We start from the raw sequence: 65,565 nt of genomic DNA, 5'->3' as shown, positions 1-65,565 counted from the left end.
GTTGTATAATTTATTTTATATAATTATAAAATTGTTTTATTAGTTTCAAGTAGTTAATAAGGGTAAATTAGTAGATTCATAATTTGACTTAAGGGATTATAGGAAAGAGAATTAAAATGTGAGGGGATGTTTGTGTAATGTCTCAAACGTGAGGAGGTTTCGTGAAAACTCGATAAACCTCAGGAGATGTTTTCTTTGAGAATTTAGAGAATCATGAAACGCTCTATGGATTTCAGCTCCTTGTAAAGAATTAGGATTTGCCGGAGCTGATGCATATAAAGAATTTAGAGAATCCACGACCACCAAGGAAGTAGTGGGGGGGAATACATCGTCCCACATGTAAGGGATTTGTGGCTCATTGACATGCCAAAGCTGATGCATCTAGGAAAGGAAAACTCCCAACCAGGGGGCCCCGTTTTTCCAAACTTGGAAGTTCTAAAGCTGAAAAGCTGCGGCAGATTAGAAAATCTAACTTCAACTTTAATATCCTTACGGAATCTAACACTTTGACTATATTGGATTATCACGGACTGCAATACTCAGTAACTTATTCTGTGGCTAAGAATTTGCAGCAACTCAAGAATATGGAAGTTAAGTCGTGTGAAAGAATGGTAGAAATAGTGGCAAGCAACGAAGATGATTCAGAAACTGAGATTAGTTTTAGTTGCCTACAACATTTTGAACGTTCTAATCTTCCAACTCTGTAAGGATTTCTGCACAGGAAATTGCATTGTCAAGGTCCCGTCAATTGTCGAGGATTGCCAGCCGATCAAGTTAAGGATTTCTCCTGATGGGTTACTCCAAAGTGATCCAAGACAAAAAGACTACAAATAGCAGAGCCATTGGGGAAAGAACAAGAAGAAGATGATGATGACAACGATGCATGATTAAGGTGGTAATGCTATAAGCTTTGCTTCCGTGGCCGATCTCAACTTGTTTGATATAAGTCTGCAAGATGCGGCCTCAATTGAAAAGCTATTCCAGAAATCCATATTCCAAGGCATGTTATGCTTCTGTTGACTTGTTATTGTTTAGTCGTAAAAGTGTGATTTGTATTTGGAGCTTTGTTTACTACATTTTCGGTTTTGGTGTTTGGGAAACAATGCTTATGTGATATCTGTGTACATTGATGCATCTTTTAACTAAATTGTTAATTCTCTGGATGTGTGTATGTGTGCATATTTCATTCATAAAATGCAGGCTTAAATTGTTTAAAGGATTTTGGGCCTCAGTTTATGTGAATTGGTTTTGGTATGAACATCAACTTCCACAATTTTATTCTAAACTCTCAACTAAACTTAATGAAATACTCATTTTATTTCTTCCCATGACTGTGATACATGAAAATATCATTTTTCAATCATCTTCTTTAAGAGTATCTCCAATAGGCTCCCTAAATGAGTTCCTAACTAGAATTTAGAGAGGTTTAAAAAAAATCAACTCCAATCATGCTCCCTATCTACCTCCTAAATGCAGGGAATGAGAAAGGAGCCTAGTGACTCTCTACAATTAATGGTAATTGTTCTAAAATAAATAATTATTTTATATTGCCTAATTATTGACTCATAGTCCTTACAACTCTCTAAAGTATAATTATTGACTCATAGTCCTTACGACTCTCTAAAGTACAATGTATCGTTAGAATACAAGTTTCTTAGAGAGCTCCTAAATCAACTTTTTCATAATTTTAGGTAAAACCTTAGTATAAAATATAGAACATGATATAACATGCTATATTAACACGAGAACATCAAGTTTCTCTGTGATCCCCAATGCCCCAAATTCTAAAAATACACCACTGATGTTTCAGTTTTGGTAGCCACTATCTTGCCACCTCATATCAAATCCTCGTCATCCATACTTTAATCAATTTATTTGACCCATGATCTCCATTTTGCTCCGTAATGAAAAAATTATTTCAAACAGAAGGAAGGGTGGATTTGGGGCGGGGGGGGGGGGGGGGGGGGGGGGGGGGGGGGGTGGGGCTTGAATAGAAACAGAAAAACCTAAGGCAAAAGAGAAAAGAAGTTGTGAAATAATTTTCAGACACCTTTTTCTCTTTGTATGCATATCTTTATTCATTATTGACGTTTGAATTGAATAAAGCAAAGTGAATCACAATATAAATAAACAAAGGTATACAAAATGAGGAAAAAAGTGTGCATAAAACACTTTTCTTTTAAATTTTCATAAGATACTAAATTAAACGACTAGAAATATCTAGTGTAGTCATAGAGTACTTATCCAATACGTTGCCCTAACATTGTTGCTTCATAGTTTCCCTGACCTAATCTAGAAAATAAAGAGTTTGTTTCTATTAAACCTTATTATAAAACAAAAAATTTGTTTGTAGCGAACAAGGCAAAAAGAGGATAGATGATAATCTCAAACTAATCAGAAATGGAGGAGGGGAGATGCTAGAAGTGACTGTCAGGCGAAACTTGTGCTATATAGGGGAATTGGTCAAGATAAGTTTGCTGAATAGTTTTCAACGAAGGACACAACCACCTTATGGCAAGTGCAGCACACTTATTTGAATCTCATCATTGGGTTTCAGAGGAAAAGAAGGTGATGATTGAACAATGTGCGCAGACGAATATTTCCATAAGTATACAAGTGGGTTTATTAGAGGTGCAAAGTGGAGGAATTGAAAATATTGGTTGCACCCCAAGGATATGTATAATGCCGAACAACAATTGCGTGCTCATCTAATTGAGCGTATGATGTGGAAATGCTCAAAGAGAATTTTGATGATGAGAAAAAGAAACAAGTCATTTTATTTCAAGATGGAGAATGAATTAAGGCGGAATACTTATAAATTTCTTTTGGACGGATGCTAAGTCAAGATGTGGTTATAACCATTTTGGGGATGTGCTTGTGTTTGACACTACATTCAATATCAATGTGGACAAGATGATATTTGCATCTTTGTTAAGGGTGAATAACCATGATCAAACCACGGCATTGGGTTGTGCATTCCTGAAAAATAAAAAATCGAGAGCTTTGAGTGATTGTTAATTTCTTAAAGTTATGTTGGGTGAGCCGATGAATCTTGGCTTAGGTTTCAGCATTTTGTAAGCACACTTTTTTTGTCAGAATGTTGAGCAGTTAACATGTATAGTGTTCTTATTCCTTTTTCAAGCAATATGTTCATATAAAGTAGTCTTTGATTGAATTCATCATTCGTTTTAATTGACCCCTTGGACGCCAACATCAGAAAGACCATAATGATGAAAACTGTGTCCTTCTTATGTTGTTTCGCACCACGATGGATGCTCAAATGCCCAAATTGCACACTAGGTTTATGTTTGAAAGGCTTTAAGTGGAGGAATTGAAGAGTATAACTTGTTTCTTGAGGGAGAAGTCAGCGGATGGGAATGAGGAAGTGTATGAAGTACTTGAGAAAGCTGCATAGGTGACAAAGACAAAGAAGATGGTAATTGATACGGTCTTAGGTATTGCTAAATTTAGCTGCAAAGAGATGGAATTTCACAGAATTCCTTGTCGGTACATATTGGTCTATTTGAGAATGAAACAAATAGAGTTGCTGCCTCAATCTTACATATTAAAAAGGTGGCTTCAACCACCGAATCCAGTATTATTTTGGATAGTGAAGGCAAAGATACGACACTTCTATAGTGTCCAAAAGAGCTCTGGTTTTTTTTTTTTTAAGTTTCAGATCTGATTGACAAGGTGTTGATGTCGGAGGAAGGTAGCCGTGGTCAAAAAAGAAAAGAAAGTAAATAGGGAGGTAGGAGTTCTCAAAGAGAGGAGGTTAAATATCCAGTTCAAGTTAAAAGAAAAGAGGAGTCGAAAAGGGAAACAAAGTCAACATTGAAGATGGACCAGGGACAAGCAGAATTGTCCATTACTAGATATAAGGTACGCACACGAAAGTAATTGCTGCTCATGCTTTACCTCACAATATCTTAATGGTAGTAATATTTAAAACAAGTTTATTGTTTTGTAATTGTCCATGTCTTGTCCTAACGATACTGAAGAAAAAACACATGCCACACTAAGTATGAAATCCCGTCCCCAAATTTCAATATTTAATTTTTTGTATTTCGTAATTATGCAAATTTATTTTCGTTAATTTAGAGCTTTAATTAAGTAGTTACAAAGTTTGAATTTTCGTAAATAGTCATTAAAAATCCATACATCTTTCACGGTTACTTTTAGTATTTTCTGATAGAGCTTAATTCCACGAACGCGGAAAACCATTCACGAAACAGAGTTGTAATGAAGAAATTATAAACGAGTAAAGTTGGAGGGTAATATAGTAATTTCAAATGGAGGAATTTCTAGAAGGGAACTGCTGCTGCTGCTTCTTCCCAGCGTGCACAGCAGTGCTGTTGTCTTCACTCTCTTCATCGTGTATCACAAAGTATGTAGGCAATCTAGCAGGGCTAGAGGCAACTGAATCCTTTCTTTGGTGATGCTCTTATTCGTGCTTTGTGCAACAGTTTGTCAGAACAAAATGATGATTCAGAATTCGTTAATTTCGCTAAGTATGATCCTAATCAAATTCCTTTATATTATTTGCATACATTGCCAACAGTTTTGTTTTTCCTTTCAATGGAAGAAATATCATCCTAGAGAGCAGACTGGAAGTCTCACTGATCTGTTGGACCACATAATACATTCCCTAGAAATCACATTGGTGTGTCCAAATTTTCGAATGGAGACAACTACGCTACTTGGAGTCGTGCTGTGACTACTAGTCCTAATTCCAAGAACAACACCATTATAATCGTCAGCAACCGCCTTATCGGATGAAAGCTTGCAAGCTTCCGCCTCAAGGGAGAAGCCTTGGTTGTGTGATTTCTGTTGGCAAGGTGTCGAGACACTAGAAGTTGTACCAGTGGATGTTGTACAATTTTTGGAAAGTCACTAGTTACTTGGAAAACTAAGAAAATACAATAGTATAGCGATCTTCAGCAAAAGCAAAATATCGATCTCTAAAACAATTCCTTTTAGCTAGACAAAGAGGAGTCCATTTGGGGATTCATCATCACTCCTATAAATGATGTGTTAGTAAAAATTAGCTTCAGTAGTAAAAATTAATTTCAGTATTCGTTCGCACCATCACTTAATATTAATGACATTATCTATTAAAGGTTGTGACGTCATCACTGAATGCTGGTGTTCTAATGAATGACCACTTTAAAACGTTATATAGCAATTTAGAATATTTTAAAAGATTTAGATCAATTTGGAATTACTCTAAAAGTTGAATAGTTATTTGTACTTAATCTTTTTGTTTTTTTGTTCAATTTTTGTACTTAATCCTTTAGTGTGTGTTTGTTTACCTTCAATAGACTTCACTGAACCGGACTAACAGTTAGTCCATTCCCATGTTTGTTGCACTGGACTACGTGCACTCGTCATGTTTTTCATGGGAATTCTCATTTGTACATGTGGACTCTTGGTGGTGCCTACAATGTGAGCATCTTGCCGCAACCACAATTTAGCATAGTTGATTTAAAATGGAATTCTCCTCCTAAAGGATGAAGAGTTGTGTTGCTGCGCTTCTATTGCAGTTTTTCCTGAATCGAGTGAATATAGCTCGGATGACTGAGGCGGTTAGTAATTTTCCAGAGTTTATTGTAAAAAAATTGTAGAATGTACAATTAAGCAATTTACGTTGTTCTGCTATGTACTGTGTTAATTTAGTATTGGGATGCTCCATTTGTTCTAGTTGGATCATCCAATTGTTTGATTAAATTGGTGGCCTTTTCCTCTCTCATTTGTTGTGAGGGAAGACATATTTTAATTGCTTAGTTGTATATAGAAATGGTTTTGCTGGATGGTGGGACAACCGGGTGTTACATTTGTTTCTTAATTTTCTGTTTTCCTCTGAACAAAAATATTGGGTCTAAAATATTTTAGTTTGCGACTTAGCCAGGCACTATGCTAAATACTTCATTATTTTTATTCTGCTTAATTAAAGCTAAGCCTAGTTCAATTTTATCTCAGAAGTTAGTCTAATCTGAAATAGTCCGATGCAGCAAACACATCTTTATTTTATAATGTTAGGTTTGAAATTCTTTTTTGTAAGGTTGAATGTTAGGAAGGACTTACATGTGAACATCGGGGTGTTATGAATGAGGATCCTCTTTGTAAAAATTTCGGATATCTTTCAATCACATCCATTTATCATATGTTGTACGATCAGAAATCATTATAAATTTTTTTATTTAAAATTAAATATAAACAGTATTTAAAAAAAATTAATCACATAATATACAATAAATAAATTTAATTGAATGATTTTCCAAATCCTCGTAAAGAAAATCCGAAGGGAATTTTCATTCGGATTTTATAGTGATTCAATTTCAAATGTTTCAATGACGTTTGCGTGTGTGATCATGGAACAGGCAATGGGGTCAATGGTCCCATATCAATTAAAATACTGACAACCGACATTAAAGTACTAACAACCAACATTAAATTGCTAGGCTGGAGATATGTGGTTCTCCTTAATTCGTGCATGCAGATTTTTCGATTGAGTTTGACAGCACAAATGGACTTAACAGTCAACTTTTATTCTTCCACGCCATATTAGAGAAAAGCTTCAATTATGGATAAGTACTCAAATTAGTAAGAGAAACCTCCTAACCAGCTTTAATTTCTATAGAGGAACCGGTGCACGGATTTCCAGTCTAAATTTAGAACAAATATTGACATACCCCGACCGAGATCAGGGCGTACTGGCCATCACACGAAGGTGACGTAACCATGTGCACGTGCGGAAGCTAATAGAACAGTAATATAAAAGTACGAATAATTAAAAACTAGCATACAAAGTCCTAGAACAAGTGCTAGCACAAGTGAAATACAAATTCAGAGCAGGTCTATAGCAGTCCAAACGAAATTTCAACAATAGTACACCCGAAGGTGACCCTACTATGGTGAGTGTCTGTTAGAAAAGCCGGAAGAATCCTCTGGGAGACCACCGAAACTGCTACTCAACTAGAACCTGGAGGGGCGCAAAACAAAAGCGTGAGTGGGCAAAAACAAATCTTTCTAAAACCATTTATAAAATACTTTCTAACCCCTCGCCGTAAAACCTGTATACTTCCCAGAAAATATATACACAATACATATGCCAAACATGCTCGAATAATATGCCATGCCGAAATCTCATAAGGATATGCAAGTGCCCAGGTATAAACATATCAATATCAAGTAATCTGGCAGCCGGAGTCACCTAACGTGACCTGTACGGCTGCATCTAGAGCTCGAATCTCAATCTCAATATCTAAACCTGCCCACGAGTCGGAACCACCTAAAGTGGTTTGTACGACAGGCCTGAGTGTAAATAAGTGCTACGATCACGTGAAGACTGGGCGAATAATCGCTGGTCACCTACGAGTCGGAACCACCTAAAGTGGTTTGTACGACAGGCCTGTGCACCTACCTTGAATCCAAGGTGAGCATAAGGTGCGGGAGGTGAACATCACGTGAAGGACTGTGCCCTGGCCACGGGCGGGAGCACTAACACCGGGGGTGCAGGTTATGAGCTCTCTAACTGTCTCAAACCACTACTTGAAACATAAACGTGAATAATGCTTACCTGGCACTTACCTGTGCGTCCACAGCACCCAATATGCATATGTATATATATGCCACTACTAATGCATGTGATGATGCATAAACAATAATAATATGGTGCATGGCATAGACACTTAACCATTTTTAATCAAATTCTGGGAATATAAATGTATATAGGTATATATGGAAAACAAAAGCCCACTCACTGGTATGTGGAAGGGTCGTAGCCCCCCTGCCTCGAGTGCGAACGCTCGTCCTCGGGGTACGTGTCACCTATATGCGAAATAACTATAAAAACGTTAACTTTAAGGCACATAACCAACTTCTCGTAATAACTTTTCATACATTGCTCAAAATGGACAAATGAATATACCAACGTGCTCCACACAACCTCAGGATCACAACCATATTTTTAAAATAATTTTTGGACTCCTCACGCGCCCCCACGCGCCAAAATAGGCACGGACCTACGCGCCCCCACGCGCGGCCACGTGCCATGCACACTGACGGTGTCAATTGACGCCGTCAGAATATTCCGTTAAAACTGACAGATTCCGTTACTGCCGTTAGGAATATTCCGTTAAACTTAACGGAATATTCCGTTAATCCTGTTTCTTCTCCGGCCTACCCTCGCCGGACTCCGGTCACCGGAAAAACTGGGAAAGTTCAAACTCACTATTCTCCTTCGTTTTTCAACCATTTTCTATGATTCTTGGACCAAAAGAAAGCCCTAGACTAGTAGAATCACGTTATATAACTTTTAAAAGCTAAAAACCACGCGATCATACCTGTCTCAAAACTCAAAACTCGGCCAACTTCGAACCAAGCTTCTCCGACGTCGAAACACTTCCAACGATGCGCTCCCAAGCTCCTTGGGACCTCACCAACACACCTACGAGCTTAGAAATCCCAAAAACTCAATGAATAAACTTTGCATGAATGTACTCGAATCGGACATTGTCGAATCGACGTGAAAACCAAGGATTTCTCACCTGAAAATGGTATGGCTGTGCTCGCCACGACCTCACGAGTTCAATGGTATAGTTGGTTCCCTCGATCTGCAAAGGTTTGAGGGTTCTTGGTGTGTGTCCGTACGTTAATGGTGGAAATGGGAGCTCGGGGGAGAGAGAAAAGACAGAAGGAGAGAGAGAGAGGGACAGTGGGAGTGTGTGTGGTTCCAAACACATACCACAACACACAAAACAACCAAAAACGTGACGAAAAACGCACTAGGGGTAAAATTGTAATTTCACACGTACGTTTCGATATTTCCGGGACGGGATGTCACAAATATTGGTAAAAATTACAAAGGCTTAACTATAGTAATAGTCTTTCAATTATACTTTAATTTTTGTTTGGATAAATTGTTGACTTAATTTCTGAGTTAACATCTGAGTAAAAATTAGGTTTTGAAATTATTTTTTTGATAAAACAAGATGAATTAACAAAACATTGATCAAGTGTATCACATACAAATTATAAATTATGTAACTTAAATTGAAGAGAATTTGAATAGAATAGCTTCGCATCCAATATTAGAGATGTAATTGGAAGATTTTAATTAGTTTGAGGACTGATTTGGGACATCCATTTTGTGTTTAGTAAACAATTTTTGGACATCTAGTAAAACTGAAGCGTTAAATTTTAGCAGTACAGAGTTGGAAAAAAAAAAAAAAGGCCTGTTTAGGAAGCAAAATATTGTATTTGCATATGGTTTAAAATCCTAGTGGATCGAGTTTCCACCTATGCGGCTAGAATTCGAAACTCTCATCCCCTAAATTATTGTAATAGTTTTGAACGCTCCCCCTTCCCTGAATAATAATAATTAAAAAAAAGCTAAATATTGTACTTAGTGTCACAAAATTGATTTTTAGCACCTCTACAGTCTTGTTGTGATGTTTTCTTCATGCAGAACACTCACCTCATTGATGTTATAATACAATTAATATTGTAAATTTGTTGGTGTTGACTTCCACACCAAAGTGCTGAATAATTGCCATGAAATTAATTGCGTCACTTAAGTCTTTTGTAATTACATACTACGTGAGGGTTTCTCTACTGTCTCACTCGTGCGTTCATTATATCCTCTTCTTATGCTAAGAGAGTTGTTCTTCCCATCCCCCTTCTCATTATTTGCTCCATCTTCTTATTAAACACACTTGTCTGGTTTTGTTTTTTCATCACAGCAACCTTCTTTTGCTTAATCTACTTTGCTTTACTTCTAAAAGTGAAAAATCAAATCCGTAAACCCAGAAGAACAAAAAAATATTACATTCTGTCAATTTCGTTGTTTTTCTGTGTCTCTTGATTTCATTTTCTGCCAATTTCAACTTCTTGTCGATCAATTTTACTTGAAAAAGAAAAAAAATGGCATACATACCATGTTCAACTTCATTTACAGACCGATTGTGCTTCGGCTTTCCATAGGCAAAGGAGTTTGGAGAGATAAGGTGTAAGGTACGTGTTTTGATTTTTTTTTTTTCCTTGTTTTTATTTCATTCCTCTGGCTTTTATAGTTGTTTGTGTGGATTTTGTCCGTTTTGTTTAACCCAGATTACTAGTTATGTTGAGATTCAAGTCCATCAACTCTCAAATCTGAGTCGTACACGTTGGCAATGACACACTACGATGCTTTGAGGAACGTTAATAGGAAAGTCAACCCTTTGGTCAAAGCGGCACCTCTAAAATCTTTGATCTAAAGTCTACGAACTTCAGGTACATGAACGTAAGTTTTTATAAGTTGCATATAGCATTAACAATAATATATTTAAAATTCATGACAATTAAACTATCGGATTGTCACCGTTCACAAAATGGAATGGCGATCAATTACGGTTTCTCCGATCAAGCATTTGAATCTGGAAAAACAATCCTAGAATTAGGTTCGTACTCTCTATTTTTAGTTAAGTTTTAGCTAAAAAGGTTACAAAGCTATTTTAGGAGCTCCATAAAAAATTTCTAATATAACAATAGTCTCTAATTTAGGGAGTCATAATAAATATGTACCCTTAAAAGCTTCTTTCTCACTTCCTAAATTTAGGAGCTCCTAGCAATTTTGCTATCCTATAAATATGATGGGGTTGCTATCCTATAAATGGGGAGTGTGATTGGCGTTGGAATTTTTTACAGGGAAATTATGTTGGCACTAAACTTTTGTATTTACACCCTTCAATTTTATTTAATGTAAAATAATACTTATTCTCATATATGAAATTACTATAAAGGACTTACTAGACTCTTTAACATAATCTTAATTTCATCGACACCCAAATTGAAGACCCACTAGGGTTTATATACAAAGAAACATGTCATCAAGTACAACTTTTTTAATTATATTTTTACATTTTTCTTAGCAACGGAAAAGTAAACATCTAACACTATGTTTGGAAAAGTAAACATCTAACATTATGTTTGGATGAAGAAATCTATACGAAATTTTAAAATGACTGAAATTGAAATTACAAGATTTTATTTTTAAAAATTTACGAATTTTCTTATTTGGTTAACATAAAAGAACAATGAAATTGAATAAGAATTTTTTTAATTTGAAATTCTCAATCATAGAAACTAAGAAATTACACGTAATTTACATATAATTCGAACTTGGGAATTGGAGGTTCCAAATTCCAAGTTTTTTTTTTTTTTTTTTTTTCACACGAAAAATTCTAAATTTCTATGTTTATAAATTCAAACAAGGAAATTGGTGCATGTCAATTTATAAATTCTGACTTTTATCCAAATTTCAAGTTTATTTCTCTCATCCAAACATAGTTGTGATTTAAATTTTTGTCAATGTGCACGTCCATAAACAAAAGTTGGGTGTAAACAAGATTTCTCTTTTCTAAATTCTTCTTAAGGACCTTATTTAAAGAGCCCATTTTAGATGCTACAGCAACGGACTTTACAATCTCCCCTCCCTCTTTACCCGGCTAAGAGAGTTTCATTCAGCCTCTTTTGGACTTTATGGAATTATGTTGTCTCACAACTTAAATCCATGGGCCCCAATTGGGTCCAGGCCCAATGAACTTTGAAATCCGTGACTAATTTCAAACCCAAATGAGTTCCCAATGTTTGTACTTTGTAGGATTAATCGACCTTTATTTCAATCTATTCATTTCATGAATTAACTATTTAATTGATCTTAACTATTCCAACAAAAAAAAAAAATTGATCTTGACTATCCTTGTTAATTTCTTCAATCTATTTCTCAAACGGATGTATGATCTATAATATTTTAATTAGCAAGGCATTGAGTAATACCATTTCTTCAATAGATTAGTGAATTAAAATAAACTCTAACTCTCACAAACCATGAATGATGCCAAGTAGTATGTTATTATTATCAAAATTTATTTAGTTAAATAACAATACAATACAATCCTTCTCTTACATCAATACTCTAAGTCACATTGATCTAGGTTATCATGTCGTATGCCTAAGGCGATCCAATCTATGATTCCCTCAAATGTGATTATCATTTCTCATTGTTTTTCTTTTTATTTTCTTTTTTGTCAAACATTGTTTTTCTTAAAGTACTATTTTTTGGTGCAATTAGACGAGACTACATCATTTCTCATTGTTTTTCTTTTTATTTTATTTTTTGTCAAACATTGTTGTTTTTCTTAAAGTACTATTTTTTGGTGCAATGAGATGAGACAAAATCTTGACATATTAGTTGCAACGTAATAATTGCATATGGTTGCGGCAACTTTGAGCTTTTTGTATATTAGCGTATTATATACAAAGAGAGTTGTTATTGACAATATAAAAGGCATCATGTTGCATGATGTTAAATAATATCCACTATTATTGTCACGCCTTAGATTTAGAATCGGCAGAACAATTAAATTCTCGAACTCGGTGTGCGGATAAAAAATAAAATAAAAAAGAAAAAGAAAACAAACATCTCTTAAATTACATTGCAAAATTTTCTCTATACTTTCTGTGAAAGTTGACTACATTTTCAAGACTCACCTGTCAAATATTCATAAGGGGTGAGCTTCTTGCTCAGTAGGGTAAATGTCATGCTCTGATCCCAAGATATGTTCAGGATCAACACATGATACCCAAATGTGATAAGAAAATAGACAAAACATCGAATGAGCTCCAAAGTGCACATAGGACTCCGTTTTGGTCCAACAGGAGCATTTTCATCATTTTACAAATTTGAAAAAAAATTTACGCCATAATTAAGGATGCGTCACAACAACTACGAAATACAAAATTTAAATAATGAAATTTGGGATGGGATTTCACATCCTTCCCCCTTTAAAAAAGAGTTTAGTCCCCTAAACTCAATGTACTTAAATCAAACAAATGTGGATAGTGACGGCGCATCTCGTCTTAGGCCCCCACCACATCCCGGGCTCAACTCCACCGTAGCACAATATTGTCCGCTTAGGCCCCTACCACACCCTCACGGTTTTGTTTCTAGGAACTCACACAATAATTTCCCAGTGGGTCACCCATATTGGGAATGCTCTCGTGCGCTACTCGCTTAAATTTGGAGTTCCGATGAAACCCGACGCTAGTGAGCTCCTAAGGGCGCGTTTGTTTGGCCGGATTAAGTTTCACTGGATTGGACTACTTAGTTAGGATTAGTAGTCCAGTGTTTGGTGTAAATTAGGATTGTGTTTAATGGGATTAAGCCGGACTCGTGCCGACTAAATCCTGCCCTAGGTGGGCTTAGCGAGAGCCACCAAAAACGAGGGGATTCGTAGTCCCGTTTTTGTTCTTCGCTTCACCTCGTGTTTCTGTTCTTCGATTCACCGCTTCACCTCCCTTTCTGTTCTTCACCTCAGGCTTCACCTCGTGTTGCTTGCTTTGCATTTCTCCTCCTTCCTCTTCTCCATCTCAGAGGATCTCCAAGTCTGCAATATTGGGTTTGACAGAAACGGATCCAAGAAATCCAAGCCATCATCGTCTCTCACTTCCCTAACTCCACAAACACCGACTCGTCACCGGTTAGCTCGCCAGGCATCGCTGCAGGCCGGTTTCGCCGCTCCACAAACTTGCGGCTCCGATTGAATCCACAGACTTGGAAAGCTCTCTCCAGTTTGAATCTTGCACCGAATAAAAACCTTCGAACCTTGCACCGAATAAAAACCTGAAAAATAGGGGAGGGAAGGAGAGCGTGGGACGGAGAGAAAACCTTGGAAATCGCTCTCCACCACTTCCCCGTGTTTCCCCCTTCCCCAATCTCTCGAACCTTCTCCGTCATTCCTCTCCTTGTTTCTTCTCCCCCATCTCTGCAACTCTCCTTCCCGAAGCAAACACACCACATCCACACCCACACCCCACCACGACCTCCACCAGAGTGTCTCACACCTTCTCGAAGACTCTCTTCTCCTCAGTCTCTTCCCTCTCAATCTCTCTCTCCCTTAGTCTCTCTCTCCCAACGCCTCTATCTCCAATTTCTCACACCTTTCAGATTTGTCGATTTTCAACCTCCTCCCTCTCGATCTTTCTCCCCCAGTCTCTCTCTCTATCTCGATGCCTCTGTCTCCGATCTGCACAGCTTTGCCTGTTTTCGCTCCCTCCCGAACCGGAGATTCTCCGATGGGATCTCGATCGAGAGGTTTCAGACGTGGTGGAGAGCGTGGGATGGAGATGGAGAGAACAAAGGAGATAAAAAGGGAGAAAAAGATGGAGGCTTCCAGAGAGAGGGAGAGTATTATTAGAATAAAAAAGGTAGAATTAATTAATATAATATTATTAAATATGAATTAAAAAATATAATATTATAGTTTGTTATTATCCTTCTTTTTAGTACGACACTGCACCAAACGCTTTACTAAGCTAGTCCAGCTTAGTCTAGTCTAAGCCAGTCCAGCTTAGTCCCTGCAGCTAGTACAGTCCGAGACAGTCCGGTGCAACAAACGCCCCCTAAAAGGCCTTGTGCTAGGTAGAGATAGGAATATACATATAAGGCTTACAAGATCCACTCCCTTGAGCGATGTGGGATGTTACAATCCACCCCCCTTAGGGGCCCGACGTCCTCGTCGACACACTTTCGGCCAGGGATTGGCTCTAATACCAAATTGTCACATCCCAGCCCGGGCCCCCACCACATCCTGGGCTCGACTCTACCGTAGCACGATATTGTCCGCTTTGAGCCCCTACCACACCCTCATGGTTTTGTTTCTAGGAACTCATACGAGAACTTCTTAGTGGGTCACCCATCTTGGGAATGCTCTCGTGCGCTACTTGCTTAACTTCGGAGTTCCAATGGAACCCGAAGCTAGTGAGCTCCCAAAAGGCCTCGTGCTAGGTAGAGATGGGAACATACATATAAGGCTTACATGATCCACTCCCCCAGGCGATGTGGGATGTTACATCTTATGTCTCCAAGGTGGACATAACCACCCTATGATTGTTCCACAAGATACACACCAAAGAAATAGCTTTGGTGCATAGAGCATTCTCTCTTCAATCAAGAATCTCAACGCGCTACTAGTCATAAGTGAGGTTCTCTCTAATTTGGATAGGCTCATGACAAAAGAAATGAGACGGATCACTGCGATACCTTCAAAGTGAAGATATGTGGAACACCAAATGAATGTGTGATAGATCTGGTGGCAGTGCAAGGCAATAGGCAACCTTGCCAACTTTCTCTAAGACCTCAAACAATCCCACATATCCCAGACTAAGCTTCTCGCCCGAATATGAAGTTGCCTCTCATATGAGAAACAGTGAGGAAACATACTTTACATTCTTAAATGTCACCTCACGTCAGTGAGGACTGGCATAACTCCATTGTCGACTCTGAGCTGCTAATAAACGTGCCTTCTTTGCAGTAATATGTACTAACTTTGGTCCCAATAGCCGACGCTCTCCTACCTCATCCCAATACGAAGGAGATCTGCACCTCCACCCATATAGTGCCTTGTAAGGTGCCATCTGAATACTCGCCTAGAAGCTGTTATTATACGCCAACTTAATCAATGGAAGATGTGTGTCCCAATTATCCTTCAAGTTTAGGACATGGGCTTAAAGCATATTCTTCAAAGTCTGAATAGTACACTCTGTCTAACCATCTGTTTGAGGTGAAAAGTTGTGCTGAAACCCAACTTAGTCCTCATAACTTTGTGAAGACTACTAAAAAAAAAGAGAAGTGAAACGAGGATCTCAATCAGAAATGATAGACATTGGAACCTCATGCAACTTCACAATCACATCCATGTAGAGTCTCATAAGTCACTCCAGATAATAGGTCTTTTTTGAGAAAATAATCGGACTTCGTTAATCTATTCAAATAGAATTATGCTCATCTCTAGTCCTCTGTAACCTTGTCACGATATCGATGGTGATGAGCTCTCACTCACACTCGGGAATAAGGAATGCCTGAAGTAAGCATGTAGGTCGCTAATGTTCTGCCATAACTTGTTGACAAGTCAAACAATGTATTATAAACTCTGCAATCTCTTTCTTCATGTTTCCCCACCAGAAACTCTCACCAAGATCCTAATATATCTTCGTGCCCTCGGGGTGAATAGAAAAAGTATAAGTATAAGCCTCATTCATGGCCTCCATCCATAGATCTCTGACATTCAGAACACTAAGTCTGATCTCGAAATAAAGAACACCACTATTAGACATGGAAAATTTGAAGCGAGTACCTACTCGAACTTCATCTATGATCCAAACCAATTTTGGATCCTCAATTTGAGCTGCCTCAATCTGATTGATCAACGTAGGTTACATAGTAAGGGCTACGAGTAAATGATCACCACTTTGATCAATAGTCTCAATCTCTATCCTTCTCAAATCCTCTGTTAACTTACCAACGTAAAGTAATAAAGCTACAACACTAGCTAAGTTTTTTCGGCTGAAGGTTTCAACAACTACATTTGCCTTGCCCAGATGATAGAGAATCTAACAGTCATAGTCTTTCACCAACTCTAGCCAACATCTCTGTCTCTAATTCATTTCCCGTTGAGTGAAGATGTACTTAAGGCTCTTGTGGTCGATGTAAATCTCATATGACTCCTCATAAAGATAATGTCGTTAGATCTTCAATGCATAGACCATAACAACTAACTCCAAATCATGGGGCATATAGTTAAGCTTATGAGGTTTCAGCTAGTGAGAGGAAAAGGCTACTACCTTACCATGCTGCATCAAAATGCAACCTAGTCCCTTACAGGAGGCATCAGTGTAAACTACAAATCCCCAAAACTAGAAAGAAAGGTAAGAAAATATGTAGTAACGAGTCTGCTCTTTAGCTTCTCAAAGCTGGCCTCACACTCATCATCCCAAATGAAATGAGTAGTCTTCCCCGTCAGTCTTGTCAAAGAAAATGTGAATGGTAAGAAATCGACTATCAGTCACTGTAGTTGGTTGATTTCAACCAACAACCACCTTAACCTTCGTAGGATCCACCACGATATCATGTTGCGAGATCACATGACCAAGAAAACCAACACGGTCTAGACAAAATTTACTTGCTTAACTTGGTAGACAACTGACAATCTTTCATAGCCTACAGAACAAGTCTCAAATGCTCTTCACGCTCAGTTAAACTCCGTGTGTCGATTAAAATATCATCGATGCACCAACAAAACATGATCAATAAACGGTTAAAACACCCAGTTCATCACATCTATGAACGCAGCAAGCGTATTAGTCAGACCAAACGGTAAGACCAAGAACTCATAGTGACCATAACGAGTCTAGAAAATCATCTTTAGTATGTCCTTATCTCTAATCTTCAACTAATGATAACTAGCTTGCAAATCCAACTTACTAAAGTACTGCGCACCCTTTAGCTAGTCAAACAGCTCATCAATCTTCAATAAAGAGGTACTTCTTCCACACTGTCACCATGTTAAGCTCAAGATGATCAATGCACAAATGCATGGATCCATCTTTCTTCTTCACAAAAAGAATGGGAACATCCCACGGTGAAACATTGGGTCGAATCAAACCCTTACCCAACAACTCCTGCAGCTGCTCTTTAAGATCTATAAGCACCAAAGGTGCCATATGATACGAGGCCTTAGCAATAGGCAATATCCCTGACAAAAGGTGAATAATGAACTCGATATCCCTCGCTAAAGGCAAGCCTGGTAACTTTGCTGTAAACATATCTAGAAATTCTTTAACGACTAGTATGTCATCAATCCTACTATCCTATCAATCAAAATCTATGACATAAGCTAGATAACCCTAACATCCGCGTCTCATGAGTCACCTAGCCTTGGCGGCTGATATCATCACCAGTGGTGAAATAACTCTACGAACATCAGTAAATTGAAACTCAAGTCTGCCAAGTGGTCAGAAAGTCACCACATTTTCAAAACAATCAAGATTTACACAATACATGGATAAGTAATCCATGCCAATAATGGCATCTAGATCTCACATTGGAATAACCATCAAATCAACTATCATCTTACCCTGACCCACATGAGCCTCACAAGATCGAACTATTCAAAGAAAATGGGGTACGCTACCTTCATTGTCTCAATAGTTCTACCCAAAGACTCGGCAAAAGTACTAGATATGAAAGAATGAGTAGCACCAAAGATCAAACACTGTTTTAGCTAGGGGCGAATCAATATGAATAATACATGTGACTGTGTTAGGCTTTGCCTCACCCTCCAAAGCAGATAATGCATAATCTTTGCCAACTTGCTGAAAACCTTTATGTGGCATCCCAACTCCACTGCTCTGAACTTCTACTCCCTGCTAACCTCTTCCAGGTTGTCTACCTTTTTGTTGTCCAGTCTTTTGCTGCCTCGTGCCTGAGGTGCTACGGAAGGTCTACTCTGAGCCAAAGATGCAACTGAACTAGAATCTTTACTAAACTGTAATCTCTAATTGAGGAGTCATAATCAATATGTACTAATAAAAAAAAGTAGTAGTGGAGTTCACATGAAGACAGGGTAGCTAGCATTCCTCAATTTTGTTTTGTTTATACTCAACTTTTTTTTCTAGACACCCTTCCATTTTATTTAATGAAAAATAATACTTATACTCGTATGTACAATTACTATAAAAAACTTACTAGACTCTTTAGAGGATCTCCAATGAAATCCCTAAATAAGGACAACTAATGTATATATAAAATGAGCATGAAACAAATATAGGACAAAATGAATCTCCAATGGATCAAAAAGTGAGTTCCTAAAGTATAGGGACTCACTTGATATATAATGTGTGTACTCATATATAGGAACTGTATAGGGAGACAATCTTGAGTGGAACCCACAATATTGATTGAAGCTTTAATGCTTTTAATTAATTCAAATTTTGGGATTCTACTATAAAAACTCTTTCATTGGAGGCAATATTCCTTTAAGGACACAAGTATTCCTTTTATGAGTACTCAAAGGTGGTGGTGAAAGTCCTGATGCTCTAATATAATCTTAGGGGTATAATCAAATTATGATTTTAAAGGATTTTAGAATCATGGTGTGGTCAATAGAATTTTAAAAGAATTTGAAATCATGTTATAGTCAAAATAGGATTTAACAGGATTTAAAAAAAAGGGTTTTTGAACTTTAATCCTCGAAAAAGCTTAAAATTTAATAAAAACCTGGTGTTGAATTAGATATTGATTTTAGTCCCTTAATGTGTACTTAATTTAAATTCATCTTTTATTTATATTTAATATTTAATATATATATATATATATTTTTTTTTTTAAACAAACAATATTATCTACACTAAGAGGGTGGGGGAAGGGCTAGCCTCACAATGGGCTAGCAATAATGTGGTTCATCATGTTATAGTCAAAATAGGATTTAACAGGATTTAAAAAAAGGGTTTTTGAACTTTAATCCTTGAAAAAGCTTAAAATTTAATAAAAACTTGGTGTTGAATTAGATATTGATTTTAGTCCTTTAATGTGTACTTAATTCAAATTCATCTTTTATTTATATTTAATATTTAATATATATATATATATATATATATATATTTAAACAAACAATATTATCTACACTAAGAGGGTGGGGGAAGGGCTAGCCTCACAATGGGCTAGCAATAATGTGGTTCAAATTCGCATTTGGCGAGAATCGAACGTAAGACCTTTCACTTCGCCTTTGGCAAGAATTGAACGTAAGACATTTCACTTACAAATAAAGAGGAATACTAATAGACCATAGTATTATGTGGCAGTATTTAATATATTTAAATTTGTTATTATACACATTTTAATTCATTAATTTTATTTTACTTCCTTTAATTAATATATTTTGTCACATCTCAACCGGGCTCCACCACATCCCTGGCTCTATATGGAGGTGGACATATACATATAAGGCTTAGAGGATCCACTTCCCTAGGCGATGTGCGATCTAACATATTTTACTAAATTAGTGTACCGAAATATTCGTACCTAAATATATTGTAGTGAATTAGTGACACAAAAGAAAATATGTAAAAACATTAGTGTACCGACAATTTCATATGATACTAAACTAATGTATTGAAATATATGTACCCAAATATATTATATTAAACTAGTGTACTAAAATGTCTGTACCTAAATATATTATACTAACCTAGTGTACCGAAATGTTCGTACCTAAATATATCACTGTTCTAAAAACAACAAGATAATAATCAAGCGTATAATCCACAACAAAAGAAACTCAATACTACTGAAAATTCAAAAATAACAAAACTGAGGAATTAAGCAATCATGATTGGGCAACCTCGTTGCTCTAGGGAAACGAAATTAGTTCCGGCATAATTGAAGTTGTCACTAAATGCATAATAAAATTAAGAAAACTAAGTTCAGGAAAAGCCAGAGTCCTTCTTGGTCTCCCGCACCTTTGTTCGTCGAACTTGTTGTCTTCTGAATAATGTGTTGTGCGGAAGCGTCAACCAAGTGTGAGTGAAAAATAAACCACAATAACTGACAAAAGATAAATGGAACAATACCAACAAGAACACCAAGATTTATACTGGTTCGGCAATGCCTACATCCAGTTTGGAGACGACGGAGTATTCCACTATAATCAATGAGAACATACAATAGTGTTTATCACTCAATTTCCCAAAGACCCGAATAACCCAAGCTCACACACTTACAATAGGAAGAGAAAACCAAAAATACAAAGCAAGACAATTTGAGAAAATTCTTCTCTATGCCAAATGGCTTCTTGCTATTTTTCTTTCTTCCTTGTTTCCTTGATGTTGTGTTTGAGTTATGCCTACACCTCCTTTTATAGGCCAAAGGCCTCTCATCAAGTCAAAAGAATTAGGCATAAATGCATCCATTCTTTGACCACAAATTAGGCATAAGAGCATCCATGTTTTGTTTCACACATGTAGCATGCCAATCACCAATTTTGACCACAAAAGTAGCCAACATTATTTGTTGGTTTTAGACTACTTTCTACTTTGTTTGAGCCAACAATCAACAATCTCCACCTTGGCGCAAACCCTCTAAGTAGAACTTCCAATAGTCGTCTCCCACTCCCCCATGGGGCAATCAACAAATTTTACAAATGCCAATCAAGTCTAAGCAGTGCTTAAACTTGAGCAACGAAACTGGATCAAATCGCTTGTACCATTGTCTTGGAGACTGCTTCAAGCCATACAATGATTTTTCCAATTTGCAAACCCAATTTTCCTTTCCAGCAACCTTAAAACCTTCTGGCTGAGACATATAAATCTCTTCCTCCAAATCACCATGTAAGAACGCAGTCTTGACATCAAGTTGGGCCAACTCAAGATCAAACTGCACAACCAAAGCCAACAGAATACGAATAGAAGAATGTTTTACTACAGGAGAAAATACCTCATTGTAGTCAATGCCTTCTTTCTGAGCATAGCCTTTAGCTACCAATCTGGCTTTGAATCTTACATTGTCTTTTCCCAAAGATTCCATCTTTTTGGCATACACCCATTTACAACCAATTTCTTTCTTCCCCTTTGGTAACTGAACCAGCTTCCAAGTCTTATTTTTATGAAGAGATTTCATCTCCTCATCCATAGATTTCTTCCACAACTCGTACTCTGAACTCATGACAGCTTCTTTGTAGGTGGATGGAATATCATCTTCAATAACGGGAAGTGCATATGCCACAATATCAGTAAATCGAGCAGGCTTTCGAATTTCCCTTCTCGATATTCTGGTTGCAATATAGTCTTGTTGCTGTGGAGGCTCTTGGGTAGGTGCCTCCTCTTCATCATCCTCGTCCTCATCATCATGATTAACTGTAGAACTAGTGTCTGTAACATCAGACCTTACTGGAACAACTGGAGTCTTCAGTAACTCCACCTGCTTTGAGCTACTCATGGTCTCGGTCGTTTTAGTTTCACCTTCATGCTTGTTCTGATTAACCATAGCAGCCTCATCAAAGGTCACATCTCTGCTTACAACAAATTTCTTCTCATCTGGACACCAGAGTCGGTATCCCTTCACGCCAGTGCTAAAGCCCATAAATAGAGCTTTCTTTGCTCTTGGATCCAACTTGCTTTCTCTGACATGATAGTAAGCAGGACAACCAAATATGTGTAAGAACTTGTAATCAGTACAAGGTTTACCAGACCATACCTCCATGGGCGTTTTGCCCTCATTCACAACAGCTGGCAATCGATTAATGAGATGGCTTGCATAAGTAATTGCCTCAGCCCAAAACGCCTTGCCTAATCCAGCATTAAACAACATACACCGAACTTTCTCAAGCAAAGTACGGTTCATGGGCTCCGCCACCCCATTCTGTTGCGGTGTCTCCCTAACCGTGAAGTGCCTCACAATACCCTCATCTTGACAAACTTTCAAGAAAGGATCAGACTTATATTCACCCCCATTGTCTGATCTGAGAGTCTTGATCTTTCGACCGCTTTGCGTTTCAATCATCTTTTTCCACTTCAGGAATATCTTCAAGACTTCATCTTTACGCTTCATGGTGTACACCCATATTCTTCTAGAGAAGTCATCAACAAAGGAGATAAAATAATGGCTACCTCCCCAAGATGCATTCTTGGAAGGTCCCCAAACATCAGTGTGAACATAATCAAGAATGCCTTTAGTGTGGTGAATAGCAGTGCCAAATTTTACTCTAGTTTGCTTACCCAACACACAATGCTCACAGAATTCCAATTTGCATGCCTTTGCACCTTTCAATAAGCCTTGCTTCACCAATCCTTGCAACGCTTTTTCACCAGCATGCCCAAGACGCATATGCCATAACCTCGTGGTGTCTGTGCTATCTGCGTCAGCAGCTTCGGTGACAGCTGCTTCACCAATAATTGTACTCCCTTTCAAGAAATACAAGTTATTTCGTCTTGTACCTTTCATCACCACCAGTGCCCCGTAAACAGCTTTAAGAACTCCACCCTTCATGGTGATCTTGAGACCCTTGGATTCCAATGCACCCAGTGAGATAAGATTTTTCTTCATATCCGGTACATACCGAACATCACTTAATTCTCTGACTGTTCCATCATGCATCTTCAAACAGATTTTGCCTATCCCTTGTGTTTTGCAGGCATTATCATTACCCATCAAAACAACTCCACCATCCAGCTTCTCGAAGCTAGAAAACCATTCTCGAATGGGACACATATGATAGGTGCAACCTGAATCCAAAATCCACTCCTTGGAGTGACCATCAGCAGATGAACTAGCCAAAGCAAACTCGAAATCATCATCTCCAGATTTTGCAATATTTGCTTCAGAACCCGCTTTCTCCTTCTCTTTGTTCTTCAATTTGGGGCAGTCTTTCTTCCAATGACCCTTTTGGCGACAAAAGGCACATTCATCTTTAGCAGGAAACTTCCCTCGTGACTTTGAATGAGATTTTCCCCGCTTCCCAGATTTTCTTTCCTCTGTTCGACCCCTTGCAACAAGTGCCTCGGTTTGTGAATTGTGAGTCTTTAGTTCCTTCTTTCGACACTCATGATTCACCAATGCCGCAGACACCTCATCAAGTTTCACCTCGGATTTTCCATACAACAAAGTAGTTGTCAAATGATCATAATCATCAGGCAATGAATTTAACAAACATAGTGCCTTATCCTCGTCAGGAATTTTCACATCAAGGTTTGCTAAATCAGCAAGTATTTTATTATAATCATTGAGGTGTTCATGCATAGAAATACCTGGACTATACTGAAATTGGAAGAGTCGCTTCTTCAAGAAGAGCCGATTTTCTGCGCTCTTGGTCATATACTTCTCCTCTAATTTTGTCCATAACTCCTTAGCAGAAGTTTCCTTCATATATGGGTATTTCAACGCCTTATCAAGGAATGATCGAATAGCAGCACAAGCATGAAGATTAATTCGTGTCCACTGCTTGTCATCAATATCTTCTGGTTTATCTTCCAGAACCATATCCAACTCTTGTTGATACAACACATCCATAACTTCACATTGCCACATACCAAAATTATTAGAGCCATTGAATTTATCAACCTCTAACCTTGTAGTAGCAATTTGATGTCTATTGGATGTAGATGCCGACGAAGACGATGCCGACTCCTTCCCCTTCACAGATTCATCTTTATCTCCAGCCATCTACTCGGCACTATTCACGGGACTTTAGCGCCAGCAAATTTTTCACTCCCACGAGAACGCCTAGTCGTAACACTAGGCTCTGATACCACTTGTTGTGCGGAAGCGTCAACCAAGTGTGAGTGAAAAATAAACCACAATAACTGACAAAAGATAAATGGAACAATACCAACAAGAACACCAAGATTTATACTGGTTCGGCAATGCCTACATCCAGTTTGGAGACGACGGAGTATTCCACTATAATCAATGAGAACATACAATAGTGTTTATCACTCAATTTCCCAAAGACCCGAATAACCCAAGCTCACACACTTACAATAGGAAGAGAAAACCAAAAATACAAAGCAAGACAATTTGAGAAAATTCTTCTCTATGCCAAATGGCTTCTTGCTATTTTTCTTTCTTCCTTGTTTCCTTGATGTTGTGTTTGAGTTATGCCTACACCTCCTTTTATAGGCCAAAGGCCTCTCATCAAGTCAAAAGAATTAGGCATAAATGCATCCATTCTTTGACCACAAATTAGGCATAAGAGCATCCATGTTTTGTTTCACACATGTAGCATGCCAATCACCAATTTTGACCACAAAAGTAGCCAACATTATTTGTTGGTTTTAGACTACTTTCTACTTTGTTTGAGCCAACAATCAACATAATGGCCAGTTGTCTCTTCTTCCTTCTTCTGTTTCCATTTTCTTCTCCCTAACTAATAACGGCTTAAGGTTCATTTATTGACAACATTAGAAGATAAAAAACATATAAACTCTTCTATTATATGCTCGCCACATTGTACATTAACCATATCTTGATTAATTTCTCGACTTGACAATATTTTTCTTGTGGCTTTGGTCTACTTGCTGCTGATTACCGCATTGTTGCCTTCTTTAATTATTCGCTGCTCTCCTTCTCTCTGCCTGTGATTGCCTTCCCTTTCTTTCTACTTTTCCCTTGCAAATGAACTAGCATTTGGATGCATGCTATTAGTGGATCTCTCATCTTAGGAGAGTGCCGATAAAGCACCTTGCAGGCTTGGACCATCATACAATGCCACCTTAACCTAAACTAGATAGGAAGCTATGAAGATTCTAATAACATAAAACTATGTCCGGTCCTATCCTATGGAACAAAGTATCACGTGGTGCAAACAATGCAAACCTAAACATGCATATATATAAATTAATGTAATATAAATACAATTCAAAATAGCTCTTGTAGAATAATAATACTAAATGTATTTTCTAAATACGAAATCATACCATTATAATGGAATTGTTATATAATATCTAATATTGTGATATTAGATTTTTAAAGTACAACTCCAACAATCATTACTGCCACTACTTTCACCACTACCGCAACCCTCTCCTCCAGTATCACTGCCATCTTTACCACTACCACCTCCCACTACCATTGCCGTCATTATCACTACTACCACCACTGCCACTATCTCCATGTCATCACCTCTGCCACCATGGCCAATACAACCTCTACCATCTTCGCTGTCATCAACGTCACCTATACTGCCCCTCTCTAGCATTGTTACCACAACAACCTTCTGCCACTATCGTCGGCCGTCACCACCATTCCTATACCAGCCTACCATTGCCCTTTTTCCACTCCACTATTGTCACTATCCAATGGGCGTGTCCCCATCACTAATACCACAGACCTAACCACCATTGCTTCCATCACAACTCTTGCCATAACCATCATCTCCAGCAACACTACCATTATTTTATACATTACAAAGATATTACTATCAAACACAAAATTATTAGCTTTTGACATTATCTATGTATCTGAATACTAGATATGTTTTTAATATTTTCCTTTTGAAAAAAAATTCATTATTAATTTAAACTAACATATACATTATCTGATGATAAAAATGTAAAATTGTATTTGTCTTTTGAGTACCCAATACGACTTGCTTATGTGGTCCACTAAGTTTAAGACGCCTACTATTATAAGAATTAACACACAACCAAACGGATCAGGATCCTCTCCTGATCTTTGTATGGGGATCCTCATGACCAACAAGTGTGGGCCGTTGGATGAAAATCCAACGGCTACAAATAGGGGGTCCCTTTAAAGTTATAATAATTATAGCCGTTGGATTTTCATCCAACGGCCCACACTTGTTGGTCATGAGGATCCCCATACAAAGATCAGGAAACGATCCTGATGCCAACCAAACACCTTTTAAACACACAACCAAACACCTCCTTTCTTTCTCCCTGCAACTTTTTCACCATTTTCCCTCCACCTTCCTTCGTCTAGGACCAATCACCATGGCTGCCATTTATCATACTTGTAAATAAGAAAAAATGATCGGACTTAGTCAATCTGTTCAAATAGAATCATGCCCTTCTTTAGTCCTCAGTAACACTGTCACGAAATCGATGGTAATGAGATCCCACTCACACTCGGGAATAAGGAATGCCTGACATAAGCATGCAGGTCGTTGATGCTTTGCCTTACTTGTTGACAAGTCAAGCAATGTGCTACAAACTCTGCAATCTCTTTCTTCATGTTTCCCCACCAGAAACTCCCACCAACATCCTGATATATCTTCGTGCCCTCGGGGTGAATAGAAAAAGTAAAAGTATGAGCCTCCTTCATGGCCTCCATCCATAGATCTTTGACATTTAGAACACTAAGTTGGTATAGAAATGCGGTTGTTCACATCAGATATTACTTATAAGGTGACATAGAAATGTGGTATAAAACCATGGTATGAATAACATTACTCTTATTTAAATCATCCTAGTCCACCTAGGCTCCCACCTAGTCTTTGCCTAGCCACCTACGCGCTAGAACCTAGCCCGCCACCCAACTAGCGCCTATGTCTTTTAGAACCTTGAGATATATTGTAATCAATTAGTGGCACATAAGAAAATATGTAAAAACATAAGTATACTGAAAAATCTCTAAGAAAATATCTCTTATATAAGATACTTACCATAATTTATGAACATCATAAAATTATAAAAAAAAAAAAAAAAGAAAGACATTCAATACATATGCTGGCATTAAACAGAGTTTAGGGACTAAAATCAATTTTTAATCTTGTATAAGACATTTTTCTAAGTTTCATCTTATTTAAGGATTAAAATCTAGTTTTTTTATTTAAAAAAATAGTGATATTCACACACCACTTATATAATAACACATAATGTGCCACCGTTACAAAGAACAAATGATTTCAAAGAGTGGTGAGATACTTATGTTAAAAAATTAATAACTAAAATAATAAAATTTTCTACCGCTTATATAATAACACATGATGTGCCACCATATTGCAGGCACAATATAAAATTTCTTCCCGTTTAGGTCTTGGCCAATGAACCTTGAAGTCCATGACTAATTTCAAATCCAAATTATTTCTCAGAGTAATTGACTTTTAATTCAATCTCTTCATAATTAACTATTTAATTGATATTTTTTAAATAAGGGGGTCAGAAACCCCCACAAAAATAAGAAACAACATTTGAATTGACAAAACAAGACTTGAGGATCCCTAAGCAATCCTCTATCAACACCATCTCAATCCACATAGATGATCATGAAAAGCACAAACCTCCAAGTCGGCATTGTAGCTCAAGTTAGCTAAACGATCAGCAAAAGAATTCTTCTCCCTGAAAATATAAACCAACTGATAACTCTCCAGCTGACTCCTCATATTTCTGCAGCTGCTCACAATTGTATGGAGAAGATGAAAATCATTTGCCATATTTTGCTTAATCAAGTTGACACACCCACACAATTCATCTCAATAATAAGTCTATATACACGTTTGTTAAAGCTTAAGTCCAAAATACAAACGCCAAATCTCTACCTCCATAACTTGTCCCTGCTCCAAATTAGCAGAAAATCTCCATAACCTATCACCACAACGATCTCTAAGAACTCCACCATCCCCAATTTCCCTAAAAGTAAAGGAATAGAGATGAAACAGATAGAAACAAATTGTAAAAGAGATGAGTGAGTTACTCGAGCATTCAATTTCATCGTAACCAATCCAACTTATTTCTGGTAGTAAATTATTAGTGAATAATAATCCAAATTGACGATCTAGTTCCTTTAAATCATATTGTATCTATGGCATCTAGATTACTAATTGTATCCCTGGCATCTAGATTACTAAATATACTCTTATGCGCTAAGAATTTATGACATGTAAGATTAAACACAAAAAGAAAAAATTCATTAACGATTTGGACACTAATTAAGAGACCGCATGAAATTTACTGTGTAACCTCTAATATCAAGGACTTCATGACTTTAATTGCAAGAAGCTTGAAATGGCACACACTTAAATTTGCATTAGATAAACTTGACTAAACCAAGTTTGTAGCCAATCAACAAGATAATAATCAAGCGTATAATCCACAACAAAAGAAACTCAATACTAAATTCATTTATTGACAACGGCTTAAAGTTGTCTCCTGAATAATGACCAATTGTCTCTTCTTTTCCCTCTTCTGTTTCCCTTTTCTTCTCCCCAACTGACAACGGCTTAAAGTTCATTTATTGACAACATTAGAAGATAAAAAACAGAAAACCTCTTCAATGATATGCTCGCCACTTTGTACATTAATCATATCTTGATTAATTTCTCGATTTGACAATGTCTTCTCTTGTGGCTTTGATCTGCTTGCTGCTGATTACCGCAATGTTGCCTTCTTTAATTATTCGCTGCTCTCCTTCTCTCTGCCTGTGATTGCCTCCCCTTTTTTTCTACTTTTCCCATGCAAATGAACTATCATTTGGATGCATGCCGTCTCTAGCTAAATGTATTTTCAAACAATGCAAACCTAAACATACATATATATAACTTAATGTAATATAAAATCAATTCAAAATAGCTCTTGTAGAATAATAATACTAAATGTATTTTCTAAATACGAAATCTTACCATTATAATAGAATTGCTATATAATATCTAATATTGTGTTATTTGATTTTTAAAGTACAACTCCAACAATCATTACCACCACTACTCTCACCACTACCACAACTCTCTCCTCCAGTATCGCTGCCATCTTTACCACTACCACCTCCCACTACCATTGCCGTCATTATCACTACTACCATCACCGCCACTATATATCTCCATGTCGTCACCTTTGCCACCATGGCCAACACAACCTCTACCATCTTCGCCATCATCACTGTCACCAGCTGTTAATCAACGTCGCCTATGCCACCCCTCTCTAGCATTGTTACCACAACCACTTTCTACCGCTATCGCCGGCCGTCACCACAATTCCTACTACCAGTCTACCATTGCCCTTTTTCCACTCCACTATTGTCACTATCTAGTGGGCGTGTCCCCATCACTAATACCAGCAACCTAACCACCATTGCTTCCAACCCAACTCTTGCCATAATCACCATCTCCAGCAACACCACCATTATTTTATACATTACAAAGATATTACTATCAAACACAAAATTATTAGCTTTTGACATTATCTATGTATCTGAATACTAGATACGTTTTTAATATTTTCCTTTTAAAAAAAAAAATTCATTATTAAATTAAACCAGCATATACATTATCTAATGATAAAAATACAAAATTGTATTTGTCTTTTGAGTCCCCAATTCGACTTGCTTATGTGGTCCACTAAGTTTAAGACACCTGCTATTATAAGAATTAACACACAACCAAACACCTCCTTTCTTCCTCTCTGCAACTTTTTCTCCATTTTTCCTCCACCTTCCTTCGTCTAGGACCCAATCACCATGGCTGCCATTTATCATACTTGCAAATAAAATAAAATAAAATCAATTCTCTTAAAGATGAACAAAATCAGACACTTGGCAGCCTCCTTGCTCTGCTCGACCTTTCAGAGCGAGGTTGTCTCTGTTCCTGACCTTGCGTTGCTCGAGCTCATGACTGCCTGGATTTCGCAGTTGATGGCCTCAGATTTCTTTCGTAAACTAGAGCTCGTCAAGTGCCTCTAGAACTCGTCATGTGCCTCTAGAACTCGTCGAGCCTTGGCAGAGTTTAACGAGCCTTGGTGGTCTTCAACGAGCAAATCGTTCTACATTTCGATCTCTGCCTCATGCACCGGCCTTAAGTGTGCTGATACGGTGTTTGTTAAAATGTCTCAGTGAAATTCAAAGCAGATTATATATGTTTTTCCTAGTTTTCAAGATTTGAAAACAGTTGCCTGAATTCCGTACCAAGCAAGTTTTTTTGGTATAATAATTGTATGTGAAAACTTGTTCATGGTCCCGACTTCTCCTTTGCAAGTGTGGTATAACCTTCTTTTTGCTTTTACCATGCAGATTTCTCCAAAAGAAAAAGAAAACCAAAAGATTTGCATACTGCTCTGTTTTTCTTCAAGCCTAGTCTCGATCACGAGCTAAGGTATGACCTATTGTTTCATTTTTTTAATTTCATCTGCTTTAAAAATAGAGGATTCCTTTCTCGTGTCTTGACATTTTTTTTATTTTTTTTATTTTGGATTCGTATATATTCTACAGATCGGAGAAGCAGACGAATTGATAAGCTGAAGGTGCCATGGCGATGGAGATACTCACTGCAATTATTCCTACAATAATTGACTACACAATTAGACCACTTGGACGGCAAGTGAGTTATGTCATTTTCTGCAAAAGCAACCTTAAAGATCTAAGAAGTACATTGAAGAATTTTGATGCTGTCAAAGTTAGGATGAAGCATGCAGTTGAGGAAGTCGAAAGAAAAGTTCATCAAAAAGTGGAAACTGATGTCCTGAACTGGCAGACAGAAGCGGATGAGATCACTCGAGAGGCAGAAACACTCTTGCATGATGAAGGCCGTGCAAAGACGAAGTGTCTCATTGTATGTCCTAATCTGATATCCTATCATCAACGTAGCAGGAAGGCAACAAAACTGATGAAAAAGATTGAAGAACATGAAAATAAAAAAAAAGAGTTTTCGAGTGTTTCTTACGAAGCTCCCGTAGAAGACGTATCTGCCATAGCCTCCGACGAGTACATGGCCTTTGAATCAAGGATTTCTAAGGTGAAGGTTATCATTACAGAACTGAAAAAACCTGATATCAACAGGATTGGGGTGTACGGATTATGGGGCGTTGGGAAGACAACACTTGCCAAAGAGGTTTACAGAGAAGCTGTGAAACAGAAGTTATTTGATGATGTGGTTATAATACTAAATGTCAAAGAAAAAAAAGACAACGAAAAAATTCAAAAAGAAATTGCCAAAAAGTTGAGGATGGACGTTGATGAATCTGAGGATATGGCAACAAGGGCGAATCTCCTACGAGCCAGGATAAAAGATGGGAAGACTCTTGTCATTTTAGATGATGTTTTGGAAAGAATTGACTTTGAGGATATGGGACTCGTCGGTGTGCCGAACTGTAATTTATTGTTGACTTCTAGAGAAAGAAAAGTTTTATTCAATGATATGCGTATGCAAAACAATTTTGAACTTGGATTTTTAACAGAAAAAGAAAGTTGGAATTTGTTTGAGAAGATGGCAGGTGATGTTAAAGACAACCGTATACTGAAGGAAGCAACCCAGCTAGCAAAGAAATGTGGTGGTTTGCCGGTTTTGGTTGTTGCAGTTGCAAGTGCTTTAAGGGATAGTAGTTTGGACGAATGGAAAGTTGCGTTGGGAAGTTTCGAAAGATTTGACGAGAAAGAGTTGAATGAAAAAGCATTCTTGGCTCTAAAGTGGAGTTACGAACGATTGGAGGAAGAGCTTAAGCAATTGTTCTTGCTTTGTGGAATTTGCAGCAATTTTCTCAGTGACTTGTTGAAGTATAGTATGGGTTTGGGTTTGATAAAAAATGTTGAGACAGTGGAAGAGGCACGGACTTCATTGAATGGAATGGTTAAAAAATTAAAAAATTCTTGCCTATTGCAGGACAGCTATGACGATAGAACTGTTAGAATGCATGAACTTGTACGATATGTTGCTGTCCGGATTGCAACTGATGATCAAAATGCCTTTTCAAAAGCATATGGAGATGAGGTGAAACGATGGCCAACTGTGGATTTCCTTAAAAAAAGCACAAGGATTTCCTTAAGACAATGCAAGATCCCCAATAAGTTTCCTGAAGTACCTTGGGAATGCCCAGAATTAAATTTGTTGATCTTGTCCGATAATAGTATGGGCGACTCCCAGGAAATCCCAAGCAATTTTTTTGAAGGGATGAAAAAACTCAAAGTGTTGGATGTCAGTGGAATTCGTATTCCGTCGCTACCTCCGTCTCTTCTATCCCTAAAGCATCTCCAGACATTGTGTTTAGATCGGTGCGAGTTGGTAGACATAACTCTTGTTGGACAGCTAACAAACTTGAAAATTCTTAGCCTCCTAGAGTCCAAGATTAAAGAGTTGCCCAAAGAAATAGGGCAATTGACTCGGCTACAATTATTGGATTTGACCGGTTGCTCTGAACTTGTTCTGATCTCACCTGGTGTTATATCAAGCTTGACAAAACTAGAAGACTTGAGGATGGGTATAAAAAGCTTCAAGCGATGGGAGGGTGAAGGTCCTACTAGCGGAGGCAGTAATGCTACTATTTCGGAGCTGAAGCACTTGGCTGAACTAACTGCATTAGACATACATGTTCCAGATGCTAACCTTCTTCCAGCCAACTTGTTCTCCGATAAGTTACAAAGATACACCATACTCATCGGTGATTGTTGGGAGTATCCTAACACGTACGGAACCTCCTCTAACATGCTAAAACTCAAGCTTACAGGGAGAAATCAATTCGACCAAGGTATAAGGTTGTTGGTAAAGAAATGTGAGCAATTGTACTTGGATGGGATGGAGATTGTGAATATTATTTCTTATCTATTTAACAGTGAAGCTGTTAATCAACTGAAGCATTTCCATGTCCAAAACAACGACGAAGTTAAATATGTCATTGACTCCGTCAATTGGAGTTATTCACATAATGCCTTCTCCTGCCTGGAATCTCTAGCTCTTGAAGACCTTGTGAGTTTGGAAAGTGTATGTTATGGGCAACTCATAGGCGAATCTTTCCGAAAGTTAAAATCTTTGAGACTTCGGAATCTACCGAAGCTTATTGGTTTCTCTTCCGAAGGCAAGCAATTAACGATTGCTACAGAAGCCGACGAAATCGTCAAGGAGGATGAAGTTGGTGGACCATCGAGACTGTTCAATAATGGGGAGGTACTTTCTCTGTTATTTTTATAGCAAAATAGTTGCATGATTCTTTTTCACTATACTTTTCTTCTTCGAATTTCGACCATATAATTCCTTCGTGTTTTAAATTAGAAAAATATTTAAATGGTATGTTAAATATGGTTTCTTTCGTGTTTTAATTTTCAAATGTTTTCCTTAGACAAAACCATTTATTTTCCCATGTTGTATGTCATTTCATGTCCATTCACTCAACCAAACCTAATGGTGTTAACTCCAAATAAAATAATAAAATAAAAAATCAGAGCGTAGCCCAGCGTACTGTGTACCTCTCCCATTTCCCTTCCATCCCAACGCCATCAATCACCGCCCCCTCCCTCGTGGACCACCACCTCTCCCAAGCACAGCAGCAGCATCTCCCTTGATGACGTCATAGAGATCGCGAAGGTTATGAGGAACAGATCCATGGCCGAAGGAGCTCGCGGGAACGGTCATCGGCAAGGACCCCAAGGATTTGCAATAGGAGATCGTTGTGGTGACATCGAGATCCCTCTCGATCAACAAGGGTGTAAATTCAACGAATTTTGCACCTAAAAGAAATTTCAGGGGAAACACTCATATTCACAAATCTGACAGCCCAAAAGGGATTTATTCTTTGCAGGAGCAGTTAAATTGAGGGGCGAGGCTTTTGGGTTTGATTTATGGATTTAAAGTGTGGAGATGCAATTGATATTGCTGCTGTTGTGTTTGGGGAAGTGAGAGGAAGAGAGAGGAGGATGAGCGGCTTCTTTTTTCTTACTTTTGTTCTTATTTTTATTTAATTTTCTTGGGAGTTGAGAGGGTTATGATAGGGTTACGCTTGTTGGGGGTGTCAAGTAACGGGACATGCTATAGAAAGACAACACCTATTTTAGATGTAGAAAATTTGAACTTATTCTTAATAATCAGAACAATCCATCATTTGTCATCACAATTTCATTGTATCAATTTAAGTAAAATAGTTTGAATTTGGAATTAAATTGACTCAATTTTGGCCTTATATAGTTTTATTACTCCAATTTGTTTTTGCTAATTAATGAAAGTAGAAAGTAAGTGGCCTTTTATTGTAGTGGTAGAAATGAATTGAGCTCTTACATATCAATGTGAGTTCAAACCTCATTGGCTGTAAAAAAAAATTTTGACCCAAAAAAATATATCTTTTGACCAATTTTTTTTTATAATGAAAATAGAAACGCTTACAGCTGTCTAGTAGCCTAGTAGCTTATTTAATATATGACCTTTACTTTATATCTACACATGTGGAACATGTACCGCTACAACAATGTAAATAGTAATTTTCTAAAATAAACATGAATTTTGTTCTATACTGTGCAGGTTTCGATGCTAACGACCTTGACTGTGCATGGATGTGATAGTCTAAGATTCTTGTTTTCGAGTTCCATGGCTAAATGTCTCAGACAACTCAAACATCTCAAGATATCTAAATGTCAAGCACTACAAATGGTATATGAGACATATCATCTACCAACTCAGTTGAATAGTTTTGAGTGCTCAAATCTAAGCTCAATTGAGATAGACTCATGTGATGGTTTGGAAAATGTCTTTCCCGCCTCAGTGGCCAAAGATCTTAAGCAGCTAAGCAAGTTGAAGGTTAAGAATTGTGGTTTAATGGAGGTTGTTGTGAAGGAAGAAGGACCACAAACAACATACGAGTTCGGGTTCCCTAAGGTAACATTTATGGAACTTGATAATCTGCCCCAACTTCGGAGTTTCTATTCAGGATTTCATGTTTGTAATTGGCCATCACTCAACACATTAAAGTTCACGAAATGTGGTGGTGTGGAGATTTTTGCTGCTGAATTTTCAACATATCGAGACAAGTCTGTGTTGGGCCACTCAAGATCAACGGAACAACCTTTCTTTTTAATTGAGAAGGTAACCATATTTGTACACAACTCTTGATATTCGAAATTTTATGTGATTTTTACATACTAGTTAAACATACACCATCAAGTAAATACAGTTATTATGTTTTTAATATTAAAGTTATTATGTGGTGTCCAGTTTTTTCAAAATATTTTAAAGCATGCTCTTACCGTTGATTATATTTCAGGATAAGTCATTCCTCAACTTGGAATACTTGGTTTTGGACGAGAACACAGAGATTTTGTATGGTCCACTCCCGGCAGAGTTGTTGAGAAAACTAAAAGGAATTGGTTTTGCTACTTCACATCCCAAGTCGGATGATTTCTTTGAGAATTTACAGAATATTGAACGGCTCCGTGTGCTCTCTGCTCCTTGGAAAGAATTAATTGTCCACGACCACCAAGGAAGTAGTAGCGGGGAAATACATGAAGTTAAGACCCTCCCACGTGTAAAGAGTTTGTGGCTGTGCAATATGCCGGAGCTGATACATCTAGGAAAGGAGAACTCCCAACCAGGGGGCCCTGTTTTTCCAAACTTGGAATTTCTATGCCTAAAAAAATGTGGCAGATTAGAGAATCTAGCTTCAGCTTTGATATCCTTTCGGAATCTAACCACTTTGACCATATTGGATTGTCACGGACTGCAATACTTAATACCTTATTCTGTGGCTAAGAATCTGCAGCACCTCAAGAAGTTGGTAGTTAAATCCTGTGAAAGAATGGTAGAAATAGTGGCAAGCAACGAAAATGATTCAGAAAATGAGATTACTTTCAATTGCTTGAAAGATTTGCAACTTTCTGGTCTACCAAGTCTGCAAGGATTTTGCAAGGGAAATTGCATTTTCAAAGTCCCATCCTTACCCACTTTGATTGTCGAGGACTGCCGGCTGATCAAGTTAAAGATTTCTCCTGATGGGTTACTCCAAAGTGATGATGCACTAATTAAGCATGATTGTGATCAAACGGTAAGTTCTTCATTCACTAATTAAGCATCTATTAATTTCACTCTCCAATTTTTCATCTTTTTCTGAACCTTGAACCGTTAAAATTAAAAGTCTGATTTATTCATCTTATTCATAGTTCTTCAGTCAGATTTCTTATTGAACAGTTTGCGTGTTTATTTGTAATCGTCAACTAAATATATATTTTTACAGGACCAGCTGATGATTGCAGATACAAATTTAGATGTTACAATTGTAACACCCTCTACCAAAGAAGAATCCTCATTTTTTGGAGGGCATGTTAAGTTTTTCCGGGTGTGTGTGATTGCTTGTTTGTGTGTTGTATTCTTCTTTCTTTGGTTTTTCCTTTTAAAGGAAGAAATATCATCCTCGGGAGCAGACTGGAAGGCTCTCTGATCTATTGGACCACACAACACATTCCCCAGAAATCACATTGGTATGACCAAATTTTTTGGATAGAGACAACTATGCTACTTGATGTCGTGCTATGACTGTTAGTCGTAGTTCCAAGAACAAGATGGGCACTGCTCTTATTGTCAGTGACCGCCATATTGGATTTAAGCTGGCAAAGCTTCCTCCTCAAGGAAGAAGCCTTGGTTATGTGATTTCTGTGGGCTAGAGGCCAGTTCTAGCCTTGGTTATATGATTGCTTGGACCTTTTTGGCTTCGGCGTTACTGTGGTGGTTGAATCAGGGGCATTGGAGATCCTGAAGATGCAGGCTATGTTGCCTTTAGCGTTATTGTGGTTGCTACTTTCAGTATACTTCTTTCTAATTTCTCTTGTTGCTGTGACTATTCTCTGTTCACCCCTCAACGGTCTGTGCCCAGCTTCGTATCCGAGGCCGATCTCATCTTGTTTGATATAAGCCTGCAAGCTACGGCATCAACTGAAAGGGTATCCCAGAAACTTGTGTGATTTGGGTAGGCACTGATACATATTCCAAGTCATGTTATGCTTGTGTTGATTTGTTAGTGTTTCGTGGTAAAAGTGTGATTTGTATTTGGAGCTTTATTCACTACATTTTCGGTATTTGTTGTTTGGGAAATAATGCTAGTGTGATTTCTGTAAACATTGAAGCATTTGAAGTGGTGCTTGTATGCACTTGTCTACCGAAACTGCTTTGTACTAGAGAGTGCTTATTCTTTACTAAAATCGGATCAATAGAATCGCATCTTTTAACTGGATGTGCGTACGTGTGCATATTTTTCTTTTTCGTTCGGAAAGAAAGCTAGATTTCATTGGTTGGAGTACAATTTTTTCAGAGAGCTCCTAAAATGATTTTTTTGTATAGTTTTAGCTAAAACTTTGCTACAAAATAGAGAGCACTGGTAAATATGCCCGCGCGTTGTTGCGGGACTTCAATGCACCAACCTTAACTACATTAGTACTATATAAATGAAAACACAATTGAAACCCATCAAACAAAACAATCCCACAATTTAAATGATTCAATCCTACTACAATTGAAATTCACTGAAAGAATGAAAAACCAAAACAAAACTGCAGCACCTAAACAGTTGTCATACATAAAAACATATCAAGAAATCTAGTTCGTTAATTTCCAACTGCGAAGTGGCATTATGTAACTTTAGTAGTATAACTAATTAACTACCTATCTGGTGGGTTGCACTTTTATTCCAATTGGTAAGGAAATGAAAACAAAAATCAACCCCTTGGTCTTAGTTGTTTTAGCAAAACACTTAAATAAATTAAATTCTGAAATGTAAATTACATTCCTATAACTTCAAGATGCACATATAGTATTGTTGAAGTCAAACTGAAAGCACTGACAATTCCAAGCAACAGAGCAGCAATTATTAAGAGCCAAAACTCATTCCTAGTCTCCTCATCCATAAATCTTCATAAATCTTCATAAAACTCATTCCTAGTCTCCTCATTCCTAGTACTCAACTCCATAAATCTTCGGTCAGCATCGTTGACTGAAATTAGGAGAGAAAAAGAAAAGGAATTTCAGAAATTGTCTATGAAGCAAAGGATTTTGCAGTTACTTCAAGATATGTAAATTGCATATGTATAAAGTAATTTTCTACATAAAGTAATGAGGCTTAAGATGTTGTAGATAGGATAAACGCCAAATGCTACAACGAAGTTTCTATAGAGTATTTTACATCTAAATGCTATCTTAAATTGCCATCTAGTATTTTACAATTTGCTGCACTGGGTTGTATACAATAAGAAATAGGCATACTATTTTTATGGTATGGGTTACCAGATATGTAAACGATCAATATGGTGTACGTGAATGTGAATGGTAGCTCTCTTAAATTGTAAGAAATGCCAATATATCATGTATAAGTGCCCTTTATAAATTGACATCGTTAGAGATTTTTTGTGCAAGAGAGCTACTGTATAAGTGCCCCATATAAATGTGATTATGCAAAAGATATGTTGGCATTTCTTACAGTGAACTTATCTCATATGGCATGTATTACATTTCGAGGTCCTCATTAACACTTGAAAAATCTTGGACACATAAAGCTGAAAAATGCAAATAAGTAAATTGCTTTGAAAAATATATTAGGATGATATTACCTTAGCAATCACAACTTATTTGCATCTTGCCAAATCTCTCGGACTCGGATTTAAAAATTTTCGACATTGTATTACCAGGAGGACCCAATTGGCCTGATTAAAAAGCACTCCTTTCCCAAAACCTTTGAACTGTTCAGAGTCCATATTCCAGAAAACAAATGCTAATCAATAACCAATTAATACTGGGTAATCATTGAAATTGAAGTCCAGAATTCATTAATGTCAAATTTACAGCCAAATGAGCAATCAATGGACTTAACTGTAAGGAAAAATGTGCACAGAAAAGTATCTAATTTCACAAAATAAATGAAACCATATCAAATGTCATGATATAAACTCAGAACTCGAAAGTTTAAGCAAAACTCACTCTCAACAATGTTGTAAAAAATAAAAAAATAAAAAATACAAAAAAGCCTTTTCATTCATAATATGAAGTAATCCAAAATTGCAAGCAATAAAACGCTCCAATCAAAAAAGCTCTGCAAGGTAATGAAATTGCCCATGAATATCGCCACAAATTGTCACTGGCATTTTCACAGGCATGCAAATAAATAATAATAAGTGTCTACCCATACAATTTGAAAGATACACCAGCGTCACCAATTCAAAATGAAAGACAATAATGACGTTTTTTTCCCATACCAAATGCAATAACAGTGAAATATGTAATGTAACACATATAATAAGACACTAAAGAAACCAAAATTTTCACCTGAGCATTGCTTTCACCCATTAGAATTTCCTTTACTTTCTCGCATAATGTTCTCACCTACAATGAAGCAATGAAGAAACAATCATGTACAGATAGACGGTAAAAGTCCCAGATTATACTTTAGTTCAGATAGTTTTGTATGTGTATCAGATAATTCATTTTGAAAAAAACAACTGCCTTATCTTAGAGTAGCAATACAACCGCCTTATCTATAGTCAATGGCTAAAATATTTATAGGATCCAATCCATTTTTAAAATAAATGAGAAGCATGTTATAAGACAATTTGGTTCTTCACCTAATCAGCTCAAAGTTCCCTCACCAAAATAAATTCTTCGAATGAAGTACCCCCTCTTTTTATGCCATCTATAACTAATTTCATGTCATTCCGAGAACGACCTATTTACCATTTCCCGCAAGATACAGATTAGATCTTGTAGTAAATTTAGACGAAGTAAGGCATTTGATTTAAAATCACAATAAACAGAACCTGAATTACATCACTACAAACACAAATAAAATAAAATAAAATATTTTCCCATTTGGTGGCTCAGAAAACCAAAAAAAGTATATAACTTTTTTTCCTTAAGAAAATACACAAAAAAATTCCACTAGAAATTGCAATTCCCACAAATCCAACAACAAATCAACGAACCCCATGACCCCATTTTCTTTCCCACATTTTCCAGACAACCAAACAGACCCTAACCCAACCTAATTCTGAAATCACTCAACAATGGGTGGGGAACGCATTTATATAAGATGAAATTAGAATTTGGGTTGGAGAGAGTTACCGGCAGTGTCCCATAAGCCTAAGTTCGCAGTTGTGCCTTCAACCACCACAATTGCACTGAAGTTATCAAACACAGTTGCACAGTTGTTATCAAACACGGTTGGAGAGAGTTACCGGCATAGTCCTGATGAACACAAAAACAATTGAAAAACAAAATCAAATTACTTGGAAAGGGAAAAGGGGAAAAAGCAAAGCAATTTGTCTAGAGAGAAGAAAGAGAGAGAGAGAGAGGGGGAGATTTGCAAATTAAAATCTTGAAAACAACAGAAAAAGCTACAAAACTAGATGCATAAATACATAAAGTAATTCAAAAAACCAAAAAGTTACAAATTAGTCAAATGTGAGACCCAGAAGGATCTTCTTCGCAGAAAATAAATAAAAGAGTAAATTGTAGAAAATATTTCTCAACTTTAATCAAATTAGAGCAGTGGTTTAAAAATTCATTACCATTGATCTCTCAACTCATCAAAATGTATAGTCATGGTCATTTTCGTCAACTTCGTTAGAATTTTGTCAAAATAAGTTATGTTGAAAATACCATAATTGGGGTCTATTAACTAATCAAAACGTGCAGCTATGGTCTTTTTCGTTAACTTTATTAAAATTTTGTCAAAATAAGTTATGTTGGAATAATCATTGCTACAATTGGGTTAAAGTTTGAGGCATCATTGCTCCAATTGAGTTAAAATTGAGGGACCGTTTCTTCAATTAGAATAAAGTTGAGGGACCATAGCTGCACGTTTTGATAAGTTCAGGGATCAAAGATAATGAATTTTTAGTTAAGAGATCATTGCTCCAATTAAGTAAAAGTTAAGGAACTATTACTATAATTTACTCTAAATAAAAATCGTGAGAAGAATGGGCAAACATGGAGCCTGACCTCGGCAGCGGGGCAGCCTGTGAGAGCAGCTAAGAGAACAAAACAACCCTAGTTTTAAGAATGGCACACGCGTTCCCCTTAAACCCAACCACACCCCCCCAATGGCACAGCCTACCCACATACTTCTCCCTTACTTTTTCTCCATAAACCCATACCTCCATCCTGAAAATCCTCTACCCTAGGCCCCATACTCCCCCCATCTCTCTCTCTCTCTCTCTCTCTCTCTCTCTCTCTCTCTCTCTCTCTCTCTGTAATAGACCAAATTGCAGAAAACCCTCTGAGCCATCAAATCGACCTACCCCTAACCCAAGTTACAAAATGACTAAAATGCCCCCAAATCCTGTATGTTGGATACGATTTAAGCACGTTCAAAACCAGTAGCTCCTTCAAATTTTTTTCTAAAAGAAAAAAAGGAAAAGTGATCACTGATATTGTGCATCCAATATACTGGTTTCTTGTCTGCCTTCTCCTCCTAACCCTTTTATCAAAAATCCAACTCATTCTTTCCCACGGAGACTTGAAACCCAATCCTTAACAGTCCATAACCCCCAATATCAACTCCCAACAAAATAAATGCGAAAAGCAAAATCAGCAGCTTTCAAATATTTTAAGGGAAAAGTGAACGAAATGTATTCATCAATGATCTAACATACCAGGGACATCATACAAAAATTCAAGTACACCCCATAAACCACCACTGTTTCTGATTCACCTCTCCTTCGAGCTTTTCGATTACAAATTTATAATTGAACAATCCATTTCGAATCATATATACATAGGCAGAAAAGCAAAAACTAAACTCCCACACATAAATTAATCAGTAACCAAACAAAGCAAAAATCTTGGAGACCAGAACAACCCCAATTGAATTTTCATGCAAGTTATTGTCATTGAAATATAAAATATATATATATATTTAAGTGCCCAAAATTTAAGCTTTACACCATATTCTGTTCTTCTAACAGACACAGTTCTTTGGCCTTTAGGTAGTTTCTGTGGCTTTTGATCAAAAGTTGTACTTACAAAAAGTAAAATAGTCGATTGTAGCCATTGTATTGCATAATATGCCTACTTCATATAATTGCTAATAAACGAACAATTCCTTTCTTTACTGACATTAAAAGGAACATCAATTCCATATAATGTCCATTGCTTTCATTCTCAAGCACACACCATAGACAAACTAACGAAGGATTCAAAACTTCAATGAACTAATCAATGTCATTTTATATTTACTAATTGCTATAACTCAAAAGCGCGGAATTGTCTTCAACTTTTTTCTCAATTCTTTGTACAACCAATCATAACAAAAGAAGGAAGAGGATGATGCTTACCTCCTTATCGTTGATCACATGCATCTCCTTGATTAGTCTATTATCTTCCCATGCTTCTCAAATTACTGAACGAAGGTATCCATGACCAGATAATACAAGAGACACACTGCACAAAGAGATAAGCAAAATTTGATGAAAACCGACCAATATTCCAAAGCATAACAAAGTTAGAAGCCGTTAACGAAGTCCATTGAGCATCAAAATTCACCAAAATTCATATCAATTGTCCCATGATATTTTAAATTCAAAAAAAATATTCTAGACAGCAAAACACTATCAAACTAACATGAACAAAGAAATCGCTAATAACAACAAACGGGGAAAATTACAGAACTTGGGTATTGCCCAAAACCCCATCATGTTCTCAATTCCAACAAAATTCATTTAAGCACAAAAGTTTAGGCATTCACCAGTGGTCCGACTTGAACGGCGTTGTGGATTTAGCATTCCTCTGGTGGGTTAAAGCGTCACCATCAATCAAGCCTCCCTGTAAAGAAAAAATTTAGAAGTCATTATTTGAATAGATGCAAACCTTCCCCATATGATGCAAACCTTCCCCATCATGTTCTCAATTCCAACAAAATACATTTAAGCACAAAAGTTTAGGCATTCACCAGTGGTCCGACTTGAAGGCGTTGTGGATTTAGCATTCCTCTTGTGGGTTAAAGCGTCACCATCAATCAAGCTTCCCTGTAAAGACAAAACATAGAAGTCATTATTTGAATAGATGCAAACCTTCCCCATTTTGACAGTAAGAATAGCAGAGTGTGACATAACCATTCTGAAAACTATAGTAGCAGGTTTCCAAATCGTTGAAGATAAAGAAATTCACAGAAAGAGAGAAAGAAAGGGATAAAGTAATACAAACCCCAGATCGACTGGCGTTGATCCTCTGGATTCCCTCATTATCGTAGCACAAATCGAGAAAAGCATATATACAATGACATTTTATCAGCTACTGGTTGGACCACGTTTATTACCTGCCATAAATGGAGAAACAATTTGGTATAAGAATCTGATAAGAATCTCATACCACAAAACTTCTTCAGTTTGGGCCTAAACAACTACAAACAAAAAAATCCCCAAGATACATACTTTCATCCAAATCATCCACTGCCATTAACAAAACCACACCCTATATCTTCCTTTAGCTAAAGACTAAAAGAGTGAACTTATCACCCAAATAAAATAGGTAGATTAACGAATGTGAGTTAAAAAGTGGAAGAAAGCAACAAAACCAATCAAACAACGAATTGTCAATAGAATAAAACAACAAATATAGATATATGAATCAAAGTTTTTTTTTTTTTTTTTTTTTGTCAAATGAAGACTTAAATGTCACTCAACATTGTTTCTAATCGCAGCTTTCTCTCTACCTGTAAAGCATGGTTGTCTTAGCCAAACACACATTTTGATCATGCAGAATCGAGACGTTATCTTCTAACAACAGATATGGAAAATATTATTGAATCATTAAATGTTGAAATTACCAATCAAATACAGATAAACCACCACCAGCAACCAAAACAGGTGGGTTTTTTTTAAATGAAATTATACAACCCAAGCAGCAACCAGTTCTTTTGAACTGCACGTCTGTAAAAAACGTAAAAAACATAAGTACGGATATATTATAGAGAAACAATCACTAAATTTCTAACATCACCGGCATTCACAACATTAAGCATGTAGGGAAACTATTTCATTTCATTTTAATTTTAGGTGACACAACTGATGCAAGAAAGGGTCGAGCAAGTAGCATGGCATCAAGAATAAAGGAAGATATTTAGGATGGAACAATTAAAAGTTTTTGTAAACCATTAAATTTATGCTTAGTGACTCAGAATATCTGCGTGCTACAAAATTACGATAACTAGAGGTCTCTGGTTGGCTCGAGAACTCTGGAGACACGAAAATCTCAGGGGTGTGATTTAAGCGTCAAACAAACTCTTTCTCTCTCTTTGCAACCAATTTTAATTAAAAAAAAATCCAAATCACGAGAACCGACTAAAAAGGTCAACAAAAAGGAAAATTTATGCATCTAGACATAGTAGGGAAAAACATGAACTCAGAATGAAACATAATTTTTTTTCTTCTAATAAGCATAAGAAACAGAACATTTTCATTTAACAATAACCTTGAAAATGTCTTTCTATTCAAGTATGTTGGCCCAAAATTAAAACTGATATATGATTTTAAATAATTTACTTTGTAGCGATCATTAACATTACAAATTTTTAGAAGTTATGTAGACAGATTTGTATAGTTGCATCAGGCTCCTCAGTTTCCAATTGACTTCCAATTTATGGTCTACTGCCCTTCTTTTTCAGACAATAAATCTAGGGAATTGTTAGTAGCACTCCAAAAATCTCATTCTACACTCCAAACTTTCTATATTAGGAAAGAAAAGTACACTTGTGAGGAGTATAGAATGAGATTTTTGGAATGCCAATAACACTTCTCTAAATCTAAAACATTTATATAACCAAATGCATCTGATAATAGAAAACTACATAAGTTTCCTAGGAAAGTGCACATTCACATAGCAAAGTGTTGCGTGGGAAAATGTATCTAAAAAAAGTATAATAGGGTACCTCATTTGCATTATATTTCAAGCGTGTAGCAGGATAGGCTTCAGGAAGTAATCTTTCTTCTGCTATTTCCTTCACAGTTTGTAACTCATTCGTGAGTTTCATTGCAAGGCAATCAAAAGAATATAAATATATTATAGTTCATTTTTATGACACAACAACAAAGTTATAATTTATCTGCTAAATTATCAAGGAATATCATATATAAATGACAAAACCCAATTATAGTTATTGCAATGATTTCAGCTTTGTTTATTTTTCTTTTATAATGGTTTTGTATATGTGTTAATTTCTTATAAACTATTATTCGGTTGAGTCTATAATCTTCAATCGAACATTCCAACCATCAAAACCAAAAATCTTTGATCCATTCAAACTAAGTATTAAATCTTCATGGCCAATAACTTCGCTTCCAAAATCCAATTCACCACGTGAGGGAAGGATTTATGAGTAGAAGGACGGTTACCATCATGGATCATTGAAACAAAAAGCCAAGAAGAATAATACGACTAGGACTAAATTTGTGCAAGCATAGTTTCATTCGACAAAAATGTGTTCCCAATTTAATAGGCCATTACCACTTAGCAGAAAAAATTAGTTTTGGTATCAAAATCAACATAAATCTAAGCAACATACACATTTTAATAGTAAATAAATAGAAAAGCAGATTAATAACCACATCACAAATTCCCCCTGATTAAATAGTGATGTTACCTGACCAGCAGGAGCAGAAGGGTGATGTGCGGTTGCGCTGTGGCCATGTACCAAGAAGGATGACAACCCTTAGACGACATTTGCTTGCCGTTTAAACAGAAAATACCCGTCGGATTTCTGAAACTCCCCAGAAAAATGAACTGAAATGAACTGAAATCCAACATGCAATACCTGAATTTATCTCTTGGGAGTGAGAGGAGTCGTTTCCAGGTAATGGCAAGGGTCAATTTGCCTGCGGATTTGGAATTTAAGATCTGACAACTTCCCCCTAATTCGAAAAAGCTCTGGAAGGTCGTGAAATTGCCCATGAATATTGGTTGTAAGTATATGCAAATAAATAATAATAATTGTATACCCATATAATTTCAAAGATCCACACCAGCGTTACCAATTCAAATGAAGGATAGTAATAACGCTTTTTCCCTATACAAAATGAAATAACAGTGAAATATGTACTGTAATACAAATATAATAAGAGACTAAAGAAACGAAAATCTTCACCTGAACATTTCTTTCTCCCATTAGAATTTCCTTTGCTTTCTGGCATAACATTCTCACCTACAATAAAACAATGAAGAAACGATCATGTACAGATAGACAATTTATTTGTGCATAACTGTTTTGTATTACAAGTATGCTTTTTATTCGAGCTCTCTATGACAATTTATTGTACTGCTACCTTGATTCAGGAACCAATTAAGATTGCTTTCAGCTGGTTTGGAACTTTCATCTGCCAAGTCTGCAAGGTTTTGATCAAACCATCTTCAATGGTTGGGCTAAAAGCCAAATTTTTTAGTCCAGAAAATTTAGCTTTTAGCTTAAAAACAATTTTTTTGCTCCAACGGTATTCGCCTAAAATTTTAGTCTAGGAATATTAAAGAATGAACTTAGGCTATTTTTTTTTTTGTTAAATTAAATTCTTTTAAAAAAATAAATATTTAGACTATCGTAAATTAATTTTATGAACATTTTAATCGAAAAAAATTTAAATTCCGATAAATATTGGGTGGAGTCCACTCCGATTTCTGGGCTAAATTTTGGGAGGAATTTGGGATTGGCTTAGCATTTAGCATTTAACCCAAAATTTTTCCTTGGGTTGGAGTGGGTTTGGAGGGTAATTTGGCTTTTAGCTCACCATTGGAGTTGGTTTCAGTGGTTTATACATTCCTATGAGATTGACTCGATGGAGAAATTTGAGACTCTTGTACCATACTATATTTTTCATGAAAAGCTGATTTATACCTTCCTTTATCTTTCTTTATGCTTTCATTTGCAACTAATGCGTCCCACTTCTATGAAACAAGGTTTGTTGACAAGTTCTTTAAAAAATATATATGCAGGTAGGATTTCCTAACTTGGACAAATTTTTTATGCATCTATTACACGAACTCCATAGACGGAGGTTATGGACACGGGAGAAAGTCACCGTATCCCGTATCTGACATGCTAAGGATACAGATACGAGGAGGATATGTGCTCGATACGTATCAGAGTGAAGGGATACGTTTAGGGCTGATGAGATACGCGTATCGTATTGTCCAGATATGAGTATCTTACTTTTCGGATACGTTTGAAACTAAAATAGGAGGATAATCAGAAGAAAAAAAAAAAAAATCACAATAAATCTGCACAGAATCATGATTGATCGAACTTAGCTAATTGAAATCACTCTAAAATCAAAGGATAATCAGAAGTAAAAAAAAATTCGGATTTACATCTCGAACCTCAGAAGTCACTCTACTTGGGAGACTTTCATGAATCACCATTGACTGTCATCTGCAACTGTTCCATCGTCTCCGTCTGCAACTGCGCCGTCGTCTCCATCTTCTCCGTCTACAACTGCTCCATCATCTCCTTTGTCTTTGTCTGCAACTCCTGGTGAGTGGTAAGCTTTAGTTTTCACTGTGTTAATAGTTTTGAATTCGATGCTTTCCTGATCTCACTCCTCTGATTCAATCCATTCGAAGCCTTAATCTAATTCCCCGAGGACAAGTCACAAAACACATCTCTGAAACTGAAACTAAAAGCTTAGGCCTGGTTTGGTACTGAGGTGATTCTGAAAAAAGCTGGTATAAAAAAAAGCTGGGAGCTATTTTTGTGTTTGGTAAACATTCGGCTTCAGCTTTTTTTCACAGTTTGGGTGAAAAAAAGCAAAAAACAAGAAGCTGCAAAACCGGTTTTTTCTCACATCTGTTTTACATAAAAGTTTACCAAACACTATAATACTGCCTTTTTTTTTTTTTCAAAAGCACTTTACAAAAAAGTTTACCAAACACTCTATTGCATTATTTCACAGCTGCTTATTCTCACAGCACAGCAGAAACAGTTTTTTTTTAAAGCACAGTAATACCAAATCAGTCCTTAATCTAATTAAAAAGCCTTTTGCTTTTCTATTTTTAACTTTTTGTATTATTATAATATTATTGTATTTTGTATATTATAATATATTAATGTGTAGTGGTATGGATATATTTATTTATTTATTTTTATTTATACATATTTTTAATTGTCGTATCCTTGAAGTATCGTGTCGTCGTTTTTAGAAATTTCACATATCCCCACATTGTATCTTGTCGTATCCCCGTATCCGTGTCTGTGTCCATGCATCATTGTGATTTGCTAACATCTACTTAGAAGACCAAGCAATAAAAAGCAATAAAACAAAGATTGACTTCAAAATTTTGAAAATGTTCCGTTAGAGCATATCTAATCCCGCTCCCTGTTTTTATGTCAATTTTAACTAAAAAAATCATTTTAGAAGCTCTTTATAAAAATTGTACTTCAACCATACTTCTGTTAAAATCCCACATCGGTGGTGAGAAAAAAAACCAAGGGGTTTAAATTGATTACCCCACTCTAACTAATACTGAAGTCTTTTGTGGTAAAGTCTCACACCTTATGGATTTGGTATGTGGTAAAGTTGGAGACAATATCGATGTCGTTAGAGTGGGGCAAGCCTGGCAATCTAATAATCCAACAGCTTCTGATGTAGGGATTCGTAATGATAAGGAGCCAATACGAATAGAACTTCTACACCAACCATGCCTTCTAGGAGCAAGATAGGTAGCATGGTTGGAGTTCGATTTTTCTCTTTTCCGCCAATTGTAACGAGCTGATCACCTAAGGAGTCCATTGGAGGTGCAGTATCTTTAAATAAGTGAGTTGCTAATATTTCAGGGTTCATTTCACAAATTTGAAAACTTAAGATGAGAATGGCGGAGGAAACAGAGATCTGGGATGAAAAGTATGGTCCACTGCCAGCAGAGTTATTTGGTTTTATCAGTTGTTTTCCTTCATAAATTATACAGTCTTGTAAAGGTCTATGTACTTTCTACTCCTTGGAAAGAAGTATTTGTCTACGAAGGAAACGAGGAAATACTTGTAAAGAGTAAGATAGATGTAAAAAGAGGTTATATGAGTTCAAATAAAATTTTCCTAAAATTAAACAGTGGTAATCCATCTAGCAAAATGTAGTGAATAAGCCGAATTTGAACTTCCCTAACTATCTTTGGATCATCGCCTGTTGTCTTTTCTTCCAATTTCATTACCCATTGAGCCCCATGCCTTACAGCACGCCATTTACAAGTCCTTCCATTTACCATTCACTAGTAAAAGGATTAACTAGTTTATAAAAAGCTAAATTGTAGTAAAGATCCTTGAATTATACTGAGTTTAGTTTTGGTCTCTAAACTCATAAATAAAATAAAATAAAATAAAAAAGAATTTTTTAAATCTATGAAAAAACATATAAACAATTTATAATAGTAGAGATAAAGTCTATATATGTCACAGTCACTTAGTACTACGGTCTAGTGGTATTCCTCTTCACTTGTAAGTGAGAGGTCTTAGGTTCAATTCTCGCCATATGCGAGTTTGAACCACATTATTACTAGCTCATTGTGAGGCTAAGCACACCCTTTACCTTTTAATGTAGATAACATCGTTTTAAAAAAAAAATCTATATATGTCATCATAATGGTAGTGGATCCATTCCTTCTAATCCACCAAGTTCAGGGGATCTGGACCATTGAAATTTGATCCAACGGTTACAAATAGGGACCTAGGGAACGAGACAATTCGAGGGTGAAAGCAACAATAACTAGAGTTTAGAGATCAAAACTAAATTTATGGTATACTTCAAAAAACTTTGTTACACTCAACTCTTATAAAAAGAACAACTAGCATTCCCTTAATGACTATCGAAATTTAAAATTTAATCGCTTGTGCTGTCAACTCTAAATAGAAAGATAAAGAAATGACGAATCTTCAAATTAATAAGTGGTTGTTCAATAGTAGTGGGTATTAGAAGAGATTATTTTTTAAAGAGAGATATTAAATCCACCCCATTGTTTAATTTTCTCACCACTTTAAATTAAATAGAATATTTTGTTGATAAATTCACCTCATATAAAATGACTTTAAAGGACCTAATCAAAATATTATTTTAACAAATGAAGACTTCTACATAAAATTGAAAATGAAACAAATGCTCGTCAACCCCACGGTCAACCGTGGCAGCCAACCCATCACCCAACTTCTCCCTCCCAGCCAGGGACAAAGCTAGAATTTTATTTTTAGTGGGGGCATCCCAAAAATCAACTAAGAAAACTTTATTAAAGTATGATTTATATTCAATATGATAATAGGAATGATTTTAAATGATGATGTATCGCAATGCCATGTTGCAAAAATTTCTATATATAGTAGTGGAAAATTGGAAAGTGATGAGGAAAATATTAATACATGATGGGCGGAAGAGGAGTTCTTCAATTTGAATGACAAAATAAGAGTACTTTTGCTCATATAATATTTGATATAGAGTATAAGTAGTATGTTGGATATTATATACATATATTTTTTTTTTAAAGATAACGCGTGTATAGTAAATAACTGTAGTTTGCAACTTAACAAACAAATTACTTGAATGGAAGCACCTGCCCCCAATGAGCCTTCATTGGCTCCGTTCATGCTCCCAGCCAACCCATCATTGGCTTGATGCCTTGGCTGAGGAAGTATGAGGCTAATTTAAGCATGGGACTGCCATGTTCTTGTGCTGGATATGATGGAGTTGGAGTTCTTTGTGAACTTCATGTTTCCCATCTCTCTCACACAATAGCTTGTTATATTGATTCGAATTCGACGACTAAAAATTATGTACAGAGAAGGCCTAGATGGGTGGACATAGGAGACTTGGGGAGTCGTGATGGTTAGACTAGGCATTTTAAACCTAGTCCATTAACTCGACCCAACCGACCTATTAAAATTATTATTTGGATGCTCAACCGGTCGGGTTTTTAACGGAGAAAACTCGATAATCACTAGTTAAAGAACAGGGCATTTTGTGTCTACCGCAAGATCTGTTAACGCTTGCTAATTGAGAGTGGTGTGTGTAAATTTAATAAAGAATAAGACAATCGAATACAAACACACAATCGAATACCCAACAATCAAAGGAGATTGCTTTTTGCAGAAGCAGCTTATTTCAAAAAGCAATAACGAAGCAGAAGAACAAAGAGATAGCCGATAAACCCTCCTCGAAAGCAATATCCACAGCGAGGCACTGGTGGTCCACCTGCTTTCTGGCTTCGGGTTGGCTATACCATTCTGGGTGGCCCACAATGTCCATTCCATCCTTCTCATACTTCTCATACTCTCCGTTTGATCTTGTGGGTACCTTCTGTTAGAACCAATCAAATGTTAAGTATATATTATACAATAATTGCACAGTTTATTTTGAATAGAAATTTCACAAGGATACAATATATATATATATATATATATATATATCTATCTTACAATATAAACAATTAATAAACCATAAAACACTAACTTGGATAGGAAGATAGAGGCTTGCAGTAGCAATCTCCTAAGACAGAAATACGCCCCTACACCAGTGCAATAGTTCAAATGGACGTCTATCTTGCAGGATACAACTATCTAATCCAAGTTCTTGCACATGAACTTGGATTCTTGGCGAATTGATTGAGCGTTTCTCTGTGAAATATGGAGAAAGGAAAAAATGAAATTGATGATGAGTTTCTGATTTTATTGCCATATATATAATGGCATAATTTGAACAAATACAACCGTTCATGCTTATCAGTTTTTAAAAAACCGAATGCAATTGTTCAATCAATTTTTAAAAAAATTGAACGTAACTGTTCAATCAATTTTATCCTTTCGGAAAAAACTGAATCCAAAAAATCAAAAACGTAACTTGTGTTTTTCGTCCATCCGAGCCCCAAGGCCCATCTTTGACATTTAATATATACACCCAAACCCTCCAAGTATAAGGCCTAAGGTCCATGGCTTTGGCCCAATTCATTTCAAACTATAAGTGAGTGAATTCACTTATAAAGATGTAGTGTTAAAGGTGTTTGGGCGATGTGGGACTGGCAGTCCCACATAACACAAGTTCCAACAATACCTCACATTTTCTATTCAAACTCTAGCAATACCCCACATTTGAATGGAAAATAAGATACTAGCTAAATTAGTAACGTCTTTCTAGAGAACTTAGATATGATACGCATCCGGATAGGTGTCTTTTGGACTTGAACCTTCTCTAGTGAGTACTTATCGGTTTTACCTAATGAAGCAGTGAATTTACTATCTTGAACTGATCATTCTTTGTAGTAAAATCGAAACAATAAGTATCACACATATCACATCTTGACACACGTCAATTCATACGGTTGTGTTCATTTTGGTCATGAACATATCCTGATTTCATGAGACCTTTAGAGAATTGTAGCCATACCAATTCTCAAAGATGCGACCCCACATCAATCTCATATAGGTAATGCTAATAAAGAATATCCTGTTCTATTCATCTTAATCATAAGATATTAGCATTATTAAGAATAGTTATTCACCCTTTTCGTCTTATAGGCAACACACTGTTTTCCATCATAAGAATGAGTAAAGATATTGTGTTGTTTACTTTGAGTTTTTCTCAACTAGTTTGCCTATTGAACCTAGACCATGGGATCTCCAATTAGCTAGGTTAGGTTTCCATCAAGTTGTAACTCATTGAGTTGGCTTTAAACCCATTCCCCTCAATGTAAATGCCACTTGATCCTTGGATAGGCCTTTTGTCATCGGCAATATTCTCCTTAGATTTAATATAATCAATGGAAATAGTTCCATTCTTGAGTAGTTGTCTAATGGTTTTATGTCGTCGCCTTATATGTCTCGACTTCCCATTATATTCAGCGTTTTTGGCTCGACCTTGTGCAGCCATGCTGTCACAATGTATACATATTGCAGTCATAGGCTTGGGCCATAATGGATTATCTTCCAGAAAATGTTTAAGCCATTCAGCTTCATCAGCAGCTGTATCTAAGGCTATAAACTCTGATTCCATTGTCGAATGTGCTATACATGTTTGCTTGGATGATTTCCATGACACAGCTACTTCACCAAGTGTAAATACATATCCACTTGTGGATTTACTGTCTGTGCTCCCTGAAATCCAATTTGCATCACTATATCCTTCTAATACTGGGGGGATATTGAGTGTAATGCAAACCATAGTTCATTGTATGCTTTAAGTATCTCAATACCCTTATTAAAGCATTCCAATGATCTCTTCCAGGATTACTTGAATACCTACTTAGTCGGCTTATTGAATAAGCAAGATCAGGTCTTGCACAATTCATAATCTACATTAAGCAACCTATAACTTGGGTATACTCCAATTGAGATACGTTATCTTCTTCGTTTTTAGTAAGTTTATGAATGGGATCAAAATGAGTTACTGCAGGTTTACAATCATAATGTCCAAACCTTTTTAGAACCTTTTCCACATAATGTGATTGAGTTAGGACATATCCACCTGAATTCCTTAGAATTCGAACTCCAAGAATCACATCAGCTAATCCCATATCTTTCATATCAAAACTAGAATTTAGCATTTTCTTTGTGGAGTTAATCACATCTTTGTTTGTTCCCATTATAAGCATGTCATCAACATATAGATATACAATAACACAAGCATTTTTCGTTTTCTTAACATAAATGCATTTATCACTTTCATTGATTACAAATCCATTCGTAATCATATTATGATCAAATTTTTCATGCCATTGGTTAGGCGCTTGTTTGAGTCCATATAATGACTTAATCAACTTGCAAACTTTCTTTTCTTAACCTTTGACAATGAAACCTTCAGGTTGATCCATATATATTTCTTCGTCTAATTCACCATTTAGAAATGCAGTCTTGACATCCATTTGATGTATCTCAAGATTGTACACATACGTTATAGCTATTAATAACCTTATAGATGTTATTCTAGCTACTGGTGAATAAGTGTCAAAGTAGTCAAGTCCTTCTTTTTGACGATACCCTTTGGCAACTAAACGAGCCTTATACTTGTCTATGGTACCATCCGGTCTCAATTTCCTCTTGAAAATCCATTGGTGTCCTATTGGTTTATTTCCAGGAGGCAAATTAACCAATTCCCATGTATTATTTTGCATGATGGATTCTATTTCACTTTGAATAGCTTCTTTCCAATAAGGTGCTTCAGATGATTCTAATGCAAACTTATAAGTTTGAGGCTTTTCTTCGGTTACAAATGTGAGGAAATCAGGACGAAAATCCTTTGCAATTTTTGCTCTTTTACTCTTTCGTGGTTCCAAATCTTGGCTTTGAACTCTAGAAGTTGAAGCATGATTATCGTCATCATTTCTTGTTGTAACCTCATGTACTCTTTTGTTCAAAACATATGACCTATCTTTATAAGGAAAAATTTCCTCAAAGAACTCAACTTCTACAAATTCAAATATAGTATTTATATGAATGTCTACAATTTCAGATTTATGAACCAAAAATCTATATGCCGAACTATTATTGGCATGACCAATAAATATACAATCCACTGTTTTTTGTCCAAGTTTTTGTCTCTTCGGAAGAGGCACTTGAACTTTTGCAAGACAACCCCACACTTTCAAGGTTTTATATGTAGGTAACCTACCTTTCCAGATTTCATAAGGAGATTGATTAGTCTTCTTATGTGGAATTCGGTTCAAAATCGTGTTTGCAGTAAGGAGTGCCTCACCCCATAAATTATGTGGTGCACCAGAACTGTTCAACATGGAATTAATCATATCCTTCAATGTACGATTTTTCCGTTCAGCCACTCCATTTTGTTGAGGAGTATATGGTGCTGTTGTTTGATGTATTATTCCATGTGTCGAACAAAATTCTGCAAAGTCATTAGATTCGTATTCACCACCTCTATCCGATCTTAAGACTTTTATTCTTTTGTCTAGTTGATTTTCGACTTTGGCTTTAAATGTCTTAAACATGTTTAAAGCTTCATCTTTACTATGAATCAAATAGACATAACAATACTTGATGCAATCATCAATGAAAGAGATATAATAGTTCTTTCCTCCACGAGTTGGTGTGGATTTGAAATCACAAAGATCACTATGGATTAAACCAAGTATTTCGTTGGATTTTTCCACTGATTCATATGAGTGTCTTGCATATTTAGATTATGTGCATATCTCACATTTAGATACTTTGTTCATGGAACATTTTGGCAATAGGCCTAAGTTAACCATTCTTTGAAGAGAACGAAAATTAACATGACCTAATCTTGCATGCCATAATGTAGAGGACTCAATCAAGTAAGCAGAAGAAGCACTAGGCTTGTTATTATTAATAACATTAACAGAAAGTACATTCATTTTGAAGAGCCCCTCAACCAGGTAGCCCTTTCCCACATACACCCCACCTTTGGTGATTACAAACTTGTTAGATTCAAACACAATTTTGAAACCTTTGTTACTCAGAAGCGATCCAGAAATCAGGTTCTTATGAATATCAGGAACATGCAGAACATTGGTGAGTGAAAGCTCTTTTCTGGAAGTGAGTTTGAGCGTCACTTTTCCTTTCCCTGCAACGGCAGACGCAATTGCATTTCCCATGTACAGATTTTCTCCACCATCAACAGATTGGAAAGTAACAAATAAATTTCGATCAGCACACACATGCCTTGTTGCTCCTGTATCAACAAACCAGTCATTTGAATTAGTCAATAAATTGACTTCAGAGACAACAGCAACAAACGTGTCTTCTACAACATTTGCTTAATTGGAACTTCCAGAATTCTGATCCTTCTTGTGGCGGCAGTCCTTTGCCCTATGACCTGTCTTTCCACAAACCCAGCAACCTCCTTTGATTTTCTTGAAGGTTTTCCCTTTCACAGCAATCATTGCTTTCTTTGTAGCATCCTTGCCTTTGTTTTTCTGATGGTGCCTTGCCTTGTGTGAGTCACCTCCTTCCACAACATTGGCTTTTGCCTCCAGCGATGAGACATCATACTTCTCCTTTTTGCGATGATCCTCCTCCACACGCAGTTTGAGAATCAACTGATCCATGCTCATGTCTTCAGTTAGATGCTTCAGATAAATCTTGAAGTCTTTCCAATTCGAAGGTAGTTTCTCTATGATAGAGCCAACCACAAAACCTTCTTTCAGACCAAGGTTTTCTTCATCTAACTCATGAACAATCACTTGGAGTTCTTCAACTTGCTTGACAACAGACTTGGTGTCACTCATCTTGTAATTCAGAAATTTTCCAATTACAAACTTCTTGGAACTTGCCACTTCAGACTTGTACTTCTTATCCAGAGACTCCCACAGTTCTTTCGCTGTCTTATATGATGAATAAACATCATACAGAGAGTCATCTAGAGCATTCAAAATGTAGTTCCTGCATAGAAATTCACTGTGAGTCCAGGCTTCTGTAGCCTACAGAATTTCGGCAGGAATATCTCCCTCTTCTGGTGCTTTGGGGGCCTCAGAAGTAATCACATTACTCAAGTTCAGAGTTGGTAAGTAGAACAACATCTTCTGTTGCCAACATTTGAAATCAACTCCTTTGAACTTCTCAAGTTTCTCAACGTGTTGCTTGACGACACCAACATTTGATTGATCCATACTTCTATCTTAGATTGTTAGAACCAATCAAATGTTAAGTATATATTATACAACAATTGCACAGTTTATTTCGAATAGAAATTTCACAAGGATACAATATATATATATATATATATATATATATATATATATATCTCTTACAATATAAACAATTAATAAAACTGAATTAATAAACCACAAAACACTGACTTGGTTAGGAAGATAGAGGCTTGCAGTAGCAATCTCCTAAGACAGAAATACGTCCCTACACCAGTGCAGTAGTTCAAATGGACATTTATCTTGCAGGATACAACTATCTAATCCAAGTTATTGCACACGAACTCGGATTCTTGGCGAATTGATTGAGCGTTTCTTTGTGAAATATGGAGAAAGGAAAAAATGAAATTGATGATGAGTTTCTGATTTTATTGCCATATATATAATGGCATAATTTGAACAAATACAACCGTTCATGCTTATCAGTTTTTAAAAAACCGAATGCAACTGTTCAATCAATTTTAAAAACTGAACGTAACTGTTCAATCAGTTTTATCTTTTCGGAAAAAACTGAATCCAAAAAATAAAAAACGTAACTTGTGTTTTTCATCCATCCGAGCCCAAGAGCCCCAAGGCCCAAGGCCCATCTTTGACATTTAATATATACACCCAAACCCTCCAAGTCTGAGGCCTAAGGTCCATGGCTTTGGCCCAATTCATTTCAAACTATAAGTGAGTGAACTCACTTATAAAGATGTAGTGTTAAAGGTGTTTGGGTGATGTGGGACTGGCAGTCCCACATAACACAAGTTCCAACACCTTCTTCATTTCCAAATTTTGGATTTTTGAATTTTTTTTTTTTTTTAAAAAAAGAGACAACCGGTGGCAAGTCACGATTATAGATCCCTTCCGGAGGCCGAGAAGACTCGCAAAGGCATTTCAGCCTCTCTCTGGCTGGCAAGCCACAATTATCGATCCCTTCCGGAGGCCAAGAAGACTCGTAGAGGCATTTCAACCTCTCTCTGGCCACAAGTCTAGCTTCCACACCAACATCGGGTTTTGAACCCTACATTAGCATCGAGTTTTGAACCTAAGACCTCTAATTTTTAATTTGAAGGAAGCCTCGAAATCCGTCATTTACCACTAACTCGTGGTTGTTTTTTCAATTCTTTATGATTATATTGTTTTTTTTTCATATATTTGTTTTGGGTTTTTGTTTGGAAACTGTTATTAGCATTCCAAAAATCTCATTCTACACTCCTCACAAGTGTATTTTTCATTTGAATTATAAAAAGTTTTGAATTGCAAATAGATTTTTAGAGTGTTAATAACAATTCATTTTTGTTTTTCTCTTGAAGGTTTTTGAACGCCCATATGTGATTCCTCTTTACAGCTGGCATAGGAAGGACCATGAACGATGGTCAATAAGTTATGCTTTTATTAGGAAATGGATCCGAGGCAACCCTTCGGGATCCTCCTAACCAGTGTTAGTGGGCTGTTGGATTTTTATCCAACGGCTACAAACAAGAGGCCCTCTAAAAGTTATAATAATTGTAGCCATTGGATAAAAATCCAACGGCCTACTAACACTGGTCAGAAGGATCCCGAGGGGTTGCCTTGGAGAGGATCCATTTCCCTTTCATTATTCTGTTTGGTAGTTGAAAAACGGATGTAAAATGTGGGCTAGTGTGGGAAAATGAGATTGTCATTTGCTTTTTTTTTTAGCAACCCAGTACCAAATACATGTAATTAGTATTAGAATGTAAAATAAAAAATTTGTTAACGAGTGAAATGGGTTAAAAGGATGAGTCATTAGCTTAGCGAGTCATTAACTTAACAGGTTAAATTTAAATGACTCATTAACTTAACAGATTGGGTTAAAACTAACCGGAACCCAATAAAATTGATCGTTTACAAGTCTAGTGGTGGTCCTCCAAGATTTGGGACTGGGGTTGGTTCTGTCTGTTAGCTGGAAGGCACAACTATGTTGTTGGGGGTGGTTGCGCGGGTGGATTTGGGGAAATCATTATGCAGCTGATTTCTGCACACTCCAACATGTGGTTAGGATGAAATGTCGATTTAGTTCTTGAATTATCATCTCAGTGAAATTTAGGTCTCTGAATTATTTTTTGGTAAAATAAATCTCTAGATTCATTAAAAATTGTTAATTTCATCCCTACTACTATATTCAAAGCTAGTTGATCCAATTTTTCATCAATTTAAGTCACTTGACAAACTTTAGAGTGTAATACTGTCATTTTTTCGCCTATAAGCCCTTAACATTTCATATAGATTGCGAATCTAACATAATTTACCCTTCAACATACACTATTTCTTTATGAAAAATACCAATCTAGCTTCCAATGTGTATTACATGCAAGTAATGTGACTTAAAATGATGGAAAATTGAATATAGTAACTTGGAATATGATATTAAGAATGTAATTGGCAGATTTTTATAATTCAAAGACATATTTTTTTGAAAAAAAAAAAAAAAAAGTTTAGGGACCTAATAATCACTTAGGTGATAATTCAGGGACTAAATTGGCAATTCACGCTTTAATATATAATCTTATTTTAGCAAGGTTCTAAAAGACGCTAGGCGCTAGTTAGGCGGCAGGCTGGGGCCTAGCACCTAGGCGGCTAGGCGGGCGCTTGAGCTGACTAGGTGGATTTAAGTAGATCTATTATATTTTGGGTAAATAAGTGTCTGTTTATACTTAAAATATATATAATTTCATCATAAACTACAAAATAGAATGACATATATATATATATATTATGAAGTATTGGAATAGAAGGAAAAATATGGGGAACAAACATATAATGTGTGTTCATTCAAGTATTCAATAAGTCTCTTACAATTTATTGAAAAATTAAAATACAAAATAAAAGTTATCTATTTTATGTTTAAGTGAGTTGCAACCTAGAAGGGTCTGGGAAAACTAGGTGGACACCTAGGCAACCTATGAGGGTGCCTCAGCAAGTCTAGGTGCACTTTTTTAATTTTCAAACGTCTAGGCATTAATTGGGACAATGGCCAACAACCTAGCACCTAGACCTGGCCTAGACGACGCTAGGTGGGGATTTTCAGAACAGTGTATTTCAGGAATAATGGTGGGCGTAAAAATAGTATTCTATTTTTCTTGAGTAATACTACATACCATTTATTTGTACCATTTTTGTATTATCTCTTTAATAGAGGTAAGGCCGGCTAACCCAAGTAGGTTTCATCTCTATTAGAGAGATGATACAAATAGGTGGTAAAAATATAATTTCTTATTTTTCTTACTGTTCATGGTGAATGGCAAAAATATCATGTGTCTAGAATGGTGGGTGACAAAATAAGTGGGGTGATGAAATAAGAAAGAGGAGTGGACATAGTAACATTTTGTTTTTTGTTTTTTTTTTTTTTTTTTTTTTTTTTTGGTAATTTGCACTTGAGTATTAAATTTTCAACAACTACAATTTTCAATTAATTTCCTATATAACGACATAAGAGTAGGGATGGGCACTGGTTGCCCCGGGTTGGGGATAGTAGATTCTAATATAGAAACCAGACCTAACCCGGCCCAGTTGAAACGGATCAGGTCCACGGGTCCTTGGTTTTCTTTTTTTTTTTTTTGGTTATATATATATTAAAAAAAAAACTAACATTTGTACAAATATATCACATTATTTAACACTTCTTTTTACCACCATAACGATAAATACATAAATAGTTCTATTTATAATTCAGTGCCATACTTTGCTTGCGGATGTTTCAAAAAATAGGAAGAGCACATGAAGGTTTTGTTCCCACTTTAATTTCAACACCCCATATTTCAAAAAATAGAGAGAGCACATGAAGGTTATGTTTCTATAAGGAATCAGGATTCCAATAAATGAATATGGAAAAATTAGTCTCTGTTGAAACTTGTCCACAATAAAAGAAAAAAAAAAGGTGTCTTGGTTGCAAATTATTTAACAAACCAGTGAAGCTCTTTCCACTAATATTAAGTTCTACATCAAAACAAGACCATACTCCAATCAACAGAAAAAGAACAGAAAAAAAAAAGACGAAAACATCTGTAACTCACAACCAGATGCTACAGAACACCAATCGAAACTAAATGACTTCTCGAGTTTTTATAACAACCTGTTCCAGAATTTACAGAAGAAAATAGGTATTTTTGTATTTTCATTAAGTTTGGGGGATACTTTCCTTTTTAAAATTGTTTTTAGTCTTAATCGGTAAGTCCAAGGGGCCCACCCCCTGTCTTGTTTCCTGGATCCCTTTCCCTTTCCCTTTCTTTTGTTTCTTCTAAAATTCACTCTTCTCTCTTTCTTTCTCTCTGTCTTTCTCTCCCCCCCTCCGAGCAGAACACACACACACACACACCAACAAACCCTCATCTCCCTTATCATCAAACACCACAACAACAGCAGCATCACCATGTCAACTCTCTCCCTCTCTTCGTCTCTGTGGAGCACAGAGGAACTCGGACGAGTTCCTCGTCCTTCCGTTTTGGGTAAGCCTCAAAACACTCCAAATGATTCTCTTTTCATCCCTATAGTTCTTTTCTAACCCCGTGGTTGTGTTTTGGATGTCAAACCATGAAGAAACCACCTCGGAGAGATTTCCCAGTTTTCCGGCAAGCACCGCCCCTTTCGAGGCAAGTTCCGGCCAAACCACGGCGAGTTGGTCAGTGTGCAAGGTATCAATCTCTTCGTCTCGCTGCGTACTACAACTTTCCTTTTTGTTTCACCCAATTTCATTGAGTATTGAAGAAGTTATACTCATTTGAATCTTACCCAGTTTCCGGCGGACACCCGTGGCTTCCAGGCTGTTTTTCGGCCAACTCCAGCCACGATGACAGGAACCAAGGGTATATTTCGATTCCTTACCGTCGGGGCTTCAATTTGGTGTATTGAATGACATGTTTTGATTGAGTTTTGAGCTCCATCGGAGCTTGGGAATTCTCCGGCCGAAAACCGGCCTTCTCCTGCCTTGGAATCCGGCGAACCACCAAAAGCCAAGGCCTTTGGGCCTTTCCTGCCAAGCCCAAAACCCTGGGTAGCCCAACCCAACCTTTTTATTTATTTATTTTGTTTTGTTTTGTTAATTTAATGGCCTTTGGGCCGTTCCTTTTAGGGGCTTCGGCCCGTTAACCCTAAACCCATTAGACCCAAACCCTTAATCCAAAACCCGGATCCAACCCAAGTTCAAACCCTTTAACCCAACCCGGATCCAAGCCCAGACCCGTTTGACCTGTTGACCCGGACCCGGTCTGACCGTTGACCCGGTCAACGGTCAGCGTTGACTTTGATTTTGACCGGTCAACGGTCAACGTTGACTTTGACCGTTGACTTTTGGGGTTTCGTGTGGGACCCCTCCTAGGCTAATTTCGATGTCCTAAACCCGTTTTCGATATTCGTTTTCCCAAATTCAGTCGTTTGAGTAGAGTTTGACTAAATGTACCATTTATGTGCTTAGGGGTGATTATCTGTGGCATTTCCGTCTTCGCTAGATGGCGTGGCTTTTCGATGGTGAAGTACTGTGAGTGGACCCCTTATAAAAATGCATGTTTTAATAGTAGAAATGCATATATGAAAAGCATGATAACATTTTACGAGATAACATGCTTACTAAGGCCAGTTTGAATTATTACTATTTTTCCTATAACCCATGTTCTTATAGAATATCTGATGGATGACGATATGATATTTAGAACACCTCTTTATAGTATAGATGATGCATGACTTTATACTATGAAATTGATTTTCAATATATGTATGTTCATTGGTTTTGTACTTACCTAGTGGTCCTTTTCGCTACGGGACGTAGGGATAGATCCGGTCCGTCCTGGGTGACGGTTTGGTGTTGGCATAGGGCCTGGACTGTGTTTTCCTCTGACTGTCTGCTCAAAGACGGGAAGCTGGCATGGGGCCTGAAGTGTATTTTCCTCTGACTGTCGGCTCAGAGACGGGAAGCCGACATGGGGCCTGAAGAGTTATCGGACATTCACTAGTGTTTATTATTTATGCGAATTATGATTTGAGACATTGTACGACATGCTAGGTTTCAGAAAACCTATGTTTATCATTATATTTGTGTTTTCATAAAACCTGGGGGTTAGTACGTTGATAATTGTTTTATTTTATATATATATATATATATATATATATATCAACTTGGTCCACTCATGTTTGTTTTACGCCCCCTTCAGGACTTAGAATCGAGACATGCAATCCTGACGTCCAGGCACTTCCGCATCGGCATCTTCGAGTCCTCTCGGTGTAGGACCCTCTCCTTTATTTCATTCAATTTTATTATTATTTTCTTTTAGTGCTCTAGATTAGTGGTGTGATCTGAACACGGTCCTTATTTGCATATTCATTATTATTTTACATTTATAAGCCTTATATATCTCTTGTTTTTAGCATTTGCACTCAATAAATGGCTTTCGTCACCCTCGGGTGTCGGCCAGCACGTGCCTATTCTGGTATTCGGGGAATATCGGGGTCGGGGCGTGTCAGTTTTACTGTAGATATACCACAAAGAATTGCATCACTCCTGCTCCATATAATTTTAATGTTTTACTCTAAAACTAATCTCATAAGAAATGGCAATGCTAATAACATTTAGGAGTTTGTCTTACATGTCTAGTATCACTCTGAAGCAAGTCCACCAATTACTCTTCCACTGAGAGAATAAGATGCTTGCAAGTAAGATTGTCTTTAACAAAGGGAAGCCAATTCCTCAACATGCATTTCGGTAGCATTCTAGTATGAAATATCGAGATTCAAACATGAACTCCCGCACTCAAAGCATATCATACGTATACAAATGACAAAGATTGGTCTAATCTGATGCTTTGACATTATTTTCTAAAATTCTCTCAGAGGTGTCAATGTGCAGATTTAGCAGAAGAAATGATTTATGCAACAGCTCTCTTAAAATTACATAACCTTATATGGGGTTTGATATAAAGCTTACCGTTCGGGGTTTGAACCCTCCCTAGTCCCTACTCCCTAGCCCCTGCTTCCTAGTTTAGAGCAGTAATTTGGCTTTGTAATCAAAAGGCTTAAAGCATTAACATTTTAAATAAATTGACAGATACATTGAACTTTAAAGCATTAACCAACACAAATCGCCTTAGGTTGTCTAGACCCGTTGCCAGGAGGATTTCGTAGCGTTCAAATCGGAACCAAAAACAAACAATATGACCTGATTTATTCATCAAACAAAGTTGTTGCTGCATATGTACTGCAAACAGGATTTCTAATAGTCCAATCCAAACATTCAATATTATCAAAGGCCCTCTGGGTTCTCAGAAGCAAACAGACCAATCATCAATCTATTGCAAAATTAACTCTAGTAGCCTAGTTCAAAAACCCTAAAATCGCAAGTTCTAATTTAAAAACCCTAAAATCCCTATACCCGAAATTCAAATTAATAACAAATCCCTAATTCAAAATTACCCAAATTTTAGAGGGATGATGGCTGGTAGCAGCATCCAAGATGGCGGTGATGGGGTGATGGTGGTTGCGACGGCGGTGGTGTTGTCCAAGAGGAGAGAATCGAGTCTTGGTTCTGGACCTGGGTTCTCTGGGATGTCGTCGAGGAGGATGGCTGGATAGGTGGTGCTGTTATCCATCGCGACAGTGGTGAGCTGGATGGGTGATGTCGTCGAGATTCGAGAAGACGATGGAGATTGGAGTGAGTGACTGAAAGCTGAAACTGGAAGTGGAAACCTGGACAGTGGACACATGAGACATCGACTAGGGTAGGAATTAAGGGTTGAGATTAGATGATAGGGTATCATTTAATCTCGACCGTTCATTATTATTAGAAACTGGTCAGTCTGGGGTCCCTTTTTCTAAGGATTAGGACCTGGCCCGCCCCGTATTTGACAGCGCCCCGCCCCATCCCGGCACGGCCCGTTTACTCTCTACAATATTTGGAAATGTCCCGTACCCACCCCGAACCTACATTACCTATCCCGACACGCGGTTCCTTTACCCGTTTGCCCATCCCTAGATAAGAGTTGAATTATTGGTTTCATATCCATTTTCTAACATTATGTCAAATCTTCAAATTAATAAGTGTTGGTTCACTAGTAGTGGGTATTAGTGTAGATTTAATATTTTAATTTTGCAGTTGAATTATTAATTTTTTAATGACTAAAATTCTCTATTAATTTCCTTTATAGCGACATAAGAGTTGAATTATATGTTCATATACATATTCTAGCGTTAAGACAGCCGGCTGTACAAGTTTATCAAGCCTCCCTCACAGTTCACATCATTATGACACCCTGCTTATTTTCTGGATGACGACACACATAACATAATATATGTAATTGCTACTTTCGTCTTCCGTTCAAAAAATTATATGGTACTTCAAAATATTTTGTATTACGTAATTTTTAATTGTTCGATCTTAAATGATGTACAAACACAATGGGGAAATAATTGTCATTTTACCATAGTAAAAAATTAATACGCACTTCTGATTAAGTGATCATGCGACCTCTTAAAGCTTCCTGATCAAGTGATCATGCGACCTCCTAAGGTTTACTGATCAACTTAAAAAGCTTACTGGTCAAGTGCTTACTTGAATCAGATTCAAACCCCAACATAATAGAATAAAATAAAATTATTTTCATAGCTAATACAGTCAGTACAATTTCGTCGATGAATCAAATGTGCTAAATAATTGGTGTAGATTCCCACGCTAAAGTGCTAAATAATTGCCAGGAAAATTAAGTTATAATTTAAGATTGACGTCAACTAATACAGCTATTTCTTGCCTACCAAGGACCACTAAGTCCTCGCTTTTAGTCTTTTTCAATTGCAATTCTTTGTCGTACCACGTTATCTCTCTCATGCAGTATTTATCTCATCTTCTTCTGCTAAGAGAATCGTTCTTCCCATTGCCCTTCTCATTATCTGCTAAGAGAGTTGTTCTTCCCATTGCCCTTCTCTTGTCTGGTTTTGGTTTCTTTATCACAGCAACCTTCTTTTG

General features: G+C 36.7%; 1 protein-coding gene and 1 long non-coding RNA gene across 3 annotated transcripts; one reads left to right on the top strand and one right to left on the bottom strand.

Annotated features, from left to right (window-relative positions):
- Positions 1-9,604: 9,604 nt before the first annotated feature.
- LOC125475633 (disease resistance protein At4g27190-like) lies at positions 9,605-37,236 on the top strand. 2 transcript variants are annotated; one of them, XM_048580608.1, is made up of 7 exons: positions 9,605-10,014; positions 10,119-10,272; positions 30,332-30,413; positions 30,530-33,194; positions 34,539-35,099; positions 35,278-36,054; positions 36,244-37,236. In XM_048580608.1, the coding sequence occupies exons 4-7, from the start codon at positions 30,567-30,569 to the stop codon at positions 36,445-36,447; spliced, it is 4,170 nt and encodes a 1,389-aa protein (XP_048436565.1). In that variant the 5' UTR covers positions 9,605-10,014; positions 10,119-10,272; positions 30,332-30,413; positions 30,530-30,566; the 3' UTR covers positions 36,448-37,236. The 2 variants fall into 2 exon arrangements, with proteins under 2 accessions (XP_048436565.1, XP_048436566.1); XM_048580609.1 differs by having other exon boundaries at positions 10,119-10,282.
- A 1,420-nt stretch (positions 37,237-38,656) lies between these two features.
- LOC125475635 lies at positions 38,657-40,340 on the bottom strand. Its single transcript, XR_007256953.1, has 3 exons — positions 40,110-40,340; positions 39,318-39,374; positions 38,657-38,734 (listed from the first exon to the last, which is right to left on the bottom strand). It is a non-coding gene; the product is annotated as an uncharacterized LOC125475635 (long non-coding RNA).
- Between the last annotated feature and the right edge of the window lie 25,225 nt (positions 40,341-65,565).

Source organism: the organism of the source record quoted next, unplaced genomic scaffold, assembly GCF_019419815.1.
Source record: "Pyrus x bretschneideri cultivar Hongxiangsu unplaced genomic scaffold, Pyrus_bretschneideri_v1 Contig151, whole genome shotgun sequence".
Taxonomy (NCBI): domain Eukaryota; kingdom Viridiplantae; phylum Streptophyta; class Magnoliopsida; order Rosales; family Rosaceae; genus Pyrus; species Pyrus x bretschneideri.
The sequence above is the reverse complement of the archived record's forward strand: the minus strand, read 5'-3'. Positions and strand labels throughout refer to the sequence as shown.

Bases quoted from the DNA above. Each gene is read 5' to 3' on its own strand.
- LOC125475633 (XM_048580608.1), top strand. From the start codon at position 30,567: ATGGCGATGGAGATACTCACTGCAATTATTCCTACAATAATTGACTAC. The intron at 33,195-34,538 runs GTACTTTCTCTG...TATACTGTGCAG, and splicing joins GACTGTTCAATAATGGGGAG to GTTTCGATGCTAACGACCTT. The intron at 36,055-36,243 runs GTAAGTTCTTCA...ATATTTTTACAG, and splicing joins AGCATGATTGTGATCAAACG to GACCAGCTGATGATTGCAGA.